Below are 60948 nucleotides of genomic sequence, written 5' to 3'. Positions count from 1 at the left end.
GATAACGGCAATGCAAAATGATACAACTCGCCCGTTTTGATGTTGACAGTTGCCTTAACGGTGAGTGTCTTGTCATTTCTCTAATGTATAGGTTCGCTACTCCCAGGTCAAGTCCAAAAGGAAATCTCAGTAGCGTCGTGTGATAGACCTGCACTCTTTGAGTAAAAATCAAATTGTCGGTCCCCTGGTTTGAAATATCTTCGAAGTGAACAAACCAGACAGTTTCAAAATTTACTTGCTTGAAAAATTGTTTGACATTGTGGTACGATTCCGTATAAGTGTTCATTTTCGCTCGCTAGCCGGAAGTATTTCTTGTTTTGACGATCTTCTGAGGGGTATTCGGATTTACGGGCGAATCCTTTAAATGTGTGGGTGTGGCTACACATTTCGTCTCGATGTTTGAAGCGAGTGGTTTCTGCGTTTTTCGAAAGTAGATTCTTACGGACGGGAATCACGCGTACGTGTATATTTACTATGTACCAGAATTTCGTCACTTCTCGCAGAACCGTTTGAATTTATGATTCATGCCATTGCTAATCGTCCGATCATTTTATGTGCTAACCATAGGAAAACGCATAAATGCACTAAAAGCAAGTGCACCACTAGAAAATGTTATGTCAGCATGGATACATGATGTAGTGTAATCACAAATAAAAAGTTGCCTTTCTACCTGTCCGACAAGCAGTAATTTGTGTAAGCAGTAATTGCAGCTAAAGAACGTAAACGTATTGCTGACAAATTTTGCAGAAGTTTTCACTACGCATTCGACGAGTGTTACATTAATAGGGAGTCGGGACACTCAACGGAAGGAAATGGTATAAAACTTTTCGCCGCCATTTTATTTCATTCAGATCGAGTCGGAATTACTCGTCACCGCACTGGTTCGTTGATACAGCCGATTGAGGCTGTCAGTATACCACTACCACTGTAGTTTCTGCCAAGGATAGAATTTTCGGTGTGAAAATTTTTGCACTATTTTTCGACAAATTCAGGGTGTAGAAGTGAATAGTTTTTGGGAAAACCGTGTTGTGATGGTAGCTAATGATGTGTTGTTTGTCAATTAGATGAGGTTTCTAGTGAAAAATTGGGATCAGATGAGGAAAAGTGAAATATAATTTATTAAAATTCTCTTCGTGCTTGGGGATGGACTTGCACTAGTTACTCACACAAAGTGATAAATATTTGAAGCAGCAAAAGTAAAGGCACGAATACAATTGTCGACGGGCGCTGCGTTGAAATCAAATCGACTCGCGGCGCCTTTTGGGTACGTGTTCGTAGACATCGATTGTGTGTGTGCGTGTCGCGCAAGGGTCAAGTGAAGCGCCTATGTTCTTCGCTAGTGGCTTGTGTGTTGTGCTGGGACCGTACTTTTCAACTGCAATTTTTATGTGGATTATCTTACTAGAAGCACAGGTAATTAGTGACACTGATGTTATCAGCACTCGACGAAAACTAATCTATTAAAATTTACTCCTATCACTTCGGAGTTGACGGAAACGCAGTGAAATAAAATTCCGCGTTAAAATGCTTGCAAATGCCGCCCGCCATGTTTAGGACGACGAAAACTGAAAATTGATTTTTCATTTCCGTAATAGTAGTTGATTAATCAGTGCTAAATCTAAGAAATGAGCTATATGTGTAATTTAAAAAAAAAGTATCCAGTGCAAATTTTTACAAGAAATAAATAAGTTGTCTAGTGGCAGCGCTATGACTAGACGGTAATCAAGCAAAATTTTTTTTCTTCCTGCTTGCTTTTGCCTTTCTGCTTGTAGTTGTAAAATGCTAGTGTTGCAGGCTGGTATTCATAGGCTGTCAGTTGCGTATGCATGAGTCAACCTTTTGTTGTGTTAATTTTGTGTTTTTGAACAAGCAGTGTTGTCAGATATATATTTTACATATATATGCACTGAAACATTCGTGTAGACCTAACAAAAATAAGGAACAGTAATTTATATGTTTTGGAAGTTTTGATAAATGCTGTACACCTTTAATGTAGTTCGAACAAACAAGTTTACTATATCAATTTAGTTAAAAATGGAATCTTTCAAACGAGAAACATACATGATCGGGCCGTCAAATGAACATTCTTAAAATGTATATGCATTTCGGTCATATATCCTCTTACTTAAAATGAGTTTTATTTGCTCCTTATTTACTCGAACTTAATAATAAAGTTTATCAATAGAAAAATGTAGTTTGTTTCATTTTGCCTTATTATGTTTATAAAAAATACACGCTTAGCACGATAAACAGTTTTCGAACGAGCAGCGAAAGTTAATGTAACTAACTGTCATTGTACAAACTGCAGTGACAAAACGAAACGAGTGCCACTTACGCCTAATTTGTTTGGTCTTTGTAATAAGTTTGTAATTGATTGTTCATCATATTTTTACCTTAATTCAATCTAAAAATACTTTACTATGCAACTTGAAAAATCAAGACAAAAATAATGTTTATATCAATGAAATGGAAATCATCAAAAAAATTGTATACCGCGATAAACTGAAGCTTGACGTGGTGCGGGGTTTTCGCTACTGTGTTTTGACCGGACATTTATCAGGCGGTATTATCAGTATTGCCTTATGAAATTTTTTTTTTTTTTTTTTTTTTTTGATTAGATGCCTCGGGTATGGTGTAGAAAAACAAAAATATAGAATCGATTCGCATTGAATTTGAATGCACTTGAGTATTATTTCTTATATAAAAAAATCAACAAAATGCAAGGTGAAGCCCGGGTGCTAAATTCCAATTTGAATCAGTAAAATATGTAAATGCTTCAGACTTCACAGAAAATTGGTATCATACTAGACAACTGTAGCTTGTGGTGAGATCCTAATTCTCTCTTAACAGTGCTCCCAATCGAAAACCGAAAATACAATGACGTTATTTGCTGTTTGCACATTTTTTTACTCTACTTATGCTACTTATTGAGAAGTAACCTGCTCCGTGTTATAGTGCTTTTTGTCTTCTCCTTCAGACTTAGTAACCTACTTCCTTCCTTATCGATCCTATCATATCCTCTTGCAAGTTATCACTCTAACAGCGTATAACGTACTATAGTACGTACTATAGTATCGAATCTTTAGACCAGTGGTTATTAAGTCTGGAGGGAAGTTTTTGAGTGGAAGAGACTGACAATGAACCCATACTTAAAGTCTTTTTGCCATCGAATGGCATGGTTCTACTAAGATTCGAAACTATCACCACTCGCTTGTCAAGGCGGACTCTAACCTTGCTCTACAATTTCCTCCTACGAAAACGTTTCACGTTTACACGTTTCACGTTTACACGTTTAACGTTTTGCGTATAGATTCTCTTTTTCGAAATAAAAGTCGAAATTTAGTTTTTTCGATACAAAAGTCTTGAACTAAACGCACATTTGATGATTATACCCCATAGCAACGATGAGTGGAGCTCCGTAGCCGCAAGGTTACAGAGTCCGCCTTGGTAGGCGGGTGGTCGTGGGTTCGAATCTTAGTAGAATCAGGCCACTTGGTTGTCAAAGGACTTTAGCATAGGTTTATTCTCAGGCTCCCCACCACGTACCTTTCCTTCAATCTGAATTCTACAGTACCCCTGTTAACTCTCCTTCTAACAAAAATAAGTCCCTGTTATAATAAAACTGGTGTGAGTAACATATGAAAGTTCTCTACAGGGAATTGTAAGTAGGCGATATTGCTAGGATGGACAGAGGCACGGTATAGTAGAGCAGTAAGCTTGAAACGGAAAGCTAAAACTTATACACAAGCACGGATATAAATGATAAGCGTTTCACCTACTTTAATAGTGATCCTACCAATAATAAAAGCAAAGCCTTGGTGCTACATTCCGATTCGGAACTTGACCTTCTGTTTACTATACACAAACTTCGCAGCCAACTGTTGAGTGTACAGGACAATTGCGGGGCTAGCGCTACGATCCTACTGACACTAACAGTCTCTCCTGAGCCGAGACTCGAACCTACGACAACTGGCTTGTTAGGCCACTATCGTACCTCGAGACCAACTGGGGAGATCCTGCCAATGATATGAAGTGCGAAATACAGAAAACACCTGGGCTAGATCTAATCTCTGGTCGCAGTGATGAGTCCACACAGAAAATAAAAACGAATCCTTCTGTGCAACACCTAAAAGGAGTTATATACCTCTTTCCTTGAAAAAAACATCAGGGATGTTTGTATTTTTCACAAATTTTGATGTAGAAGACGTCTCAGGAAGTTCCGCTACGTAAACTAAAAATCAAAGAATGAAAATGTAACAAAATTAGTCCCTCTAAAAATGTTTATAAATCGTTCTTGCAGCAATCGATTGGAAAATTATCCACGCATCCGTCAAAATGCAGAAAATTTAAACATTGTTATGCGAACTGTTATACAACTAAAAATTGTCGAGCCTTGTTGAAACGCAGATTTTGACCTCCGATTGGTCGCTTAATGTTTGCTTTCCCTAACATTTCACTATCGGAAAGTTTCACCGTCACACATATTGTCCTTTCCAGGACAAAACAAACACATGAATGGAGAATAAATCTCCACTGCTTTTGTGCCTGAATTATAAGTGAAATATTATTCTAATTTGTTTGTGTTTGTTACATTTATATTCAGCCGTATTTTTGTGCGTAAATTAAAATTTGCCCTTCAACACCTCGTCTACAAAAAATTTTGAAAATATAACAGCACCACTGTATGCAATAGTGATACATTAACTCCGCCTTTGCTTCAAAGTCTCACCTTTCTCCTCATACTTAAACGAAAATCGAAACGTTTTTAAACATGAGTTTAATTTCGTTCGTCCGATTATTTAGTGCAGCTGTAACAGCGAACAAGCCATACGAAAGGCAAATTGGCATTCGTAACAGCAACATACGTTTACCATTTTCTGCGATACTGCGGTAGACCAAAATGAGAATGTGGCCTATCAAAGAGTCTATTACAAATAAGTTGAGCGGCGAGTTGCTCGTTATGATATTTTGGTATCATAAATGGCGAGCCAGCTGGATTTTGGACGAGTAACTCTTCTGTGAAACGGCTCGATTCTTTCGCATTCCGTAATACAACATTTTGCTCGTCTCGTCAGTGACTGAAGGCAGGGCGAATTGGTCGCCTCGTTTTCTGCATCCAGTTTCGGTGATGGTTTGGGCGGGAATTACGGCTACCGGTGAAACCCACTTATTATTTATTGACAAGCGTGTAAACATCAATCAACTTGTTTACCCAAAGTTTTTAATCGATACAGTGGCACCTTGGGCACGTGTACATTTCGGTAAAACTAAATGGACATTACAACAAGATTGGGCTCCATCGCATGGAGGGAAAAAAAACACTGGAACTCTGTAGCAGACTTTTTCCGAGAAATTTAACTAAAGATGAATGGCCTTCAAACTATCCTGATTTGAATCCAATGGACTATTCCGTTTGGTCTATTCTTGAATCCAGAGCCTGTACTAAACCACACAAATCATTGGATTATTTGAAAGCTAGTCTAACCAAAGCCTGGAATTCCATATCTGTGGAAAAACTATCGTCCATCGTCGATAATTTCCCTAAACGATTGAAAGCGTGCGTTGAAGCCAAGGATGGACATTTTGAGTCCCTGATGTAAATATTACAAACCATGCTAATGTATCTACATTTTGTATAAATATTTTGTTTAATATTGAAAGAATAACGTTATGACCAAAACATTGAACACGGAAAATTTTCCCCGCCCTGTAAATGATTGAAACGCTTATGCTCACAGAACAGATATGCAACTACGAATAAAACTCTGCAGCAAATCGGTGCCCATGCTTTCATATTCATTTTTCGCTGTTCTTTCCCACATTGATTTTACAGTGCATCGTTCGAACAGTTGGCTCGAATACTTTGAACATCAGTATCAGGGGCGACTCGTCCATAGGTGCAACCTGTGCAATGCACAGGGGGACGTCAGGCAAAAAATGAATCTTAAATCCAAATTCATGCTCTTATTTTCTTATTTTGTAGTTTTATTTTTAAATAGTAACAAAGGGAATTACTTGCTTTTATTCGCGGATAAAATTGTAGTTACTTCCTCAAACTCCGATTTTCAGAACTTCTAGTTGAACAGGTAGGTTCAACAGCCACGAATCGCCCCTGATCAGTATACCGGAGAGAACAAAGAATTATCTCGACAAAAGAGTGGCGAGAGCTCGCACAGTCGTTTTGCTTTTTAGTTTTGTGTGAGGACAAAAGAGACCGAAATAGTTCATCACCACAAGCAGGTATGAATGATATAAGTGTTATAAAATTTTGAGTGTAAAATGCGTCCCTTCCACCGCTAGATGTCGATACTTAAAATAAAGAGATTTTGTCTCATTTCTGGCTCTTTAGTTGCATATCTGTTCTGTGACCTACTATTGGAATTTGTTAAGTCGTTCTATGTCAATCTTGCGGTCGTAACTTTGCATACAACAACGATAAAGTTAAACTTTAGTGCTTTGTAGATACGAAAGTTTTCGGCAATCATACACGGAAAGACATTTTGCGACAAATACTGGTGCTTATTGCGGGAGTCACTTCACGGTGAAATATATTTCACTCTCACACTCACTTCACGTGGGAGTCACTTCACGGTATTACGGGACAGGGTACGTCAACGGGTCATTAACGTACCCTGATTACGGGACTCTCGTAAGTGAGATAAACGTCGCAAAGTGACGTGTGCCGTGAAATCTGGGTTATTATGAGTGTCATATCACTGAAGTGGAAACGGAATAAGCAACGTTTCGCGTGGAATTATTTCACGACCATTTTGAACGGTTAAATGATTGCACGAAAAAGGGATAAGTCAGGAAAATTGATTGATTTGTGCTCTAATGGTAAATATTGGATTTATGTTTTAGTAACGAAATGGAACAGAACTCGATCCTTGCCTCAAAGCGGTCAAAGCTTCAATTTTTTTACCGATGAAAAAATGCACGCTAGTTCATGAAATTTTTCGATACCGAAAAAAAAATTTTTTGATACCAAATGTCTTAGAAATGCAGAAAACATCAAGATCTGGTGTTACTTAAAAAAGCGGAAAATTCGACTTTCTAGGACTTAAAAATTTTTGAGCTGGGAAACATTCTCATTTCACTTGTCCTATTCTCATTTTCACTTCACGGAGGTAATTTTCGTCACCTTACTTGAGGTGGAATCGGGAATAGGTCTCAAAAAGTAAGTGTGAAAGTGAAATATATTTCACCGTGAAGTGACTCCCGCACCACTATTACGATATATTCGCGTATAACTTTCAATCTTAGCTTATGTGGCCGTGACGAACTGCGCTTCAAATTACTATAACCCTTTATCTCTAATTATTACTCAAAACTCTGAAAATTTGAGTAAATTTTTGTAAGAAGATGTACTTTAAATTCCTTTTGGGGATGCTCGAAATGAAAATCGTCAATGAAATCGTTAATGGATGGAATTTTTATTTAAAATATTTTCATTTGTTAAGTGTAAGGGGAGCTCCATAGCCGCAAGGTTACAGAGTCCGCTTTGGTAAGCGAGTGGTCGTGGTTTCGAATCTTAGTAGAATCAGGCCATTTGGTTGTCAAGGGCTTTAAGCATGTGTTTATTCTCAGGCTCCCCACCACGTACCTTTCCTTCAATCTGGATTCTACAGTACCCCTGCCTTTCTAACAAAAATAAGTCCCTGTTATAATAAAACTGGTGTGAGTAACATATAAAAGTTCTCTCCAGGGAATTGGAATAGGCGCTATTGTTAGGATGGACAGAGGCTCGGTATAGTAGAGCAGTAAGTTTGAAACGGAAAGGTCATTACACACAAGCACTGATATGAATGATAAGCGTATCACTTACTTCAATAGTGTTACTGCTGATAATATGGAGTGCGGAGTACAGAAAACACCTGGGTAATATCACAATAGATCTAAGCTCTGGTCGCAGTGATGTGTCCACACAGAAAAAAAATTATCTTGTTCTTAAAACATGACTGTAGCAATCATGATATAAAAAATCAAATGTTCACTAAAAAAATATACAGGGGTGCAATTGATTTGGAAAATATCACAAAAGAGTACACGGACAAAAAAGGTTGAGAATCGCCAAGATAGCGCAATAATTTTGTTATAACATTTTTTTTTAAAAAGTATATGGTCCCTAGTATACCACGAAAGATCAAAACAATGGTTGCAGTGGTCCAAATGTTACAAAAAAGGTCCCTAGTATTGTCAATATATGATGGCTTAATGCAATGAAAAATTGTTTAAATCTGCTTAGAAGAATGTGACACGACATGACCACATATTTGATGCAGGACTACCTTGGTAGGTAGAAACAATTAGTTCGCTTTTAAATTGATAAAAACATTGTTTTAATTTACATCAATCTACAACTATCAGCTACTAAATCAAAGGACATTAAGTTAGTCTAGGTAATGAAAGCAAAAATTAGTTTATCTGTTGGGGCAAAGATATTGTGTCGAATGTTTGAAATAGAAAATGTAAAATAGCTGCTGGTGGCTTTCCGAAAAAAAATTTACGATGTATTTTGCGGTGAGAACAGTAAACGGACAATGTTTTTTATTGTAACTATAAAAAACATGGTATTTTTACTGTAAGCTTGCAAACGATTTCTGTCATTACCATGTTTTAACAACGTTTTTCGTTGTTGCACCTACCACCTACCACATTGAACTTTTTCGAAACATTCGTCTCGATTAATGCAAAAATATGAAAATTCTTTGATTTGGTGCGGGATATGGGCTTTTTATGAGAATAAAAAATATAAAATATTGGCATCACTGACAGCGGCGTACTTTTTCCCTTTTGGTACACACATCAGGTCAAATGCAACATACTCACTCAAACTATGATACGCTATCGTGATCACAATATCACCACAGTTAAGCACGGGTGGTAAAGGCGTAAGACGGATTGTAAAAAGAGGCCAACCGAATATTCTGGATGAGACCGCCTGACCGTATCATGCCGTTCGGTTGCAGCTGCCTAGTTGATACTGCTGAAAGTTTTCAAAATATGTATGAGCGCAAAATTTGGATGACGTTTAGTAAGTGAAAGCGAAAAAGTTGTTTGCTATTACTCATAGGTTGGAATAGTGATCGTCGTATGATTGAGTGGCCAACATCCTAGCAAATAAGCACTTTTATTTTAACTAACTACCTTGTCATTTGTTAACCAAACAGTGAAAACAATTTCAATTATTAGCTGTTGTGGCTGATATGGCAATACGAATTTTGACTTTGGCACTTCCTAATACATAAAAAGTTTATAGTACACTAGACTAACCGGATTTTGTTGTCGACGATGCGGCGAATAACCAATACCTATAAGTAGTTGTACGCACATATAAACATTATCTGCATAGAAATCTACAAACCAATTGAACCCAGCTACATGCTGGCTGATATACTGCTTATGAAGCGTAGAAAATAGCGGAAGCAATTTAGCAAAATGTTCAAGGATATTTCCCAGAGAGAAAGTGAATTTCATTTATTCACAAACATTCCGAGCAATCCAACGCATGGATATTACACTCAACTATGGCACGTTAATGTATGGAACAAATCTACAAGCAGCTGTTCATAATTCATGTTCGAGTGAAAGTTTTAATACGAAACAGTGCCTGCGTTCACTTTCACGAATCACAGTTCAACGTAAGCTAAAAAAATGCGTCGATTGAATAACACCAAGACGGGCCTTCCAGAAACCAAGCATTAAACTAAACATTAGATTGGGGCGTCGTTATATGGATAAAATGAAACTTAATAACACAAATCTATTTGTGGACCCAAACAATCTTAAATATATCAGAAGTAGACTTTTTGATGCTTAACAATTTTGTCGACGTCACTAAAGAGTTAGGATGTCCCTAAAAAATGTTATAGCTGTTCAAAGTTAAGCAGGTCGAAGTTAATGCTAAAAATCATTTATTCTACCAACACTATCAGAGTACCGGCGCAATCAGATTTCCATCATAAGTAACCTCTTCTACATTCTGTAGATCCTACCTACGCCTAGAATATTGACCTACATTCGTTTACTTGATGCAGCTGAGTGTATAAACTCTATACGATAGGTTACTTCTGAAGGAAATCAATCTGGCACCGGCTAGCCGGTTTAACCCATTCCCCGCGGGTGATGCCATATGGATAAACTTTGATAAGAGTTTAATAACTATACTTGAAATTTCTAACGATGAAGATATTCTAAGCAGTTAGAGAACAGATTGATCCTTAACATGCAATATAGTTTGTGCAAATTATGCATGCGGTTGCTAAGTAATAAGAGTTTGAATGTCCTTTTTCGATGTGAAAACTAATTTCTCTCCGCGGGGATAGGGTTAAATCGATATACTCAACATTGAGCAGCTATAACTGTGTTTTAGGAACATCCTAGCTCTTCAGTCTTCGGCAAAGTTGTTGAGCACCTAAAATACTATACTTTAACGCAATGTAGTACATTAATAAAGCATTACTGAGCTCTCTAGAAAGGGAAACGCAGAAAGTAGATTTTCTCATTCAAATTTGAAATGCAATGCGCCAAGCGGAGACAAAACCAATCGGCGTCCGATGAGTTTAGGATTGCTCGGGGTCCCAAAAGGAACCAAAAAACTATGTTTAATGCTTTAATAAAGAACAATCACTTCATGTTGCAGAGTATCTTCCTGCAAAAGATTAGTTCTCTATGACGATGATAGAGCAGATACCCTTGTATATTTTTTTTTCTTTTTTTTATGTGGAACAATTCAACTTAAAACAAAAAATAACAAAACATTCTGTGCCGAACACGCATCAGTATCGGACGTGTTTGGTGATCACTCCGATAGAATATAAAACAAAAGACGCGTGAACAAGTGTTGGCATTGTTTGCCCGGTCGAGTGAAGTAAATCCGGGTTCAAGGTCGCGCCTTTGTGCAACTGTTTCGCATCGTGGCTGTTTGCTGGTGCGTAAGCCGATTTGGCTGCTAAGTGATTTGTGCTGCAGCAGTGGACGAGAATCTCTACACAAAGGAGGAAAAAGAAGAAGCCAACAGTTGACAGCGAGTTGTGTCGCTGTGCTGAGTGATCGCACACCCGGCTCGCTGCTGGTGGCTGTTTGGAGCTGCTGTATTGGTGCTGCTGGCGGTAACGGCTGCAGCTTCGACCGTTCGGACAAACAACCCTGCTGAAAGGAGAAGTAAAGAGGTACGTGTTCTGTCGGCGCTAGTGCGCTAGATTTAGCGCGATGGATGTAGATCCCTCGCCTCCCGTGCCACCATCCCCGAACCCCTCCGACCCTGTCCCTCCTGCCAACCCTTCCTCTGTTAATTCTCCAGTCCCCCCTCGCCCCAGGCTTTACCCGGACGGATCTCAGGGCAGTTTTACTGTTTTCTTTCGGCCAAAAGCAGGACCGAAATCGAAACCGTTAAACATCCTGCAGATTTCGAAAGACCTGACGGAGGGGTACAAGGCCGTGACCGAAATCTCCAAGGTCAGACCCAACAAGCTCCGTGTCGTGGTCAGCGACCTGGAACAGGCCAACGCTATTGCTCGCTCCGAGCTTTTCACACGCGAGTATCGCGTTTATATACCCGCACGAGACGTGGAGATCGACGGTGTCATAACCGATTCGAGTCTGTCGGTCGAGTGTATCTTGGCAAGCGGTTTTGGCTGCTTCAAAAATGCTTTGTGTCACGACGTAAAAGTAAAAATCATTGATTGCAAGCAATTGCGATCTGTGTCTCTTGTCAACGGCACAAAAGTGTACACTCCGTCAGACTCGTTTCGTGTTACGTTAGCCGGATCTGCTCTCCCTAGCCACGTCTCGATCGATCGGGTTCGTCTGCCTGTGCGATTGTATGTACCCCGTGTTATGAATTTCACCAATTGCAAGCAGCTAGGCCACACAGCCGCCTACTGCTGCAATAAGGCACGATGTAGCCAGTGTGGAGAAACTCATGCGGACGAGCGCAGAGATAAAATCAAGTGGTCACTTAAGGAGCGTTCAAAGCGATCTTACGCTGAGATGCTGAAGAAGACCGTGACCACTTCTACCATAACATCGAACCCCTTTGATCTGTTGTCCTCTGATGAAACCGTTTGTGACGATTCACCAGCGGGAACATCTTATGCCAATCCTGGGGCGTCTAGAAAGAGGAAAAATATTTCCTCTCCTAAACTTCCCCGAAAAGGTCCTAAGATTTCCCAAAGTGAAATGAAAGTTACAAACAAACCAAACAGTGCTGCGGAAAAACCGAAGCAAACTCCTCCTGGGCTTGCAAATTTAAAGTCCCAGAAGGAGTTCCCAGCACTGCCAGGAACATCTAGAACCCCAGTTGTTCCTTTTGCACACCCAGTTGATGGAACAAACTCTGGATTTGTGAAATTCTCTGACATTGTGGACTGGATCTTTGAAAATTTCAATATACCCGATCCAATTAAAGTTTTTCTTACAGCATTCCTCCCAACAGTTAGATAATTTTTGAAGCAGTTGACTGCCCAATGGCCCCTCCTTGCAGCGATTGTATCCTTCGATGCCTAATTCATCTGCGTATACGAAGGATTCTATCTCTGTCTTACAGTGGAATTGTAGAAGTATTTTACCAAAAATGGATTCATTTAAAGTTTTAATCAATAGAAACAAATGCGATGCATTTTCCCTTTGTGAAACTTGGCTTACTTCAAATATTGATCTCAACTTCCATGATTTTAATATTATTCGCCTTGATCGAGACACCCCATATGGAGGAGTACTTTTAGGGATTAAAAAGTGCTATTCTTTCTATCGTATTAACCTCCCCTCGATTCCAGGCATCGAAGTTGTCGCATGTCAAATGACAATACAAGGTAAAGAGCTTTGTATTGCCTCAATATATATTCCTCCCAGAGCACAGGTTGGGCAACGGTTGCTCTTTGATTTAATAGAACTTCTTCCCTCGCCACGTTTGATTTTGGGAGACTTCAACTCTCATGGTGTGGCTTGGGGTTCCCCCTACAATGATAACCGCTCCTCTTTAATCTAGAACCTTTGCGATGACTTCGACATGACTATTTTGAACAACGGTGAAATGACACGTATCCCGAAACCTCCAGCGCGCCCAAGCGCTTTGGATCTATCCTTATGTTCGACGTCGCTACGGTTGGATTGCACATGGAAGGTAATCCTCGATCCCCACGGTAGCGACCATTTGCCTATTCTTATTTCAATTACTAACGGGTCAACCCGCATGCGACCAATTGACATTCCGTATGACCTCACACGGAATATCGATTGGAAGTTATACGAGGAAATGATTTCAAAAACGGTCGAGTCGATTCAACATCATCCACCACTTGAAGAATACAACCTCCTCGCGGGCTTGATTTTCGACGCCGCGTTGCAAGCCCAAACGAAGAAATATCCCGGCGTAACGATCAAAGAACGGCCTCCCACTCCGTGGTGGGACCAAGAGTGCTCCGATGTCTACACGCAAAGATCCGACGCGTTTTTGGCCTTCCAGAAGGGAGGTATACCTGGCGACTATTTACGGTATTCGGAGCTTGATACCAAGCTTAAAAGTTTGGCTAAAGCAAAGAAACGCGGATATTGGCGTCGGTTCGTGAACGAGACGTCGAGGGAGACATCGATGAGCACTCTTTGGAACACAGCCCGAAGAATGCGGAATCGCGTAACGGTCAACGAAAGCGAGGAGTCTTCAAGTCGGTGGATATTTGATTTTGCCAGGAAAGTATGTCCGGACTCTGTTCCTGAGCAAAACTTTGTTCGCGATACGTCTCCGGGTCACGACGCGATAGAATCACCTTTTATGATGGCAGAATTTTCAGTTGCCCTCCTGTCCTGTAACAATAACGCGCCTGGGTTAGATAGAATCAAATTCAACTTGTTGAAGAATCTACCCGGCAATGCCAAGAGGCGCTTGTTGAACTTGTTCAATAAGTTCCTGGAGCAAAACATTGTACCGCAGGATTGGAGGCAAGTGAAGGTGATCGCCATCCAAAAACCAGGGAAACCAGCTTCTGATCACAACTCTTATAGGCCGATTGCAATGCTATCCTGTATCCGGAAATTGATGGAAAAAATGATACTCCGTCGTTTAGACCACTGGGTCGAATCAAATGGTCTACTATCAGAAACTCAATTTGGCTTCCGCCGTGCCAAAGGGACGAATGATTGTCTTGCGTTGCTTTCAACAGATATTCAGCTGGCGTATGCTCGCAAAGAACAAATGGCGTCTGCGTTCTTGGACATTAAGGGGGCTTTTGATTCCGTTTCTATTGACATTCTTTCGGGCAAACTTCACCGACAAGGATTTTCTCCAATTCTTAACAATTTTTTACACAATTTGTTGCCCGAAAAGCACGAATTGGCAACTTTTCGCATTAGCTACATGGGTCTTCCCCAGGGCTCATGTTTAAGCCCCCTTCTTTACAACTTTTATGTAAATGACATCGACGAATGTCTGGCAAATTCATGCACGATAAAACAACTTGCAGACGACAGTGTAATCTCTGTTACAGGAGCCAAAGCTGCCGATTTGCAAGGACCATTGCAAGATACCTTGGACAATTTGTCTGCTTGGGCTTTACAGCTAGGTATCGAATTCTCTCCGGAGAAGACTGAGATAGTAGTTTTTTCTAGGAAGCATGAACCTGCTCAGCTCCAAACACAATTAATGGGTAAAACGATTTCGCAGGTTTTGGTACACAAATATCTTGGTGTCTGGTTCGACTCTAAAGGCACCTGGGGTTGTCACGTTAGGTATCTGATGAAAAAATGTCAACAAAGAGTGAATTTTCTTCGTACAATAACCGGACAATGGTGGGGAGCCCACCCAGGAGACCTTATAAGGCTTTACCAAACAACGATATTGTCTGTCATTGAGTACGGGTGTTTCTGCTTCCGCTCCGCAGCAAACACACATTTGATCAAACTGGAGCAAGACAATATCGTTGTTTGCGTATCGCCTTGGGTTGCATGCAGTCGACCCATACGATGAGTTTGGAGGTCTTAGCTGGAGTACTACCATTGAAAAACCGTTTCTGGAGCCTATCTTCTCGCATTCTTATCAAATGTGAGGTCTTGAACCGTCCTGTGATTGAAAATTTTGAAAGGTTAATCGAACTTAATTCTCAAACCCGTTTTTTGACATTGTATTTCAATCACATGTCCCAAAATATTAACCCTTCTTCGAATATTCCAAATCGTGTCAACTTATCAAATACTTCGGATTCTACTGTGTTTTTCGATACATCCATGATAGAAAAAACTCGTGGAATCCCGGATCATTTACGCGTGCAGCAGATCCCTAAAATTTTTTCCAATAAATATCGAAACATCAACTGCGACAATATGTTCTACACTGACGGATCACTTCTTGATGGGTCCACTGGCTTCGGTATTTTCAATAACAATTTAACCGTCTCCCATAAGCTCGATAATCCTGCTTCTGTTTACGTCGCAGAATTGGCTGCAATTAAGTACACCCTAGGGATTATCGAAAAAATGCCCACGGACCATTATTTCATCTTTACGGACAGTTTCAGTTCCATTGAGGCTCTCCGATCGATGAAAGATGTTAAGCACTCTCCGTATTTCCTGGGGAAAATACGGGAACATCTGAGTGCTTTATCCGAAAAATCGTATCAGATTACCTTAGCGTGGGTCCCTTCTCACTGCTCGATACCGGGCAATGAGAAAGCGGACTCTTTGGCTAAGGTGGGCGCAACAAACGGTGGAATTTATGAAAGACCAATTGCCTTTAATGAATTTTTCTCATTTGTACGTCAGAATACGATCATCAGTTGGCAAAATGCTTGGACCAGAGGGGAACTGGGAAGGTGGTTACATTCCATAATCCCCAAGGTGTCGACGAACCCGTGGTTCAAGGGGTTGGATGTAGGTCGGGATTTCATTTGCGTGATGTCCCGGCTTATGTCCAATCACTATAGATTTGACGCGCATCTCCGTCGTGTTGGGCTCGGAGAGAGTGGTGTCTGTGCCTGTGGTGAAGGTTATCACGACATAGAGCACGTTGTTTGGTCATGCCCTGTACACCGTGACGCCAGGTCTAAATTAATAGCTTCCCTGCAGGCCGAAGGTAGGCAGTCGGCTGTTCCTGTTCGTGATGTCTTGGCGAGCCGTGACCTATCCTACATGTCCCTTATATACGTTTTCCTGGAATCCATCCACGCCCCAGTTTAGTCCTATCCCCTTCCGCCTACATCCAACCTAACGACAAGAACACGTTAAGATCCCGGATCCTGAAACAGCGATCAGACCCGCACGATACTCTCAAGGCCCGAGGGAGACAACCCAATATGCCAGTCCATAATATCTTGGCCCAGCAGCGGAACAAATTAAATATGCTGCTTACCTATGGCAATGAAAACCATCATACAGTAAACCAGTGCTTTTAATGCAAAATATTATAGCTTTAAGTTAGATTTAGTTTCAGCTCGTAGTCGGCAGCGAGGATAAAAAATTTGCTTCTAGTTATTAAGATACTTTAGAAAGTAAGCTACCAGATATAATTGGCGCCGTTAAACATTAAATTGTATTTGTGCCGTGTCAAATAAATTATAGATGAACAAAAAAAATAATAAAACGATTTTTGTACCGCTTTCGGGGAAATCCGATACCCCATATATTAATTTTGTTCTTCCTCGTCTAATGTGGAACAATTCAACTTTAACATTTTGATACTTGCACAAGAAATATTGATTCGTATAAACAATGAGAAGTCTGGGAGAATGGATCGAATAACAGTTCGAATGAAATTTTGTAAGATAACAAGTGATTCCTCTTCGCGGAAACTGTAAAATTTAAGTAAAGCGGACAATGTATGAAGTTTTACTAGGATGCGAAAAATGAACAATGGTTAATTTACTTGACATTGCATAGCATGATTCTCATAAAGTCCCAATTCATGACCCCTCGCTTGTCAACGCGAATTCTGAATGCTTGTGGCTTTTGCTTTTACAAACTTACATACTGTTAACGTGTCATCCGGTTTTTCAATATCTTTTGTTAAATGATTATGAATCTGTTGTGGGTTTTTCACTTAGCCTATTGTAATCTGAAATCTTGTTATATCGGCCGATTGAAATAACACAACTTCTAGCGATGGTAGCATATATTTAAAAATTCAGTTAGCTTTGACTTTCGTCATTCATGTTGCGTGTGATGGGTGAGAGAAAAATCATGCGGCAAATTTTGCGTAATTTAGACACTGAAGTTTACCATCATTTTTTGCTAGCAACTGACAATTTCTAGTGGTCCCCGTAGATCTGTGGTTAGCCACGTCGGTCGGCTAGCTCTCCCACACGGTTGTGATATCGGATTCGATTCCCGATCAGGTCGCTGGAAATTTTCTCGACTAAGCACGGTGTATCGCTGTACTTATCCTACAACATGCAAAATATGCCAAAAACAGTATCGATAATGAATTCTCTCAACTAATCTAGTTGATCGAGACCGCTATTAGCCCTCCAGGCTAGCGTGTGATATAGTTGTTGTTGGACAATTTCTAATAAGATTTGAATTATTTAAAAATCCTGTTTTTACATTATATATAAAACAGGAGGACTCTTTATAACCCCTAATCATTAAGCTTTATATTTTCTGAGAAAACAACTAGCATCACTTACTGTAAATTAGAAAAATACTTTATAACGATAGCACCACATAATATGTAACGTTATATACAAAAAATGATATCTAGGATGCGTTCAATCACATCTTCCTGTGTATTATATCATAGTTACAAAAATTTTGATTACTTTTTTTTTAATTTTCAGCATTCTTCGGAATCCCAATAAATTGTGATGATATTCAGCTGACTGCACAAGCCCTCGTGAGACCTGTATCGGTACGTAACATGAAATCATAGGACTAAACATTCCACATCTTGTGCGGCCTTCCTCGGATTCTTGGGGTATCAAACATAGTACTTTCAAAATTATTAATATTAACAAATGTAGAAAAATTCTTGACATATAACTCTAACTCTGGAATGCCTGTTGCATTCATTGGTTTTGTTTTCTCTAAGATCTAACAAGTAAAAATTGTGAAATATTACTGTATTGGTTAGAATAGCAAATTAATATTGATTTTAACCTTATTGTATACGCGCGGGTCGCAAAATCGAAAGTAATACAAATAAATCATGATTTTGACAAAATGATTATTTGAACTTGATTTGCAAGTGCAAAGCTGAGATTACTGAAACAAATATTTGGCAAATTAACATAGTAAGTAGTAAAATTTGTATCAAACATGTTCGATGTAATTACATTACTCATTGCTCGAATCAAGTCTGGGTAGTATGTATTACAAAATAAAACTGTTATGTACCTGTACACCACGAAGATGTATCGTTAGATATCATATGCAGGCAAGTTATGTTCGGGCATTTAAAAAACTGAAATTACAAATTTTGTTCAAATTTGTGAATGGAGTTTCTTTCATTGACTAAAAATAGAAGTACAGCGCTTTTACACGTTCTTCCAGCGCTATAAACATATCCAAGATTACGATAACTGTATTAGCTAAATAGTAGTCACATGTTATGTTCTGCAGTATGTTAAGGTACCTTAATTTTATTCTTCCGCAAGGCTGAATAAGCACATTTTTAGCGCGCTTCTAGTGTTTTGGCAAACCTGATTTCGCGCGCGGGTGCCTTCCAGGTGGATCTTTGCTACCTTTCCCTGCAGCTCTGCAGCTTTGACTGCACTAACACACAAGTCACCAGTTTCTTGAGTTAAGAAGTTTGAAATTGTAGATTATACACTCAACTTACACGTCGGTCGAATTGGTACACGTATTTTTGATTTTATGCTTGCCTGCACGATACGGCGCGAAGTAAGATGTTCGCCTGCACAAGCAGGGTTGCCACATTTATATCTGTATTTTTCTTTGAAAATATCTGTATATCTGTATCTCGGGCCAAAAAATCTGTATTAAAAATCTGTATCGAGCAAACTCAGAATCTTGAATGGAAAAAAATACTTGCAGAACATATTTAAACGAATTCATTCTTCTCTACGTGAACAGGGTTTCGTTAAATTTATTTTTTAAAGTTTTCGTTAATTTAATATTAGTATCTCCTCCTTGGTCTGCAACGTAGCTTTCAGCTTTTAAAATTGAGATCATTAGCTAGGGGTCATGCAATTTCTGGTTTCAATTATATATTAAAAGTATGCGTTCTAAACAAGCCGAAGAGTGTGGATACATATAAAAAATTCTCACAAATGATCTGTAATAGAAACTTGAAATTACCATCCCGCCTAATGGTGTTCAACAGCTCATACCAAGTTAAGTCATTTGTTTCAATGAATCTTCCGGTCAAAAAGTTTTTTTCAAGCGTGCGAAATTCGTTAGACAGCCCTTGTCAGTCAGTTATTGTTACGAATTTGGGGAATTGTCGCATCATTTAAATTTTCCAATTTCACGAACGATTTAAGATAACTTAAAGCTGCCATTTTTATAACAGGATCGGTGAAATCGCACCTCTTTGCAATTTGTTTTTAGAATTTTGAATAGAAACCCTGACAAACATTTCGAAACGTTCGTTTTCGGGCTTCTTTCTTTTTTTACAAAACTTTGAAAATCGAATCGAATTCTACTTTTGAAATTTATTTCAGTTCATTGGTATAAGGCTGATACAAATTTCGAATTCTTTTTATGTCCAAGGTTATCAAAGTTAGCAAAGGGGGTGGCAAAAAATAAAAACACCGAGACGAAAAAAAAGGAAATATCTTTAATCAAAGTTTGTGTGCAAGTTATGACGTTTGTAACTTGCACTCGAATAAATGTTGAAAAATAACACTTTTTCTATTATTATTCATTATTATTATTGCCTTTTGACGACACTCTCGCTGTCACTGGACTTGTTTGTTGCTAAATAAAGCATTTATGCTGTCGGAAAACTAATGTAACGGCCTAATAAAAAAATCTGTAAAATTTGTATTTTTGGCAATATTCTGTAATACAGATTCTGTATTGCTTTTTCGGTTCAAAAATCTGTAAAATACAGAAAAAACGGTATATGTGGCATCCCTGTGCACAAGAGCTTTTTGAAGAGTGGACTTCCCCCGCAGCACCGTTTAGTAGCGGTCACGGCATAAGAAGTTGCACTAACATTTGCGCAAATTGATGGTCGATTTTTTGCTCTCACACTTTAAAAGCCTGACGACGCGCATTTGCGATTTCCTTCAATACCGGCTACCGACCGACCGAGACCAGTTTGATTCATTTTGATCGCACGTAGGTCGTTTCTCGATTCCCTCAACCACCCGTTATCGATTGTCTTCTTTTATCGTTCACTTTCGTGTAAATACGAGAACCTGTGATGTTGCTCGGAAACGAAATACAATTAGCAATTGATACTAGCACTAGCACAGTCGTACGGCTTGTGTAGATAGTTTGATGACGACGCTTCCCCTTTGCCTAGATGACGTAAATGAGTATGTGCAGTGCCGACAGTCGGGTAGACAACTTACCAAAACATGGAAACAAATAGGGTCCAGTTATTCTATTTTGCTTTTCTTTATAAGATACGGTTTGTAACATTTTGCTAGTGTGAATGAAATAGGTACCACGAACACCTTCAGAGTTTTGTATTTTTGAACACTTTCGGTGGTTGAATGTGAAGAAAAGACGCTACATCGCATGACTTCAGTCGTCGAAATCATTTTAACTATTTTTTATAGAGTGATATTTATTATTGACAAGTCAATAAGCGAAAAAGAGTTCACTGAAATGTTACTTCGCGTTTATTCACCATGTAGTCCAAGAATATACAATGTGCAATGTCGCAAATGTGGGCATTTAATGCAAGATCTTGACCTTGAGTGTACATTGATCTCGCATGAATCAAGATTTGGTGCTTCGTTTGCTGCTGTGATGTGAATCGTGGTTTTCCTGAAAACAACAATGCACTTCAATAGAGTAATTTTGTTTTAGTAAGATAAATTCCGTGACTAGTCCGTAGTGTACGGTTTCTAATAGATAAAAAAATTGAGACTGACATGTGTAGAAAACTCGAAAGCGAAATGGATAATCATTGCGACCAGCAGTGCAGTAGTAGGAGCAGAGCCTGCGACAATAGAAGCTAACCTGTCCTTTTTACGAATATGGCAGAAGGGATGCATAAGTGTTAACCTAATAATGTGGTTTTCCAGAGCCCCTGGTTGGTGTGGAATGAAAAATCAATATCCTGCACTCAATTTCGAAGAAAATTCTTACAAAAAGGAACACCTTTCACATTTTTTCAGCAAAGTAAAGTGGTGGGTTGGTTCACTTCCATACTTTCCCACCGATTTTTTTTATGTAAATTTAATTTCCCAAGCTTCTAACGAACGGCTGTAGTGAAGATGTGGAATAACAATTACTATGACCTATGTGCCAATGAGGAATTTGGTTTCAGGCTTAGTCCAATCACTATGCAACAAGGATCAGGACCATCTACACCGAGCGCTCCACCTGTAAGTGCAATCTGCAAGATGTTTATATTTAGTTTCATTCTGCTACTGTAATAACCATTCAAGGTTCATAAAAACTACTTGTAAACTAAGCTAATTGATGGTTTTACTCGCAAATTATAAACGTTTTAATTATAAGTAACTGTTGATCGTCTAATTATCTTCGGATCAGCCGAATCATTTGAAGATCTGAGTAGTAAAATCAAATTTAAAACCAAACAATGGGGCATACCATTTTGGTATCGTTTGAAATGTTTATAATTGTATCGTGATTTGTGATAAATGTTGAACAATAACGATGCATTTTTTTTTAAATGTTCTGTGGTTAAACCTTGATACAAAAATTCGTAGACTGATACATTTTAACCTAATTCACATTAAAATATCTCGATTCATGTTGTGTATGATAAATCATACACAAACGACGAATCAGTCAAGAAATCCTGTTTAAAAACCCTTTTCTTCATGATGTTATGCATTACAGCATGCTTAGAGGAATTTTAGGGATGCAAATAATACATCTATTAAAATTCGTAGATTTAATTTTTCGATTCGATTGCCAACAAATGAGTATAAAAATAAATAAAAACAATTACATTTCGCCGTCTTCATCATCTAATCTGGTATCCTGATTCCCATATGTGTTCATATATTATTCTTCATCTCATTTAGGTAACCGTGCCACCGATGTCATCGGAGAAAATGGATGAACCACCGCCACGTATTGAACCGGTTGTTGAACCGGTGAATGGCATCGTTCAACCTCCCGTAATGCCTCCCCAAGAGCGGCCGGGTCGGCTTACCAATCAATTACTTTTCCTATTGAAGACAGTGATGAAAGCTGTTTGGAAGCATCAGTTCTCATGGCCGTTTCAGCAGCCAGTGGACACGAAAAAACTGAACCTTCCTGACTATCACAAAATAATCAAACAGCCGATGGATTTGGGTACGATTAAAAAGCGTCTGGAGAATAATTACTACTGGACAAGTAAAGAGTGCATACAAGACTTTAATATTATGTTCTCAAACTGTTACGTGTACAACAAACCCGGTGAAGATGTTGTTGTGATGGCTCAGACGCTTGAGAAACTGTTTCTTACAAAAGTGTCGCTTATGCCTAAGGATGAAGTAGAAATGGAGGTACCTGCGCCGAAAGGTGCCAAAAAGAAACCACCAATGCGTCAGCTTGCTCCTCCGGGAACCCTAGTCGGAAATACGTCAGCAGCAACGGCAACAGCCACAACTCCAGTTGCCACTACGCCTACTCCTGTAGCCGTACGAGCTCGTCCTAGTTCTGCACTTAGTAGTGCCGTTACTTCAAGCGTTCCATCGAATAATGCGACGACAACGGCAGCGACTGTAATACCAAGTGTTCCGCCCATTGGCACACTACCTCCACATACTGTGCCCGGTAGCACAAACACGACCACAACGGCAACATCAACCGTTGTAAGTGCAGCGCACAATTCCCTTGCTACGCCGGTTACGCCGGTAGTGGCTAAGCCGGTTCCGCCTACCACACCGTCGCCCTACATTGTGAATAGTTCACAGTCTGGAATTGAAACGGTTTTACCTCCCCAACAGCCCGCAAAAGTCAAGAAAGGTGTTAAAAGAAAGGCCGACACAACGACACCGACTGCAACAGCTTACGATCCACACTATGGTACTAACATGGACCCAAGCAATCCGAAAATCGCAACCCGAAGGGAATCTGGAAGACAGGTAAATAAGGTATGCGGAGTTACTTGTCGCGAATGTTTTATTTTAGCGAAACACAAGAGCTTCCGCTTTACCAGCTTTTTCAAATTGTTACCAGTCCATAAGACATTATTTCGGTGCTTTACTATAATATGTTTTTCTTTAGTGATTTGTTTCTGCTAGTAATTTGTATGGCAAACATTCAAGTTTTTTCTTATTTTTCTTATTGTTTAGGAAATTGCACCATTCCAGTCATCGTCATACCCTATTTCGCCATACCAGGGCTCGGCAGCTGCTCAGAATCCACCGAAAAACAAAGAAAAATTATCGGATGCGCTCAAATCGTGCAACGAGATTCTGAAGGAATTATTTTCGAAGAAACATTCGGGTTACGCTTGGCCTTTTTACAAACCGGTTGATGCGGAACTGCTCGGTCTACATGACTATCATGATATTATCAAGAAACCGATGGACCTGGGCACCGTGAAACGGAAAATGGATAATAGGGAATATAAATCTGCGAATGAGTTCGCCGCTGACGTTAGGCTTATATTTACCAATTGTTATAAGTACAATCCACCAGATCACGACGTTGTTGCCATGGGTCGAAAGTTGCAAGACGTCTTTGAAATGCGCCTAGCGAATATACCGGATGAACCGGTAAACAACGCTACGCCTAATCAAAGCAAGGAAAGCGACTCCTCGTCTTCAAGTGACTCCAATGCGAGCGAGGATGATTCTGACTCAGACGAGGAGTGCAATCAAAAATTGAAAATGCTTGAGAAGCAGCTTTTTGAAATGCAAGAACGTATGCGAAAGCTTGCCGAGGAGGCATCTTTGAAAAAGAAAGCCAAGAAAAAGCTGAAGGAAAAGAAGAAGCTTTCAACAACGGGAACTAGTGATGTCAAACAGGGCATGGAAGTGCACGCTAATCCTCCTCATGCTCCCGTGAAAGCAATTCACCAAGTTACTGCTATTGCACAACCACAGATTACCAGTGCAGCTCCTGCAATTCCACCAACGGCCACTACCAAAACCAAAACGAAAGGTCAGCGAGCACCAAAAACTGGAGCGACTCCGAACGCGCCCGCCAAGCGAGCCAAAGGAGCCGGTGCAGCAGGTGCTGGTGCCACTCGAGGTCCTAATAAAAAGAAAGGATCGCAACCGATAGCGAACTTTGACTCAGAGGAGGAAGATACCGCCAAGCCAATGTCATATGACGAAAAAAGACAGTTATCACTCGATATTAATAAACTACCAGGTGAGCGATTTACTAAAAACTGCTATTTAAAATTGAAATTGTTGCTTATATATGGTTTTCTATTGATTCGCAGGCGACAAGCTCGGCCGAGTTGTACATATTATTCAAAGTCGGGAGCCATCGCTGCGTGATTCTAATCCAGATGAAATTGAAATTGACTTCGAAACTCTCAAGCCATCGACGTTACGAGAGCTTGAAAGCTATGTGGCGTCCTGTTTGCGCAAGAAAACCCGTAAGCCCTACTGTAAGTTTTCCAATTTAACAAACACTGCTACTGAAATACGACTGTAACTCATTCACTATCATCACACACTTTTCCGCATTTCCTTTCATGATCCTGCTGTTAATTCTGTCTAGTTGTGCCAGTGACTTAGGGCACATTCTTTGATTGATATTATTGGAGATTGTACATCAGTTCGGCCTGTTCGGTGCTTGAAAAAAACTAATATCTTGTTAATCTAATTAATCGCTGTGTCGATTCATTACATATGCAACTTCAGTAGTGTCTGTTAATTGGAAGAAATTGTGTTGATGCATATCAGTTTCGTTTTTTAACGTACCCGATAAACTGCGCTTTGAGTTAGTTTTTAGTTCCATCACTGTATTTGCACATCATCAAGTTTTCACAAGATTTGAGAGCCAATTGATCCTAAGGCTTTTTTTTGCTATTTATTTGCATGGTTCCACTTTCTGTAGATAAGAAAGTTTCTGGTAAATCCAAGGACGAACAGATGGCGGAGAAGAAACAGGAGCTCGAGAAGCGATTACAAGACGTTACCGGTCAATTGGGAACGGCTAAGAAGAACGCGAAAAAGGGTGAGTAACCTTAAGTGATTCTGCAAAGTCGTTCAATTTAAATAATACTTTACCTAGAAACTGATTCAGAAGTGACACTTCCACTAATCACTCGAAGTAATGCTTTAGATGCTTTCTTGGTGATTATTGGTTTTTCTAATAGTTCAAATTACTTTGTTAATTGTCTAAATCCGCGAAGTTCTTCTTCGAATATGCCAGATGGCAGTAATTTTTAACACATCAGGGATGAACTCATAAACTAATCAGTTCAATTCAAAACTTTTGTCGATATTTCGATTAACAATCTGATCATGACTGCTCTTCTGAACTATGATCGTATACCATACATTTGAATCAGAGGCCGTAATAGAAATTCTGATCAAATTGGTCCAAACTTAAGTATAGAATGAAGGTGATTTTTTGGGTGATAGGGATTACCTCTTTTCAGCAACACGAAATATTCGCCTTATTTCGAAAACCGAATTTGGAGTGATTGTAAAATGCAACCAATCGTTCTACTATAGCATTGGCCTTCAAAGGGCTGACGAAATTCATGGCAAGAATCTCTTCTTTTGTGGGTATTTAAATCTAATTTTATTTATTTTTTTAATTATATTAAAAAAACATTTCTAGCGAAGGGGAGAGAAGTGTTCAATCAAATTGAAAGTGATATTGAAATTTAGTCCTTTTCATTGTTTAGCAGTAACAGGCTCATTTGCACATTATCTTGTAAACAGGCGATAGTACAGAGCGAAACTACATTGTGTTCAACTAGTATTCATACGCCAACATGATTTTTCAACATGCATGTTAACAGAGCCGGATTTACGATTGTGGGGGCCCGGGGCCCAGTTTACAGTGGGGGCCCCAGAATAAAACAAACCCGTTTTTTTTATCGTACGAGTTAAAAACACTTATTTCTCATTGAAAAGTTACCAAAAATTTGCTAGAATTTTTTCTTACGAGTTTTTTTTTTGCAGAGAACTTATTGATTGAATAATCAACATTCAGCTCCTTCAGAATATTGTACTCTCAACTTAACAATGCTAAGTTTGACAGCCTTTCACTCTTCATAGTCGTACGCAACCTATTTTCAATCAGTTTCATCTTCGATAAAGACCTTTCTCCAGTTGCGTTCGAGATCATTAGGCTCAAATAAATAAATGTATGCAACTGCTCGAAATCCGGATTTTTTTTCTTGATATCTGAAAAATAAAAACCTACCGCAATTCGAAAAAAATGCGATCCGCAAGCAAAAATTCGCACACTGGCAATAATCTACAGAACCTAGGAAAAAACTAGGGGTAAGCGGGGTAAGACCGCCCCCTTAAGCAATTCTGTTTATAGAAAAAAAAGTTGCGGCTGCAATTTCATTTTTTCTTCGCTAAGAGGTTCTTCTATTCAATACCCGCATTTAAAAAATAAGAACTGAAATATTTTCGTTTATTTTCCAGTTTTTTTTTCAATTTTTAAAAATTCATTGAAAATGTGCAGATCTTTTTCATGCGGGGTAAGCCCGCCCACCAGCAGGGTAAGATCACCCACCATTTTTTGAGGATAAACAATATTTTTAGGGCCGAAACGGTTGATTTTATCGGTATAGTGTCTCTGACAAAGTTGTGGATGGTATTTTTTTTCTTTTTAAATAAAATATACACTGTAACAAATCTGAAAAAAAAATTTCTAAGTTTCAACTTATTTTGTTTTCTGATTATTCAAGTTCAGATCAATGTTTAGGTAACTTTTTTGGTTTTCAAAATAAATAGATTTTTCAGAATTGGGGGTTTTCAAGATATTGAATTCATAATATACCTATCTTTAAGCTAAAAACTAAAACTCATTAAACCTGTCTGTATGATTCTTTTGAAGACTTATTATGTATAGAAAAATACTAATAATTATTCTTTCGTTTATTTATATTTTAAATTTTCTGTTTTTTTTTTTGAAGAACAAAATTAGAAGATAGATTCAGACAAGCGATTAAACGTATATTCACGAACAAAACAATAGATTTTTAGACTGAAAAACCTTAAGTCCCGTTGCCGCAAAACAATAGCGCATTGACTGGTTGCCAGCTGAAAGGTTGTTTTTGATTATTTCTGCGACCGTTCGCGCACTATCAAAACAGAAAAACGTGCAAAATGTTATGTAATTATACTGTGATAGACACGTTAAAGAAATTTTTCAATTATTTTATAACTTGGTAGTAAAACTACAGTGGGCGGTCTTACCCCGCAGGGCGGTCTTACCCTGTTTACCCCTACACACTTCTGCAGGTCAATAAAATCTGCTCACGGACTCTGAAAATCTGCATTTTGCAACGCAAATCTAGTATCCCTGATTCGGATAGGTAAACTTATTTTCGGAATCAACAGCAATGTATTAAAAAAACTTGTGGATTATCTTCTTTCCTGCTTGATTTCCCATGCGCGCTGGTTCGATTCAAATGGTGTGTTAATGTGTGTCATTTCAAGAGAATCGAAGGTGAAATCTTATGGATGTGGTTGTGATATTGGCGCTCGCGAAAAAATAACACTGAAGGAAAGTTTCAGATTGAAATGGTCTGTTCAAATTTTCTTACTGTAAATTGAACTTTTGATTGAATCTCATTTTTGATAGAGAAAAGAACTTTTTCTCGTTTTGTGGGGGCCCCAAAAATGTGGGGGCCCGGGCCCCCTGGGCCCCCCCTTAAACCCGGCTCTGCATGTTAAGCTCAGCGACTTCGAAGCATACCCCAAAATAGTCAGTTGTGTGATGTGAACGAAAATGCCCGTTCGGAAAGTGTTAGGCCAATCGGATTGCTGTGGGCTAATGCGCAGATCAAATGGCTACCTAACCATATCGGAAAGTTGAATTACTTTGCAGCCCGGATACTGCAGCGGCTTAGGGCCGCCTTAGTTTCTTGATCTCGATTATGCAACCGAGCCGCTTCGTTTTAATACGGCAGTTAAGTTTCGGTGTTTCGAGATTTCGGCCACACACACGGGGGATCATACTACATCGGCAACGGTCGTCCTTTGATAGCTTCTGCATTAGGATGGTGTTGGAAAGTACCTATGTTAAGGACATCTGAATCAAAAGAAAGTTTTTTGTAAGATTTGAACTTCTGCGATCCTTGTTTCCTAGATTTTCTGAGTGAACTGTAGCTTGGTCCAAGGACAAAATCTTTTTGTTCTCATTATGAATATAGGATGTTCATTTTGTTGCAACCAGAGACGCCAGATGTTTTTGAAAAATATCTGCAGCTGCTCGAAAAACCGGAAAAATCTGCTGGATCCGAAAAATATCTATCCGTTTTTCGAAAAGAACTCGCTCACGCAGACAAAAGTCTGCAAAAATCTGTACAAATTTTGAGAATGTCTGCGCAAATATAAGGAGGCACTGACAAAAATCTGCAGAATCTATGGAACATCTGCAAATATCTGCGAATCAATTAAAATCTGCACACGAACTCTAAAAATCTGCGTTTTGCAGACAATTCTGCATATCTGGTATCCCTGGTTACAACTAACGCTAACAGTGTGCCCATCACTACACTGTGTTAGAAAACCAGACAAAAATTGGAATTTGTAACATAAACATTCCATGACATGCACATTTTACCCCTAACACCTTTTCTTTATAGCCAATTCCTTTATTCCACCAGCTCTGCTGTCAAAACCCTTCTTTATTCGCTTGGTTTTGACCTAGTACATATAGTACATTTTGACCTGGCGTGCTACCCGAAGCGTATCGTAAAATTTGTCAGTTTTAGCCCACCACGTGTTTAGTTCGTAAATAATTATCTGGCAACACTTTCTTGCTTGCATCGTAAATCGCGACGTCGTTTCTTTATTCCTGGTTAGATTTGCACTGACCCAGTGGAATAAAGAAATTCGTTCTTCTTAGCATTCAAGGTTTCAATACAAAAAACAACGCCTATAACCTAGGTCTACGTTGATTTTGCCATATTATTTCTTATTTAGAACCCCATTTTTTGTTTTTTTTTTCCAATGTCGAATTCGTTTTTGCGGCGGGGCTTCATTTAGGGATGCCAAGTCATTTTTTCAAATGTCTAAGCTACGCGAAAAAATGTCTTCACTTGCCTTCCCACAAGAGATGCCTGGTGAAAACCTCATGAAGCAACGAATCGGAAAGATGTCGAGTTTAAAAAGCTCGCTAGCTCTGCTAATTGTGAATGTCTCAACATATTTTTCAATGTTTTCACTTTGTCTTCGCAAACTAGGATGTCTTCACAGCTAGTTTAACAGCTGGTTACACCAGACTACACCCCACGTGCTGCTGTCATTTTTGTATAAGCCAGCTCACCTGACCAATTTTGGTATTACAGATGGCGAGTCAGCTGGATTTTGGACGAATAGCACGTCTGCGAAACTGCTCGACTCGTTCGTGACTCAGCTGTCACCAGGCAAGTTCCACTCGCGTTCCCTATGTCGAATTCGTTTTTGCAACGGTGCTACACCGTCTCGAACTACAATTTTTTAACTTGACAACGAAACTATTAGACCATTTTACGAGACGTTTCTGAACTCAATTCATGAATGAAATTTTGACAGAAAGCTCGGAACCGCTGACATAAATAACGCACGTAAAAGCAGCATCAATATCAGCAGGATCCGTGACATCTGTCAGTTCGTAAAATGGTCTATACTCTGCTGTCATTTTTTTCTACGGCACTTTACAGCATTTGTTTTTGTTGCTGGCGTTTTCAAAATACACCCTGTCTTTTTCTGGTGTAGTTCGGGACAGAAAAAGTGTAATTTTGATGTAATCCGGAAAGTGGAAAAAAACATCTACAGGGCAAATGTGAGGACACCGCAAAAACGAATTCGGCATAACACAACATTTTGCTCGCCTCGTCTTCTGTAATAGAGCTTTTAGTTGGGATGGTTGCCTGGTTCGTAAAACATAAATTGTAAAATGCCGTGTATAAAAAAAATGTGTTAACAAAAAAAAACTGCTATTCGAACATAATGTTTGATTAACCAAACTATTTTGCAGAACCAATTTCATTATTTGTTTTCTATAAGACTTAACGTAAAAACCTAAAAATAGAAGCCATGGGAAACTATTATAAATACTCACACTTCCCTCTTATTTTGTGCCATGCACCTAAATATTGCGGTTTCGGATTACTCTTTTGACTAACCGATTTCAGAAAGAATAACTGACAAATTCTCGCAATAATGACGTTTGTAAAAATCATAGGTAATATCTATGGAAGTCATATACTATTTTAATGATTATTTAACTTATAATATTCTCATGTACGAGAAGACTATTTATTTTGCTCCATAAATATAAATATATGAAAAGTATTATTGACTATAATCTAGCGAAAGGTTCTAACCTATCAAATCGTTCCATAAATGGTCCGCAAACATCTTCAAAGGTTGGTTGCAAATAGAAATGATTCGTAATTTTATTCACGTGTTGGTCAAAACATGAAAACTATGAACGGAGTAGAAGTTTATGTACAAAGTAATTAACAAGAAATATAAAAAATCGCGTACAAAATTGAAAACAAAGAACAGATTCTTTTTATTTTGTATATCGTTAACCATTGTCAAGAACCTCTTTTTTGGAATGCTATAGAATCAGAACATTATTGGATCTCAAAGACTGCTTCAGTGTACGTTGTATTGTATCTTACTAACCATAAATATTTCCTTCTAGCGGATGAAGCATCCAAACAGGACGTGGCGCCATCGGGCGGTAACATCTCTTCGAGCAGTAGTTCTAGCGATTCCTCGTCGTCCAGCTCCAGTGATTCCAGTTCGAGTGATTCTAGCGACAGTGAAGCAGGTTAGAATGGATGCACATGTTTTTACGCTAAACTGCTAATCGGGGAATAAAAGACACTACACAAGATAGATGGAGTTTGGTTTAAAGGTTTCAAATTAAACCAACAATAATTTAATTTTGTTTCCTATTGTAAGAAACAAATTATTATGGGTCAAATTGCTATTTTGACATAAAAAGATAGCACCCACTTGATGACTCGTGAGAAGCGCGATGCGTGCTTTTTCGCCATTGTCTATAAATTTGCCATCACAATGAACCGGGGATTCAATTTTCAATTCCTAGTTCGGATTTGCAATTGATGCCTTTATGGCAGCATTTTAGAAAAATGAACAGGGAAAATCATCGGTAAACTTATACACATACTAAAATATGATGATCGAAATATTCTGAACAAGATGATCAAATTTCGTATTAAAATTTGGGTGAGCTTCTCATAAAATCGAAAAGGTAATTTTCGGTATTGGTAAAAATAACAGGAGAGTTTGGTCATGTTTTTTATTCTTGTACCACTCTGGGCTAGTATGAAATTTTGATTTTTCCAAGTATGGCCCATTGGCATTCTTACATTACACTTAAAAAATAGAAAAGTATCGATAAAAATGGGTGATAAACATGTATTTTAATTGTAAATTTATCGCTTGCGTGCAATAGTGGATATCCGTGCTGCGAACCTTTTTTAGTGTGAGCGATAACTATTCATTAGTGGCAAATATTTTAGTAAAGTCATTGCATTTTTTATTTGAATCTCACATATACAGGCAAATAAAAACGAGAAATGTTACAGACAATGTAACATTTTCTTTACGTCGTACTATTATTATGTTCAGCCAGCAACAATCAATAATACTGAAGAATGGTTTTATTAGGTAGAAGCAGGCATCAACAATTGTATTATTAGTTTAATGATAAAATATTTGTGCAGATAACTTACCTTCTGTAAAACTTGACGTTTAAGATAAAAGATGAAATGCAGAAATTGGATAAAACAAGAGAGAACTAAATTTGAACATTTTAGTAATCAGTTTTGAGGACACGCTTGTTTTGCTGTGACAATATTTAATTACCGATCACAAAACATGGCATAACAGTTGAAAGTGTTACAAACCATACATGCAGCGAAATCATTCTCAGTTTTTTTGTTGTAAGTTTTATTTTTCATATATTTTATAATAATTAAACAGAGACATTTGTACAGAGTATGTGTAAATTCTATTTATATACTTGTAGTGAATGATAAAACCGATAGGATTAGCAAGATATATGGAATAAACATGTTGATTGTTGTAGTCAGTGAAGAAAGTGGAAACAAACATAACAAGTTTTAGTACAGTGGCTTCTGTAGCATTCATTAGCAACAGACAGAACAAAACTAATAGCATGAATCTGACGAAGTAATAGTATTAGCTTTTAAGAAAATGGTGTTCAATCAATCTACAAAAAAAAAAAACCTATGGCACCGAGAGCTTCATACAATTTTATAGCAGGTTCTGGTGCCATCAGAAAACGCGCCACAATTTTAAGTTACAACTTTGATCATTTCGTTCATGTCAATCATCATATGTTGTGTTTTTACTTATTTCCCATGTGTCTTTCTACGTTACTCTGGTGAACAAATTTTAATCCTTATATCCCTTCAACAAATTTTCTCGTGTGTAGCAAATGTGTAACAGGGGACAGCCAACAAAACCGAAATGCACGCGTTGTCATCTAGTGAGATATAAAATCCCATAGGATGAAGAGAATAAAAAAACGAAAAGTCACAGCGAACATGTTAAAAGCAGACAGAAACTTATAAATACCTAGAATAAACGTTGTGCAAATCAATAGTATTGAACTATGATAGAAAACATCCGTAAATGCTACGTTTTTTATATATTTTTTGCTTTGTGTTAAGAATCACGTGCTGTCGTGACAGGATTTTCATCTATTTCATCAGAAGAGTCCGTATTACATCTAATAACCAAGAGTACAACAGCACTTCTTAGCCATTACACAAAACTATAAAGGAGAAACAGAATGTTACAAAAATTCAACTGACGAAAACTTAGCGTCTAAAACTATATTTTGTTGATTTTCTTCTTATTCTTCTATTACGTTTTGAATCATTTGATGAACGGCTGGAACAACTTAAAGATGCTGTTATATGAACAAGAATTGCAGACAATGTGTAAACTCTAGGAAACCAATTGGAGTAGGTATTTTACACAGATTAAACGTTCTTACTCCATTGCTGCTATCGATTAAAGGTAAAAACTAATACACCATTGATTTGTTCTATTGTAATACGAGGCATACTGAGAGCAGAATGTGTATCTTCAAACGTAAAACTATGCTAACGTTGGATTGCATTATCTGTTTAAAATTACAAATAGCATTAAAAAAAAGAGATTGTATGTGCAAGTGCAATTCGGCTGTCGGCGGCGCCAAACCCCTTACACATTGTTTGCACGCGAAAATGTTTTTTTTTCTTTTATTGTTTTATTTATTTTTCCTTTACACCGGACCATGTAAATTAACGATTTCGTCTTCCTTGCAAAGGAATATTGTAAACGAAATGATTGACAATTATAAATATTTTTGTGACATTTTCATTTTGTTTATTATCAGACCGGAAAAAAAAATGCAAGGAAAATATCGTGACAAGCAGATAGTCAACAGAATTTTAGTTTCCTTCAGCTGGTCTTTACTTTTGCTTATATTCATACTAGGCATCAACAGTAGATAGATAAAATCCATTGAAGTACGTATAATAATCGATTATTTTCTTCTTGGTACTAATATTCTATACTAGTTTGACGGAGTTTACCGTGAACATATTCGTTAAGATTTTTCGTTGGTTGAATGCATTATAGTAATCCAAGCATTGCTCCACTATATGAACAAAGTGTTTTGTTCTATGACGTGTTGAGCGATTTAGGAGTAGGGCAATGATTTGTTCTTTTCTAAAAGTGCTGTTTCCACTGTTCACTAAGCAGTCGTGTTAAAGTTCATGTGTAACATACGTACGTAACTTGAAGTCTTAAATTTGGCTAGTTTCGATACAAACGTTGTTTGTAGTGAACCGACGCATTTAAGATGCAGATCTATCAACTGTAACAATGAGGATGTCTAAATGAAAAGTAAAAGCACGCTGTTTGAGGTAAAGAACAGTGAAAATCTACACTTACTTAAAACAATGATAATAATGTAACTATTACTCGGCGTAAGTGTATTTTTGTTTACTTCCTTTTCTACTAGTAGTGGCTAAGAAGTCTCATTTGTAACAAGCAGAAAACAAACAAAATGTAAAATGTAGTGAAATGCATTATAAAGAATATAATTTTGAACATCAGCTTAAATTAAATAAGAATCATGATGAACTTCACGTGTTGGTAAAGCGAATTCCTGAAAAATAATTAACAGAATAATTCTATACATATGATTCTTATTGCGGACGCTAAGAACAGTTTAATTAATTACATCCTCTACGAAAAAACAGCAAGTAATCGTAAGCATTAATAAAGTTTATTACAGAAATAAAACAAAACAAAATTTACTATAATAATTACAAAAAGTACAGAAAAATATATAACTAATAAAAACGAATAACATGTTTTAATCTTAAAACAGAGTTTATATCATTTTATTTCGCGAGTACCAAAGAAAATTCGATTGACAGTGACACTGCAAAGTTCGCAAAATCTTGTCGCTGTAGCGTAACGCTCGGTCTTCTCGGTATTTGCTGGCTGTCCACGAACACTTATTCATTTGTTTCCGATCGATGCTGTGCTGTCTACTTTTGAGTTTGCACTGACGCGAGAAAATTTGTTAAGGATATCAAGAGGAGAAACATTAGCAAGTAAGGTATTTATGTAAATTAATCAAACGATCGAACAGCCATGTTCGCCAACCTATCACGTTTTCTAGACTAAAAAATGTGTTCGTTTCCACAGAATCTGGTCGACCACCGAGAAAGAAGAAAAAAGAATCTTCTTCGCCTATGCAAATACCGCCATTCACGGTAACGACTACGGTAAGTTCAGCATTTATTGTTATAATATTGCATTTAAATTTACGATGATAGAAGCTCCATACTACTCAATCGCTGCGATGATTTTCAATTCTTGAACTGAGATTTCGATCGAATAGAAATTGGGAAATAATATTACAATGGTCTTTTTTGACCTTGGGATCATTGTAAATCCATTAATATTAACTTTGATTTGATTTGGTTGTATTTACCTGTCTCTGTTACATATGTTTTTGGTGACATCTAAATGATGTGGTAACTTCGAACACTTCAATTCTTAGCTGGTTTAGTACGGAACTTGGTTGTTATTGGAGAATTGCACAGCTGAAAAAATAACGCTTACAGTTTCGCATAATTACAGAACAACTCTGTTGAATGTCACTAATTTCATAAAATTAGACTACCAGTTATGATTATTACGAAATTTTAGACCAGATTTTCAGATTATTCTTTTCGTTTAAATTTCTGGTTCGCAGATGTTGCGACCGTTAATTGGAGTGGAGCAGGATGGATACAATAAGTCCTAAAAGATACTGTCTTCGGAAATAAAATACAAACTAGAATAAACCCTCAACTTGTGTGGTTTATTCTTAAAGCTACCTGAAATTTATGCGAGAAGTATTCTCATTTACGCAGAGATTTTTTTTTGTCCATACAATACTTATTTGACGCTCGCAGAGAATAAATGCACTCACGGTTGCCGCTAGATTAAACGCTTTATCGGTTAGTGGTAATAAAATTGCCACCAACAAAATAAGCATTTTTCATAACTGCATTAACAATGCAGTACCTTTTTTACCTCTTTTGTTATGTAATATGTTGAATGGGGTCTCTATCAACATTCCTGCTTTTTTTTTAGGTTGGAGGAAGTGCGCCCCAGCTTTTGATAATGTTTTTGGTAAACTAACCGCGAATTTCATGCGCCGGCAATAAAGATTAACGCAGTTTATTTTGAGAAATTTTGGCAATTGTCTGCTGTTCAGTTGCTAAAAATTTATTGCTAGGGAAGAAGATAATTCCCATAAGGATTTCACCCGCTTAGTAGCTTATTTACGCCAGTATAGCAGTAACAAACTGATTCCGAATCTGTTTGACAAGTGTTTCGGTTGTGTGAATGTACTCTAGAAATCCGGGACTGCGGATACCCTTGATTCAGTGTGGAACCGGAAAAGTGCCCTGTTATGTAAATCTTAAAGTTGTTCCTGTTTATCAGAAAGACATCTAGACAAACCTTCCAAAATGCTATTAATTTCCGAAAGATTTGCTATCTAGCTACAACTTGGAGAATAAATTTCTTCGAATAACGTTTAATTATTATTTCATGATTTATGGTTGATGCTTTGACACAATTCGATGACGATTTGACATAGGAATGCTATGCCAATAGCAGCAGTATATTGTATTAAAAAACTGGATATAATCTCATAATTGCCTTAATAATGCGTAAAATATTACTATAATTACTTCGACAACGGGTAAAATTTTTGTTGCCAATCGACCAGTTAAAGGGTCGCGAAACCTTTCTGGGGGTGTTGGTAAATTTGACAAGCGATTGAAATTTCTTTCCATATACCTCTGTGACAGCGGCTTTTCAACGCTTTTGCTAATTAGGACCAATAAATACAAGAAACAATATGATGTACAAAACGATATGAGACTGATTTTATCGCACACAACCTCGCGTTACAAAACTTGTTTCTGGAATGCAGGTACTATAATCACAACAATCTGATACTAAGCTGCTATGTTTTTCATAATAAAACAAATAACAGCATCAAATAAATGCTTTATATCAGTGTTAATGATCCCTGAAATTCATTCAAGCGACAGCGGAGATCTTTGTGCTTCGCAAAGAGGGTCGCGAGGTCAAAAAGGTTGAGAACCTCTGGTGTAAAAGTAATGTAGAATTCTGAAATCATTTTTCTCGTTTGCTTACTTCAAAACTTGGGATAAATATGCGTGGAACGGCAATATAGTGCATATAAAACTAGAAGTGAAACGGATTTGATTTCTTCTATCAAGCAATTGAGAAGTTAAATAGTAAGTGAACTCAGCAAGTTCAGAAGTTACCCTAAGACGAACCATATTTCAATAATAAAATGTTGGTCTGAGGACCAAAGTTGACACATTAAAATTCAGTTTATTTCTAGAATTTACATTCCAACAAATTCTGGTACCTAATAGTTTTATTTTACTATAGAAATAATGAATATTTCATTCTATTTCAACTTTTCTAAATAAGAAATTTAGATTTGCAGATACACGCCCCATGGTATGTGGGAACAGAAGGGTTTTAAAAGAATATAATATCTGCATGGAAAGTTGGAACGTAGACACTGGTTCTAGCATAGAGCAAAGTTTTCGGGAATGTTAAAAAAGAATCAAAGAAACTATTAAAATTATTTTTTTAGTCTGGTTGTGATAAAATGTTGATTTTTGTCATAACCATTCAGCGATACTTCAAACTTTTTGTTCCTTCGCAATTTTATTCTAGTAGACATGCGCGGAATACCTCAACAGGAATTCCAGTTCAACGGTTTCTATTATTTACTTATTAAAATAAATTGGTTTTTATATGACCTTTATGTACTTTCATGCAATGTGCTCAAAATATCTAAGATAATCAAAACATTTTATTGAAAAAGGTAAATTCTCTCTTTAATTCGTGAGTTATTTGACAAATTACATTTACCTATGTACTTTGACATCAAAGTGTTGATTGAATTAACCCTACATTTTGATATAGCTTATTGAAATGTCCTAGCATCACGATATAAATGAGCATCTAAGAAAGAAAAAAGTACACATTGAAGCAGTAGTGAGAAGGACTTGAAATCAATTTCATCGACTTATTTCACAACATAATTTAGCATGATTACAGCATTCCAACCTTTTCTCATTAATATATTAATTGTTTTGTATTAGAGTGCAAATTAACTTGTATGAACTTTGGTTTTACTTCTTATTAAAACAGCCTATACCAGTTACAACATCGACAAATACAAATACCTCGACAGTCACCGCGGCACAGAACAGTACATCGACAGCGGTCTCATCAGTCGTTCCTAGCGGCAGCAACTCCCTTTCTAATACAGTGTCGACTTCATCAACTTCCACTATAACCCTTACATCGTCTTCGAATACTTCAGTGGCAGTAGTTCTTCCATCAACTACGATAGCACCATCTGCGATACCACCCGGTCCCAGCACACCAGTTTTATCATGTTCAAACCCTGGTATGACTGCGTCATCCCAAAGCACAATACAAACTCCTGCTCCGTCGGCACTAGTTCAACCCAGCACAACCCTCACACTACCACCAACACCTCAACTTACGCAGCAGGGACTGTCTTCGGCAGTTCTCGGTAGTAATAATCATGTGAATAACAGCCTGAGTACCAGTAACAACAGCAACAACAGTAGTAATAACAGTAACCAAGTTCCATTGCCAACGCCGTCACCAAATACGACAACAATATTACCTTCGAATTTGTTGTCGACTAGCAGTAATAGTATGACTAACATCAACACTGTTGCGCAGCAATCTCAGCAACAGTCAAGCCAGCAACTACAATCTCATGTCCAACTTGGTCAATCTGGTAGTAGTATTCATAGTCTTTCGTCCAATAATACTAACGGTATTAGCAATCCGCTCAATGTACCGACTTCACAGTTTTCTGCAGGCCTAGCAGCGATAAATAGTCTGGCCAACATGGCTGCTTCTGGAATGCAACAGCAGATACATTTGCCTTCATCGCACACACAAGGTCAACAGCAGATGGCACAGATGAACAAACAGCAACAGAATCAATCCGCTCACATGCAAATTCAGCTTCCACCAACGCGTTCTTCCTCCGGAAACACACAAGCGCACAGTATGGCAAGTTTCATCGATCCTTTGGAACATTCATTAGCATCTTTCGAAAAAAATGATGCAACCGCGTTAGGACTAAATTTACTGAACGATCTGCAAACGTCGCTCAAACAGGAACTGTCAACAGCAAGCATGCAAGCCCATCCGAATCTACTGCCATCATTAGACTTAATGACGCATTTACAAAATCAAATGCATCACTCAAACAATGGCTTCAACAATGACTTTAATGGTAACGGACCACTTAATGGAATGGGGAATCTCGCATCAAGTGTTGGTATGAGTCAAATGGTGCTGAACTCAATGGCCAATACAAACCCTATGCTAGGCACTGTACCCATGCCTCTTCCGTTTGATCCCCAGCTGAATTTCATTCGACAGTCTAGTTACCAATCCAATCCTGGACTCAACGATCGAACGATTGACTTGACCGGCGGTAATAGTATGCCAGCCACAATTAAAAAGGAGGAAGGAAAGTTTATGCTGACACCGAAGCCGATCGAAGATTTACTAATGAACCCTGGGGAAAAGAAATTGAGCAGTAATACCCCACCTGATGGAAAGGGTAATTTCTCGCACGCATTTAAGTCTTCGATCAATGATCAAAGCCTGAAAAATGCGTGGTCTTCGCTCGCTTCAGCAGGTTCCCCGCAGAGCACTCCTACTTCCAACAAACCAAAACCGGCGATGGATACCTTTCAGGCATTTAGAAACAAAGCGAAAGAAAAACTCGACCGGCAGAAGCTACTCCAACAACAAGAACTGAAACGAAGCCAAAAGGAACAAGCGGAAAAGGAACTTAAACGGCAGCAGGAGCAACAGCAGAAGGTCCGGCAGGATGATATGAATAATGGACGGTAAGTATACTGTTGCATATTATAGTGTTGTAGTTAGGAAATGTAATTGATTTCCTTCTTCAATTTATTAGAAAACCATCTGTTGAACCACTGCCAACTCGTGTTGTCGAAGATATCAAAGCGTCGCCTCAGGGTAGTCCTACACCGTCTGCACCATCCACCCCTCACAACCTGGATCGGTCGGCTGCAAAACGTGCCGAACTGAGAAAACTAGAACAAGAACGCCGAAGAAAAGAAGCGGTAAGTTTTACGGGTTTACTACGAAAGGCTGAAATACAGAAGACATTATACCGCAGTGGCAGGTGCTTTCGACGGTGGGACGCCGGCAAATACTCGTGTCCCTCGGCCGTCTTGCCCTGAATCATCTAAAAAACGTGTACAAAAGTTAGGCGCGTATAGATTCAAATTTCAATTGCACTAACCATTTAATACTCAAACATTTAAATTTGTCACCTTATGAAGATAATTCATTGGTCGAAGTTTTCATCGATTATAATTCAAGTTACGAAAGATACAGCTTTTCGTTCATTCAGCCTTTTGTGCATTCAGCTTTTCGTATATGATACACATTTTTCTGCCTTTGGGGTTTCAACCTTTCGTAATTACCCGTTTTGATGGGCCTTAGACCGTACTAGTTTTTCCACGCTTAAGTAAATGCCAGACGTGGCCTGCGATTGACATTTTTACGTTCCGTAAATTTTACAATGCTTTTTTAGTTTTCAATTGATTGCTGTTAACATATTGGCCATTTCACATTTATCAAAAGCAGCATATGTGGTAAATAACAAGATAATACAGATAATACTGACAAATTACAATAGCATTTAGGCAATATGTATTTATCAAATTAGTTACCTAATCCATGTACAATTACGATTTCTATTGCAGATGGCTGGACAGATTGACATGAACATGCAGAGCGATTTGATGGCTGCGTTTGAAGAGTCCCTATAAGAAGTTACCTATGTGAAGACTTCTTTTCAATCTAACAGCAGAGTGACTGGCGTACGTGTTGTATTTTGTGAATTGGCATCCTATGAACGCATCACCACCGACGCAGCACTTCGTTGTGACGAAACCATTTTGGAGCACTGCTTCAGATAATGTCAAATTTGTAATTGGCAAATCGGCTTCTTAACAGTTTAGTTCATCGAAGAGCCATTATTGAGTGAGGTCGATTATGTAAGAATAAAATAAGTGACATTATGATTTGTGATATGTAATGTAAATATATAAAATGCATATATATACATATTTAAAACAGAAGGTAGAAAGAATGAGATGTTTAGCTTTTGAGAGATTGAAAGGCCTTGGTTTATACTTATGCATACACTTATGCAACTGCTGTAGTAAACAGATAAAAAATGATTGTGTTTTCAAAACCAGCAAAAAAAAAGATGACACTCAGCGGTAGGGATAACAGTAGAAGTAAAGTCTTGATAAATATATGTTACTCTAATATTCGAGTGTTAGTAATAAGAAGTTCACTCTACAACCAAAAATTGAGGAAGGACAGCAAGACGTCATGTTGAAAATGTAATCAGTTATGATTTACTCCGGGTATAATAGTCAAATGTTATGTTCTGAGTTATCACTAATAAGAACTATTCAAATGACCAGCGCCTTTTTTTAATTTAATTATTTTTCCTTTTGTAATTCGCGTGACAGTCCAGAATTGATAAGATCAAGATAGTATAATTTACATGCTGTAACTACGTAGGATAAATATATAAAACTAAACTCTTTTATTTTTTAACAAGCAGTCTTATTAGTACTACTTATTCCTGTTTGTCAAACAGAACAGTGAATGTGGAAATATTAGGTAGCAATTATGAAAATATACGAGAATAATCACAACTGTAAAAATCACCTAAATTGTTGTGCTGCCAGAGCGAGTGGAGCATATTCAGTCGTCAAACCTCGTCTGCACCATCGTCGTCGTATGGTTGTTTTTTTTTTGGAAATTTACTATCGATCATCATAATTTCTCATCTCATTATAATACTATCAACCATGCACAATGGCATGAGTTGTGTGAAAGAAAATCCCTTGTGAGGTTAGAAGCAAGTTGCATCAGGTAAAGGTTTGGGTTTAAAATCATGCATATACATGTTCATTATTGTAAATAGATTCGTCATTAACCACATTAATAAACAAACCAGTCAATGTGTTGTAGATTACGCAACATTTTAGTTCATTAGCATTAGTTCTACAGAAATTACTGTTAGTAACTTGGTCGGAGGCAAGCTGTTGTAAATGATGTTAATATAACAACGCGTCAACAGAATCACCGCAATGTATAGAACAGCATTCACACTCACAGAACGTAGTTCATATTACATTTAGCAAAATATATTAATGGAATACTATATGGTTTAAGCAAAACAGTTTAGAAACACAGAAACAAAACCTAAGCAAACTAAGCTAATACTTTTTCAAAGGGTTTGTTAGATACAATAAAATTGTGAGTGCACATTAGAGTCTAGCTCACATGAATCCGGGACTGAGATGAGAGAAGCAGTGATGTAGGTACCAACCATTATGTTGTTTGATTTTTCATTCAATGCAATGGTCCAATTTTCTAACAGTTTTTTTATAAGAGTATTATTAGAATACTAGAGATAGTAGAAAATAACAGAAAGCATCATATAATCCCGTTGAATTACTCTGCGCGCGATGCGCAAACAGCGATGAGAGTTAACGATTTTCGTTTCGGATTCTTTAACTTCAACGTGCAAAACACTCTGTGTGAGAACTGTACTGCGGTGACGAAAGAGAAAAATATGTATTTGCGAAGAGCAATAGATGTAGTAGAGGTCATAAATCTACGGCATGATAAAACTGAAAATAACAAAAAACTAAAATATTACAATTTTTATTGACCTAAAATACAATCAAATACGAATGTAAGAAAGTAAAAAAATACTGAAAGTTAAGATAATTTGTGACTACAAGGTATTAATGAGTAGATAAATATCACAGTCATATCGTTTCTGAATTGTTGAAAAATTATATTTCTCAACTGAGCTTCCAAAATCGATTTGAACAAATTGGAAAATTGTGGTCCGATTGTTATACCCTACAGGTGCAGTTCGAAAGAAAAATTATCATTTTAGTATTGGTAGCAGAGTGATGCAGAAAATCAGAGCGAAGTTTAATTTGAATATAGGTACAGGGCCATATTACAGAAGCTTCGACGACATGGAAGAGTCGAATTCGATTTCTGTAAAAGGGCCCGTAATCTCATTAGTTTTTTGTACAGTATCGACGATTGACGCACAGCCTTAGGTCGATGAACGCGAATAGCGTCGAGAAGCCGTTCTCGTTGCCGGGGTTACAGTCGTAAGTGGAGCAGTGAAATGTATACCACGGCAAGGCGGATCGCTTCACGCGGCTATTCACGCTTACTATGTCATCGGTCTTAGACTATGTGTAGTACCGCACGATGGAGTCATAAAACATTAATATCTAGGTCACTAATACACTCTTTTTCACTTACTTACCATACCAGTCAGCTCCAGCTCGAAGTGTCCCTTGCTGTTCGAAGAAGTCTTCTTCATTCAATCCGGTCCATCGCTGCAGCTCGCTCCATGTCATCTGCGTAGGCCCCACAGGTCGTTTTCCACTTGATCGAGCCACCTTACTCGCTGCGCGCCCCGTCGCCTCTTTTCCAGTCGGTTCGTTATTGAGAACCATTTTCACCAGGTTGACGTCCGACATCCTTACGACGCCCAGCCCACCGTAGTCTCCCGATTTTCGCTGTTTAACGATGAGTGGTTCTCCCAGCAGCAGATGTAACTCGTTGTTCATCCGCCTCCGCCATGTTCCATCTTCCATCTGCACTCCACCAAAGATGGTACGCAGCACCTTCCCTTCGAAAAACCCAAGGGCGCGTTGATCCTCCACGAGCATGGTCCAGGTTTCGTGGCCATAGCACTACCGGTCTGATCAGTGTTTTGTAGATGATGAACTGCGTGCGGCGGTGGATTTGCTCGAACGGAGCGTCCTCCGGAGTACAAAACAGGCACGATTTCCTGCCATAAGGCGTCAACAAATTTCTCTGCTGGTGTCGTTATCAGCAGTCATCAGTGAGCCCAGGTACACGAACTCGTCTACCAGCTCGATTTCATCACCGCTAATATGAATTCGTAGTGGAAGGTTGATACTGTCTTCTCAGGAACCTCTTCCTATCATGTACTTAGTCTTCGATGCCAGGTAGCAAACCAAAGCGAAGCCAAAGAGTTTAACAGTCGATACCAGTCTTACGTATCGCACCTTCCAAAGCGATGTTGAAGAGCAAGCTAGATGATCCATCACCTTGCCGTAACTTTCTTCGAGATTCGAAGGGACTCAAGAGTGTCCCGAAACTTGAACTACGCACATCACCAGATCTTGACCAACCGTGTCAGTTTATCCAGGAAACCGTAATCGTGCATAGTCGTGCATAGCTGATTTTGATCGATTGTGTCGAACGCCGAATCAAAATCGATAAACAAATGTTGTGTGGCCACTTTATATTCACGGCTGTAGGACCTGCCGTACCGCGAACAATTGGACAGGGGCATTCATAAATCCCGCTTGGTATTACCTCAGAAACTCTCGCAAACGGTGTAGTTGACGGCACAGAATTTAAGAGAGTACCTTGTAGGCGGTGTTCAGCAGCGTGATTGAACGGTAGTTGCAGCAATCCAATCCTCTTTGTGGATGGGGCACACTGTACCCTCCATACACTCTTCCGGTACTACCTCCTCCTCCCAAATTTCGGCAATAACCCAGTGTAGCGCCTAAGCCACTGATTTACCACCGTGTTTCAGCAGCTCGCTGGGGAGTTGGTCTCCAGCTGCTTTGTTGTTTTTCAGCCGGTCGATCTTCTCCTTAACCTCCTAGAGATTACCCAAGCAACCAGAAGTTCGAATTTCACTTAACACACGAACTTAGAAGTTCACATAAGGTTCGGATTTGGTTCCGTGGAACTTTCTTGCTGAACAATAGGACACATTACTCACAAACCGAACTTCATTCTAAATAAAGTACCGTCAACACCTGAAAGCAACTTGAAAGTTCATAAGAAGCTGCTTGTTCCCCTTTATTGGAACCTTAAAGTTCACATAAAGTTCACACGTGAACTTCAAAACCCCCGGAAATTAAAGTTCGGTTAGCATCTTATCCGTACTTTTAATCAGCACGAAAGTTCAGTAGAAGCTGCTTATTACTCTTCAATTGAACCTTAAAGTTCACATAAAGTTCACACGTGAACTTCACAAACCATCGGAAATTACAGTTCGGTTAGCATTTTATCCGTACTTCTAATCGACATGAAAGTTCAGGATAAGCTGCTTGTTCCTCTTCATTGGAACCTTGAAGTTCACATAAAGTTTACACGTAAACCTCGAAGCTGCTGGAAATTAAAGTTCGGTTAGCATTTTATCCGTACTTTTAATCAGCACGAAAGTTCAGGAGAAGTCTATGTCGTACTTCATCTCCACTTTAAAGTTCATGTTAAGTTCCGACTCGGCTTTAGCGAAAGTGAAGTTTGCTCCAGGACTAGTGATGAAAAATGAGTTTTTGAAAAACAATAAAGAAAAGTGGTTTATTTTATTATCATCGGATTTTTTGAATCTATATAAACGGCAAAAGGAAAACAAAGCTCGAATTCCAATAGGTAATATTAGGATGTTTAAAGGCTTTCTCTATCTAAACACTTTCTTTTGTTACCTTACAAGAAATCAATTATGAGTTCAGATTCCCAGGAATGTGCAGATCGACAGAAAAAATAAACCGGATGTAGCTGTGAATTCCCGTTAGAGACTTGTTTGCGCGTGATGCTTTTATCCCTGAGCATTTTGTCCAAATCTTGGGTGTTTTTTACGTTCGGCCACAGCATGATGTTGCCGGTTTTGGAGGTCCGAATCCATTTCTCGGACACCATCGAGAGTTTTCTTTTAAAAAATATTTTCTATGTTTCTTCTTCTATTATTCTAAAAAGCTTTTATCGATTTGATCATTTATCATATTTTGTATATACTGCTTACCAGAATAAATTTTCAATAAACTTTTGAAAAGAAAATAATGCGTACACAACCTTTTCCAATTACATTATAACGAACTGCAGTAAAATCAAAACAAACTAGGGAACTGTCAGACTTAAGTTCACATAATTTTCATAATTACCATGTTTACTCAGTTTTGAGTTATTATCCATGATGTTTACTCACCCCTGAATATATGTATATGTCAAAAGTTTTCAACAGCGATATTATCTGTTTCCGAAGAACAATTGGTGTCGCTGTTTATTCGTTTGCTAGCAGTAAGTATTTGATCTTTCGTCAAATCAATAATTTCCTAATCAATTACATTACAAACAACATGTAACAATATTTCATAACAATTTCAGCCCAAAATCATAATTGCAGAGGATTTGAAAGCAAAAAACATCTCTTCAAAATGAACAACCGCATGTTGAGTGTCCTGCGATGCCGTTTTAAGTCGAGCTTTTATTCGTGATAATGAACGGAAACATTTGTATCGAGTTACAGTGCCCAATACATGCAATTGATACAATTTAAATCCTTCGCAGTGTTTGGTGACGGATGATGACGGATTTTCTGCTGTGCGTACTGTACAAAAACATGAGCCACAGTTCACGGGCAACTGTGAACCGGTTGGTTGCCGCATTATATAAAGACACGTGAATGATTAAAAACTTTTATAATGTTTCGATGAAAAATAAATCTATGATTTTGATTGTTCTGAATTTATTTTATTTATTGAGTCAGATTTACAAAAATCAGAAATCATCAAATTTCCAAATTGAGGCAAACTGGGTAACTTGTACTCATTTTCGTTAATTCCTGGTTTGCATAAACAGAGTAGATTCTAATCAGTTTTTGACGTATGACGCCCTTACTCAGAAGTGAGTAACCGTAAAAGTACTCAAATTAGGGTACCTCCACTTTTTTCAAAAATGGGTCATATCTAACTCACTTTAGAGTAACAAATAATGAGCGTGTAGCTCTTCTACGCCAAGACATCAAAATTTCAAACTGCATATTTGACCCAGAACTGTTGTGTATGTGAAAGAGGATAAATTGAACTTCACGGAAAACGTTTGTTTCATTTGAATTTACATGCAAAACTTGACTAAATGATTGAATTAAAACACTCATAAAAAATAATAAAATCATAGTTTTGACACTATTTATAAAAATATGCTTGAATGATACTATTTTGAAGCTATGGGCATGTGATACATCAGAAAGTAAAGGGTTTTTTATGGACGTATTCATGGCCTAAGCGCAGTTGTTGCTTCTATTTTGTAGATTCAATTGGTAGGTCATTGAAAAACAGGTCCAGTGTATTTGACTTTTTTACCCTCAAAAAGACTTATGCTGTTTCTTACACACTTATTCTCGTTTTAATTATTCAGTTATTTTTATTACGGTCATGTTCAGTAAATTTGAAAAAATACTGGTCATTTTGTAATTTCCTCAAAAATAACTGCTGTCGGTTAAAGTTTTTACCGAATTACCGTTATACCAAAGGCACTTGACGAGCTCAGCAAAAAACATTGCTGACCTTTTCTGTGGTGCTTATTACGGGAGTCACTTCACGGTGAAATATATTTCACTCTCACGCTCACTTCACTTTTTTGGACCTATTCCCGATTCCACCTCAAGTGAGGTGACAAAAATCATCTCCGTGGAGTGAGATTGACGGTGAAGTGAAATTGAGAATAGGACAAGTGAAATGAGATTGTTTCCCAGCTCAAAAATCTCTAAGTCCCAGAAAGTCGTTTTTTCCGTTTTTTTTAGATAACACCAGATCTTGACGTGTTCTGCTTTTCTAAGACATTCGGCATCAAAAAAATGTTTTTTTCGGTATCGAAAATTTCCTGAACTAGTTTGCATTTTTTTAATCGGGCAAAAAAATGAAAATTTGACCGCTTTAAGGCACGGATCAAATTCTGATTCGTTTCTTCACTGAAGAAAAAATCCAATTTTCACCATAAGATCACAAAACAATCAACTTTAAGACTTATGGCATCTTCGTGGAATCATTTCACCGTTCAAAATGGTCGTGAAATAATTCCACGCGAAACGTCGCTTTTTCCGTTCTCACTTCACTTATATGACACTCATAATAACCCAGATTCTGCGGCAGATGTCACTTTGCGACGTTTTTCTCACTTACGTGAGTTCCGTAATAGGATTTTGTTCACTTCACTCTGATTTCACTGTGAAGTGACTCCCGTAATAAGCACCTGTAAACTAAAGTATGTTCTGCACTTTCATAAAGTTCAGTAAATATTTGACGATCTGTCAGCACCTATCTAGGTGTTGCTGAAAACCCTTCAATTGATTTACTGTACTCTTGATATTTGTTACTATACTGTTCGGCAATTTTTCTGCATCTGTCAAAACGAAACACCAAAAGTCCGTCATTTTGCAAACATTCAAAGAGTTTCGAAGTTGAGTTTTTTAAGTGTTTCGCGTGATTTTCAAAAAAAAAAATTAAAATGGATATCGTACTTTCAAATCTACAAGAAAACGACGTGGAAGTACACGATCTATTCAGTAAGTTGTTATTTATCAAATATGTACGTATTTGTGTATTTTAGTTGAATGTTTCATATCATGGCACATCCGCAACAATGATTTCACCCAAGATTCTCTCTATTACGATTGAGATAATGCAAATCATTTCAGTCAGCATATGGAAATTTTTCCACCACAGGAGAGCAGTTAGCTAGAAGCCTGCAATAAAAAGCCTATATTCATCATAACATTTAACGTATAAAGTTTTAACTTGAATGTGCTGGGAACACCAGTATAATCGATCCAAACAATCCGAAATACTTCAGCGAGAATGAAAAATTAACGAACACTCGTCAAGCAAATGAATTACTGAACAGATTGCTGATGGCTCAGCTGTTGAGAACTCGTTAAAAAGATTGCTGAGTTCGGTAAAAGAAACTAAGTGTGTAAGCAATTGATTCAATTGCTAGGTTTAGTGTGTAGTTTTTCTTTGCTTTTTGGCACTGCTTTAACCAACCATGTTATTTACGAAAAATATGCTATGCTATCTCGTTTTTACATATGTTGAGATGTTAGCCCTTGAAACATGGCGTGATGCCAAAGGGCTGCACATGACAGAGAGTGAAACAAAAACCTCACGTACACTACATATACACTAAAGTCGCTTTTTACGCGGGGGATACGTGCCGCGTAAAAAAAACCGCGTAAATTCCGGAATCCGCGTAAAAAAACCGCCTAAATTCCGGAATCCGCGTAAAAAAAAGTTGAAGAGGTTGTTTATAAGACACGACCGCAGAGGTAACGTAGAATACGACAGCCCGTCTTATGCCAATGTATTTCTTGGAATAGGTTTGGGAATACACTGAATTGGGGTTAATTCTTCAGATAAACTTTATGTTTAATTGTGTTTGTCAATGCCATTTATTGACAAGTGAATAATTTTTCAACATGACAAATTTTTTATTTAGTTTTGAATGATTCAACGTGATAATCAAATTCTACATGAGGTGATTTGTTAGTCATTATGAAAATTTCAACCGCTATACTGCTAGCCACGCACGCTATAAAGAAAGACGCACGCTATATGGCAAGCTACGCACTCTAGCCACACGCTCTATAGACATGCACAGACACGCTAGACATTCACACGCTTTATGGCAACCCACGCACGTTATATAGCGTGCAACACGCGCTATAAACATGCACACACGCGCTACAGACATGCATACATGCCATAAACATACACACACGCTTTAAAGCAAGCCACACACGCTAGCAACACATCTTATATATTAGGGACACACGCTTCAAATATTCACACACGTTACGTGCATACTCCCTGTATATACATGCGCTGGATGATGGTGGCTTCTCAAACCTCTTGGCGGTGCGAGTCTCTTTCAGTTTCGGGTTGTTTTTGCCCAACGATATCTGAATCGGATTACCGCTGGTGGGGTCCAACTCAGATCGAAGGGGAGCCGAACTGAAAGAGGTAAGAACTGCAGCTAACCACTACCACCGCCGCTGTTGCCCGCTTCTGATCCACTTCGCCTACTGCCATCGGTGTTGATGTCCGCTGCTGCTGCCTGCTGGTAGTAAACTGATTTGCTTGAGGAGAAACAGTCTCTTATATAGCACAAAGAGTGCATTCCCGGCTAACTAGGTACTCCATTCTGTCGTCCTATTTAGGGAAAGGCAGCAAGCAACCAATCAAAAATCGGCATTTGCGTTTCGACAATGTTCAACAATTTTCAATATAACAATAGTTTCAACAATCAGATTACAATTTTCTGCATTTGGACGGGTGCTTAAATAATTTTCCAATCGATTGCTGCAAAAATGACAGAAATCGGTTGGAAACTGACTGGGTTTAAAACGTTTGAAATTGGACAATTTTTGTGACGCTCTCGATGTTTTCGGTTTTGAAATTGGATCCCTGTATTGAAATTGGGTCCCTGTAATTGTTGCCGTAAGACGTATTCTACGTCAAAACGCATAAATTCCGGAATCCGCGTAAAAAAACCGCGTAAATTCCGGAATCCGCGTAAAAAAATTCAGCGTTAATTCTGCATTCCAAGTGAAGGGAAACCGAAATCCGCGTAAAAAAATACCGCGTAAACTCCGGAATCCGCGTAAAAAAAACCGCGTAAGTTCCGGAATCTCATTCTGCAGAAATAGGCAAACTACTCTGTTTGATTATAAGATGGAAATAGCCAGTTTTACTCGAGTAAGCACCGTGAAAGACTTGGGTATTCTCCTGGACTACAAACTGTGTTTCGCTCAGCATGTTGCAGTTACTACTGCTAAAGCATATGCTGTGTTAGGTTTCATCAAAAGGAACACGCAGCAGTTTGATGATATTTATTGTCTGAAGTCCCTCTACTGTGCGCTAGTCCGCAGTATACTCGAGTACGGTGTACTTGTTTGGTCACCTTATTACGCTGTTCAGGTCAACAGGATCGAACGAATCCAGCGTCAGTTTGTACGGTACGCACTGAGAATGTTGCCTTGGGAGGATCCAATACGTCTACCGCCCTATGAACACCGATGTGCCCTCATACAGCTGCCCACTCTGGCGAATAGGAGAAGTTTGCTGCAACGTTTGTTTATTTTCGATCTTCTGGGAAACAATATTGACAGCACAGAGCTACTAGAACGAGTTCATCTCAACGTACCATCTAGAATTACTAGACGATCGGATTTTTTGAGACTACCTATGCATCGCACTTTATTTGGCCAAAACGATCCAATTGAACTATGTTGTCGTGCATTTAACGTTGTGTCTGAATTTTATGACTTTGGTATAACCAGGACCGCTTTTAAATCTAGAATAAGTTAATATTAAGAACTGTCTGTACGATTTTATCGAAGACCAGTAAATAAATAAATAAATAAATTACTTCAAGTACATTTTGATATTTATTTTGGAAACCTGCATTTGCAATTTGAGTGCAATTTTGAGTAAGATTGTGACAGAAAAAACCAAACGAGACGAATTGCTCGCCGAGGCTTCATAAAGATTAGGGATACCATCCGTCCTGATTTAGCAGGACATGTCCTGATTTTGAGATCCTATTTGAGTGTCCCGATTTCTTTTTCATATTCTGGCATTTGTCCTGATTTTCTTAAGATATTGTGCATGCAGAGAAAAATCGGAAGCGACGAGTCGCTCGTCTGACAAAGATTTTCCAGCGAATTTCGTAGTATTTCAGCATAATGTAGTCTTTGATTCAACATAAAATGTCCCGAAATATGCGACTGTAATATTTTCTAATAGTTTTGATTGTTTTATGGTCGCAAAACTATGTCAATTTAGTCAAAGAACATTAAAACTGCATTGTACTGTGCGAGAAATAATCATACAAAATGACATCGCTAGAAATCTTCGCGTCGCTGGACTCACCAGCGAATTGCAGAGTAGTGCTGCAGCGACAATATTCAATTTTGTTGCGTGGCAGTAATATGTACAAACAAAAGTGCTAGCCTTAATCAACCAAGGCAATCCCCAAAAACACGGTCTGCAGTCAAAAGAGCCATTTGCGAAGTTTTTTTTGGCCACAGAATTAACCGACGATGATACCAGTAACGTAGAACCGAATGCGTCTGAATAAAACCTGAAACATAGTTAAATGCAAAATGTTGTGAACAAATCTATTATCTTTTTAATTGTTTGTAATTTGTCGTTGTTTCCAAATGGCCGGATTCATGAAAGTGCATCGATCAGTTAACACTTGCGTACCTGACCCCTACAGATCCGAAAAAAAATCTTTCACCTACCATTCCGCAAGATCTAAACAGGACTTGATCCACCCTTTCTGAAAAGATCACAAATTTATCAGTTTTTGGGACAGTAGGGGACATTTCAAAATTTTCCGTTGTTCCGGATTTATTGAGGGGAACCGTTTTGTAAGTACTCTTCCAGGGACACAGGCTAAATTGAAAACGGTAGCGACACCTGGCTTGCAACATATCAAACTTTAAGTTTTTGCGAAATAACACTGTTGACGATCGGTATTTGGCTACTTGGATGACTAATGGCCGTTCCTGGCCGCGTTCTTTGTTATGCCGCAGGCTAGATTTCGGAACCATTCCCGGAACCAATTTTCGGAACTCGGCCAGTAGTGGCCAATAGACGTTCAAGTGGCCAAATACCAATCGCTAACAAAAAAAGTAGTTCCGACCAGATGATATCCCTAATAAAGATGCAGCTATTTTTGTTTACCAGTCGTAAAGTGAAGGGTTTGGAGTTATAGCTTTGCATAAACTACTTGTTTCCCCTTGACTTCAAGGAAAACTGTATCAAAAAGTTTAAAATCTGAATGAGATACAGCCGAAATTCGTTGGTTGGAACACAACTGTCACCCAAGTGTTCGTGTTCGTTAGTTGGAGGAACTGACAACTGGGCAAATTTTTTAAAGGGGAGCGCCGATTGTTTGTTTTCTTCCTGGCTTGGAAAATTTCCTAATTTCATTGCGGTAAAACTATGTCAAAAAAATGAACTTTGCTCATCTGTTTTGCTGCTGTAGTAAATATTTTATGTATTTGGTCAATACTTTTTCATACAAAAAATCCAACGACAAGCAAAATGATAAAGCGCAAGCACATCACTCTGCTTCTTGCCTAAAAAATGGAGGATCGCTACGCTGGATATTTCCGGTGAAGGCGTTGAAGAAATAAAACAACAAACAACCGAACAGTGAACCTCTGAATTACACACAAAATGTTGTAAATTTATAACATGTACCTACTTTTCAAATTACGCGATTGATTATGCCAGAGATGATCCGCATGAAGTGTCCAGTTAATAGCGCTGAGAAACAAACTTATTAGTGCTAAATGGATTAAGCGTAATAACTAAACATGTTGAAAAATTTTTAACAACAACAAATAATATAATTTCATTTGAGTAATATTTTTTTCACTTTTCGAACCCCTGAAATGCATTTGAATGACGTTAAATTCTGACATTAGAGTGCTTTTTAGTTGGGTGATAGCCCAACTAGCGAACACCCAACTAACGAACATCCAACGAGCGAATCATCACTAGGTATATCTTCTGAAAATAAGATGAACGTCTGTTCTCTGTGCATAAACTACTTGTTTCCCCTTGACTTCAAGGAAAACTGTATCAAAAAAGTTTAAAATCTGAATGAGATATAGCTTTTTTATGAAGGAAACCATTCTCAGTACGATCAGAGTCTATAGATATTCATTTATACATATATGTGTATAAAGAGTAGCGCAAAGAGAAAATCTATCGTTTCGGCAACACAGTTTTTGTACCGTTTGTTGCCAAGAACTTTACAGTTCAGTTTTTCACCATGTATAAGCGAATATCATTCTTGTAATTTTTCACGAGGTACACAGTTTTGAAAGATTATACCGGTGATGCTTTGTTAAATTTAACTGAACCAGTGTACAGGTTTAATGTTGGATTAAAATGTGTAGTTAAAACTTCGGAAAAACCCATATTCTCATCACGCTTAATTACAACACTTTTCATCCACTCCTAATATTGTCACCTTGTTTATTTACATTGCTCGATTGATACCCTCGTTTGGTACTGATTTGGTTCCTTTGGTTTCATCTTTGTGCGACTCTATATTATAAACATAGACTCTGATATTTACAAAGCTCGCATTTTCGTAACGCAACTCCATTTGCAGGAAATTGTTATGCGTAACGCGACACCATTGACACACCGAAATGTTTTTGGGAACATTTCGCTAAAAATTCAGTGTTTTCTATGTTATAATCAGACCGATGTCATGGCAACAGTTTCCTGAAGCCGCCGCCGATGATGATGGAGCTACTGTTGGAAATATTGTCATAAGTTCCGTCCATTGTGCCGCATGTTACTGTACGGATTTTTTGCGTGCTTCTAACTATATTGAATGTAGGGCTATCCGGAACGTGTTGAAACATGTTTGAACGTGACCATTTATGTCCTGTACAAAATCCATGAAACGTTCAAAACAAAACAATCGTTTTTCGCTCTCTTATCGAAAAACGGGCTCACTATTAACGAAGCTAAACATGAATTCTAGAAAACAATTGTGAAGTTTATGGGTCATTAGCTTTCAGCCCACGGTATTTTTCCACAGACGAAAAGATTAGTGCGATTAAAAGTTTTCGACGTCCCCAGAATACCAGTGAGATGCGTAGTTTTCTAGGTTTGATTAACTGTTTAGGAAAATTCATTCCTAACTTATCGACTCTAACAGCACCACTTAGGGAAATGATTACCAAGAGAGCCACATTCCATTGGTCGAAGGAGGCGAAAAAATCTTTTGATGAGATAAAGCGGGCAATTTCGAACCCCAAACATTTGGCATTATACAATCCTGAATGTGAAACAGTGCTAATAACCGATGCAAGTGACAGTGGGTTGGGTGCAGTTTTGTTGCAATGGAATAATTCAAAACTGCGACCTGTTAGCTCTACCAGTAAAAGTCTTTCAAAAATAGAAAAAAAAAATTTTACACTTGATAAAGAAGCCCTTGCAATAGTTTGGGTTACTGAAAGATTCGAAATGTATTTGACCACAAGCCGTTAGTTCATATTTTCAGTGAATCTTCTACCCCAAATGAGCGACAAGAAAGATGGACTCTTAGAATGCAGTCATACCGATACTCTGTAGCGAATGTTTCAGGAGAAGTGAACATCGCGGGTTCTTTATCTAGATTGTGCGAAGTACCTGAAGTAACAACGTACGAAAAGAAGTCTGAGGAAGTACTATGTTTGATTGCTGAAGTTAACAAACCGTCTGCGTTAATAATGACCGAAGTCGTACGCAGTTCTCGTGATGATGAAGAAATCCTAAAAGTGAGAAAGGCCATGAAAGATGACTGTTGGGATGAAAATCGAAAAGCATTCGCCCCTCCAAGTCAGAGTTGTGCTTTTCAAAAGACATTCTACTCCGCAGAGATAAAATTGTTGTCCCTCGTGATTTGCGTGAGACAGTGTTGCAAATATCACACATCGGTCACCCGGGCAAAGAAAAAATGAAACGACGATTACGGTTACTCTTTATGGTGGCCTGGATTAGATTCTGATGTCGAGAAAACGTGGCGAAGCTGTATTGATTGCCAGTTGGTTGGACCACTGAACAAGCCGGAAGTGCTACGCTTTCGGGAGATGCAGTCAGCCCCTTGGATACATTAAAGTGCCGATTTTTTGGGCCCGTTACCCAACGGTAAATACATTTTCGTTTTTATAGATTTATGTAGTCGATTCCTAATAGTAGAATTCATGACCCGTACTTTATCAGCAGATGTTATCACAACACTGAAACAAATTTTCACAAGCATGCCAGAATTTTTTCGAGTCAAGAGTCCAACGACTATTGCGTCGATTATGGTATTAAAATCACCCATACCACATCATACTGGCTCTGTGCGAATGGTGAAGTCGAGCGACAAAATTGTTCTTTGCTGAAAATACTCAAGATAAGCCAGCGTCAAGGTACAGATCTTAAAGCATCACTTCAAGATTATCTTTATACGTATTCAGTAACTCCACATAGCGTCACTGGAATACCTCCGGCCACAATGATGTTTGGTCGCAGATTTCGTGATTTGTTTCCCCATATTCGTGAAGACGTTGTAATTGACGATGAAATGCGAGATAAAGATGCTGTGATCAAGGATCGTACCAAGCTGAACCGAGATAGAAAAGCAGGAGCGAAGGAAACATTCATCAAAATCGGCGATGAAGTTCTAATGAAAAATATGCAACCATCAAATAAGCTGTCATCCACTTTCTTACCTGTACCAGCAACAGTATTGGAAAAACGGCAATATGGCAACGATGGAGACCGAGGAAGGACAGCGGTTCAAAAGAAATATATCACACCTTAATATCTATTATCCATTACCCTATGTAGAAAAGAAATCATCAGCAGACGCTACTGATCACGATGAACGGCTCGAACCTGCTACAGATATTGAACAACCCTCAAAATCAGTTGTGCATCGTCCTCGTAGAGATGTTATGCTACCAAAGCGTTTCGAAGATTACTGTTTGGTGTAAACAAATTCCATTACCTTTCATCACTTTTATCCAACTTGTTTCATTATAAAAAGAGAGATATGTTGTAGTATTGAAAGTTCTTGGCCACACTGTTTTAGATGTAGGCTCAGTTAATACAGTTACTTGTAATGGTCCACATGCTCTGTGTTTTAATCCTAACAAAACTTACACTCAAATAAATTTTTGATCTACGGGTAATGCCTTGTTCAGACTACGCCGCATATCACCTGATATCTAGTGTTCACACTGCGCTGAGATGATATTGTTTGACATTTGCTTTGGTAATTGAGAATAGAAGAAAACAAAAACAGGTCAAAACAAAACAAGACAACAAGAGCAATGCAATTAGGATAGAGATTTCAGCTAGTTGGCTCGCACCAACGCGAACTCTCATATGCAATTGTCAAAACGTGCGGGATGTCAAAAGCAAAAATATTTCCTTCCTTCTTTTTCGCATGCAACGATAATTCTCGCCAAACATGTGAAAAGGGCCCATGTGCCATATGTAAACAAGCCAAATTTTCTCGTTTTTTGATCAATACAAGCGAAATCTGCTCTTACCAATAAGATTTATTGATAAAAGAATTTTCTCTTAATCAAACAATCTTATTTGTACGAGTAGATTAAGCTTGTATTCATTGAAAAACGTGAAATTGTGGCTTGTTTACATATGGCACTTGGGCCCTTTTCACATGTTCAGCGAGAATTTCGAAATTTGTAGGGTTGCGTCAAATGTCTGTTGGCCGTGTAGCCAACTGCTGTAAATCTGGTTTTTATTGGTTTTCGAACTGGATATCCGCGATATCATGTAGCCGAGGTGATATCCGATGACAGCTCCATTGTATGGGATATCAGGCGCCGTTCGCCATCGGCACTATTTTTGTTTCGCTTTATGGTTTTGACGTTTGTCAATTGGAATTGCAGCTATAATTCAATTGCTTTAAGAAGTGGTGATAATACAAGAGATATTCATTATAATACGATGGTGATTTTCATTAACCAGTTTTCAACACAAGATCACTTCATTAGAAAGAGGTAATCATCGAGAAATCAACACTAAATCACTTGTGAATTTTGACGAATTGAGTCAAGTGCAAAAACACTTGACGTAATCGTGATTTTTTATAGTGTACTCTGCAAAATGGCGCTAACGTCACTTCTTATTTTTGATATTTCTCTGCTAATTTTCAATACTTTTGAAAACGGCAACAAGCATCTTGAAGGAAAAATGAAATTTGAAAATTTGGCACTTACGTCAAAGTGCCAGTCCACGGCAGAGATGGTTAACAATCGTGGAAAATTTGATGAATTAGCGCTGGAGCGATTTGCGGAGGATAAAAGGAAGATGGTTTTTAATTTACGACATTGTCATTGTTAGCTTTCTACGGTAGGTTTAGTGTAAATTAAATTACAATCTAGTTTAGTTAAGTTTTAATAAAAAATGAAATTTAGTGTTGATCACTAAGTACTAGTATTTATTTCTATTTTCCAATATACCATTTTTTTTACTTCTAAAGTTTTGAAGAACTTGCACTCCCCCCCCTATTTGAAATTCTGGCTACGCCCATGAGGCCGTAGCTCCAAGGTGTCTACACCTAGCGCCAATGTGTCTACACCTTTATTTTCATGAAAAATATTTCGATATCAATCGATGTCGGTAGATATATTTTGATATTTATCTTTGAGTGTAGCAATCCGAATTTGATCAATGTATAAGCTCTTTCAACGCCGTTACCGTGAATTCAGAGCTGTCACGATGTTGTTTTTTTTTGTTTTTGTTTTGACTTGTTTTTGTTTTTTTTTTCTTTTTTTCAAAGATTAAATAAAGCAAATGACAAACCATATCATCTCACTGTAGTGTGAATACCCAAAGTGATATCCGATATCATCAGGCGATATGAGCCGTTGCGGAACAGAGTGGTCTATGTGCCATCGAGCAAATTTGTCAGGAGAAGCAATTTTCGAAAAATCTCCGGATAAAATTCTGTGCAACGGATTCTTTCAAACAAAATGTTCTTATATAAAGGTCATGAAGTGGTTTAACATGTGAATACATAAAATTACCATTTTTTGGCGAAATAAGTGGATTTTACCATACCAATGTAAATAGACCACTCTGACTTCATATATTTTTTACTGGAATCCTTGTATCGTTTCGGAACAGAGTGGTGTATAAACCACACTGGAGTGTATAAACATAAATAAAAATGACTAACTCGTACAAAATGGATAGTGTCACATATGATGTACATGGCATGTCACATGTAACATTGACGTGTAACATTACATGTAACACAAAATGTTACATATTTCATGATATTTGATATTTTACATTTTTCGTGTTACATTACGTGTAACATGTTACAAACCACGTGTAACATGTTACAGGACAAGTAACAAGTTACATATCACATTTAATATGTTACATGTCACATGTTACATGATGGTATTACCTCGATTTATGTACATAGACCACTCTGTTCCGAAACAGAATGGCCATTCTGTTTCGGACGAAATTTCAACATGGTATAAATCAGCTTTGAAGTTCGATTTTTCGAAATTTTTCTAGTCTCCTAACTTCAGTTTCTTGCGACCACTCTGTTCCGCAACGGCTCATATGTGGCGAAGTCTGAACAAGGTATAAGCCACATATCCCGTGTATTTTTACGTAACCTTTGCACAATGGTCCAGAAACCAAATTTAGGGGGAAATTTAGAATCTAGAATCTTATAGCAACATTTAAAGAGAAAAACTTTCGTCTGCAAAGCTGTTACATATGATAAAGCGCTTACTGAAAATTTATCAAAAATTAGGGTGATTCAAATTTACGATAAAATCAAGTATCTAACTTTTTATAGAAGAAAAAGTTGTTCTACAATGTTATAGCCCCGTTAATTTTAAGTAACTTTGTAAATAAAAGTTTTTTCTATCTTTGAAAATAATTGTAAACCAATTAAGCATGAAAAAACACAATTTCACTCTAATTTATTTATTACAATTTTCGCCTTAAAACTGTCTTTAAACTACTTTTAGGGCATTTTAAAAGAAATAATGTGCAATGCTGACATCATGAATATCTCAATTCTACTCAAAGTTATTAATGTTTTGATGAAAAAACATGCGTTCCACATTTGTTTGACATTCTTTTCGGTGCAAACATAAAAAATATCTTTTGGTTTCAATTTCAAGGGTACATTTGACTCTATAATTGGTGGAATTTTTGAAACTATGTTTTTTTTATAATTGAGTAAATTCAATTAAAAAGCATGCCAAAAAATTCAATAATTTTACAAATTATGCATGTAAAAGCACACAGATTTATTTTTTTGGCATTTTTCCTTAAGAAATAATTACCTTTAATGGGGTCCTAAAGTTTTAAACGGTTTTCTGATTTTTATATATCAGCTGGAAAAGTGCAATTTTCTGAGCAAAACGTGATTTTTCATTTTTTAATCATTTTCCTTTGATTTTTAAATGAAGGATAAAAATCTGCTCGAAATGCCTTAAATGACAGTTCCTTCATATACCGTACATGGGGGAAACGTCATCTAAGACCTTTCGAGCAGTTTTTTTATTCTTCTTTTAAAAATCGAAGGAAAACGATAAACGTTTTTAAAAAATCCTTTCTGCTCAGAAAACGCGGCGGAAAAACCGCTATAGCTTTAGGACCCAATTTAATGCATGTTGATCGAAAATTGATCAATTGGTTCAAAAGTTATGAGTTTATTATGGCATGGTTTTTTTTTCGACCCATCTAAAATATACTGGTTTGATTATTTTTCGACAAAATATCCATCCCTGCAATTTTGAGCACAATTGAAGCACTTTGCGTGACAACTTGATGCAAACTACATCCCACGTTGTAGCACGTGGGATGTACTTTTAGTGTAGTCCCGCCGCAAAAACCAATTCGACATATGAGCCGTTGCGGAAAATAGTGGTCTATGTACCATCGAGCAAATTTTTCAGGAGAAGCATTTTTTGAAGAATCTCAGAATAAAATTCTGTTCAAAGGATTCTTTTGACGGAGCGTCAAACTTTGCTCCGGACCTCACAAGTTTCTATCTCACGCCTCCACGAGCCATATGATACAATAGACTACCAGCATCACCAACGTGCACTGCCCACACGAAGGAAGACCTGACGACGAGAAAGAAGCGTTATATGCGCAGCTGGAGCTGATGTATAATAGCTGTCCGCAGCGGGACGTTAAGATCGTCATCGTTGATAGGACGTGATAGGCAGATAGGACGGTAGGCAATACAGACCGGTGAACAGGCCGAATAGCCTTCACGCCGCATCACATGATAACGGCTAACGATGTGACCATTAATACTCGCTTGGACTTAAGATGGACAACCTACAGGTTATAAAAGTTAGTTACTTAAGGGGTAATATCTACCAAATGCTCAAAAAACAAGGCTTTTTTCATGAATTTTTTTACAGGACATTTGAGATGCAAGGTAGAACTGGCAGCACGTCCATCATCAAATGATGGGGAAAAGATCGCTCCGCTCATTTGATAGTTTTTCAAAAAAAATTTGCAATATAAATCATGTTTCATTTGCCGAAGTGATTCGGGATGATCCGTCGCGTGTGAAAAAGAAATTATTTCATATTTAAGATGCTCGGATCGTG

At 38.1% G+C, this 60948-nt stretch overlaps 1 protein-coding gene across 9 annotated transcripts; it reads left to right on the top strand.

The window, feature by feature from the left end:
• The first annotated feature begins 202 nt into the window (after positions 1–202).
• On the top strand, positions 203–42686 carry LOC129732911 (homeotic protein female sterile-like). Of its 9 annotated transcripts, XM_055694335.1 has the most exons (13): positions 204–1413; positions 1488–1718; positions 17763–17833; positions 21392–21449; positions 22119–23177; positions 23379–24405; positions 24479–24649; positions 25102–25221; positions 30877–31005; positions 34938–35017; positions 37989–39745; positions 39817–39985; positions 40634–42686. In XM_055694335.1, the coding sequence occupies exons 4-13, from the start codon at positions 21408–21410 to the stop codon at positions 40697–40699; spliced, it is 4620 nt and encodes a 1539-aa protein (XP_055550310.1). In that variant the 5' UTR covers positions 204–1413; positions 1488–1718; positions 17763–17833; positions 21392–21407; the 3' UTR covers positions 40700–42686. The 9 variants fall into 9 exon arrangements, with proteins under 9 accessions (XP_055550312.1, XP_055550311.1, XP_055550310.1 ...); XM_055694337.1 differs by lacking the exon at positions 21392–21449 and having other exon boundaries at positions 203–1413; XM_055694334.1 differs by lacking the exon at positions 1488–1718.
• The last annotated feature ends 18262 nt before the right edge of the window (positions 42687–60948 follow it).

This window comes from Wyeomyia smithii, chromosome 3 (assembly GCF_029784165.1).
Source record: "Wyeomyia smithii strain HCP4-BCI-WySm-NY-G18 chromosome 3, ASM2978416v1, whole genome shotgun sequence".
NCBI classification, from domain to species: Eukaryota; Metazoa; Arthropoda; class Insecta; order Diptera; family Culicidae; genus Wyeomyia; species Wyeomyia smithii.
This window is presented reverse-complemented; position numbering and strand designations above follow the sequence as displayed.

Excerpts from the sequence above, each read along its gene's own strand:
- LOC129732911 (XM_055694331.1), top strand. The coding sequence starts at position 21,339 with ATGTGGAATAACAATTACTATGACCTATGTGCCAATGAGGAATTTGGT. Across the intron at positions 21,450-22,118 it reads CTACACCGAGCGCTCCACCT|GTAACCGTGCCACCGATGTC; the intron begins GTAAGTGCAATC and ends CATCTCATTTAG. Across the intron at positions 35,018-37,988 it reads CATTCACGGTAACGACTACG|CCTATACCAGTTACAACATC; the intron begins GTAAGTTCAGCA and ends TTATTAAAACAG.